The sequence below is a fragment of the Lepus europaeus genome, chromosome 7 (assembly GCF_033115175.1).
Source record: "Lepus europaeus isolate LE1 chromosome 7, mLepTim1.pri, whole genome shotgun sequence".
In the NCBI taxonomy this organism is placed as follows: domain Eukaryota; kingdom Metazoa; phylum Chordata; class Mammalia; order Lagomorpha; family Leporidae; genus Lepus; species Lepus europaeus.
This window is the reverse complement of record NC_084833.1, coordinates 102118933-102183173: the sequence shown is the minus strand read 5'-3', so window position 1 is coordinate 102183173 and position 64241 is coordinate 102118933. Positions and strand designations below refer to the sequence as shown.

Genomic DNA, 64241 nt, shown 5'->3' with positions numbered 1-64241 from the left:
GTGATATTCCACTCTCACTGCCCAGATTGATAGAGATTAGAATCTATATAGAGATCTATACAACAGAGATTAAAATCTATATAATCTCTCTGTCTATAATATATAGAATCTATATAATAGAAATTAGAATCTCTAGTATCTATATAATAGATAATAAAGTGTATATAATCTATATTTACATAATGATAATGTATAATCTATAGAAATCTATATAATATAAATAATATAAATCTATATAACAATTGCTTTGAGTTGTCCTGATCAGAATCCCAGGGGTTTAGGGGAGCCATACCACAACGACCAGATGACAACCAGCTTTCTGACAATGGTTGTAGCCAGAGCGGGGGGCTGGATTAGAGAGGATGCAGTGGCCCAGACCCACATAAAGTGGCAGGAGCTCCACCATGGAGCACTTCAGCGCTCAGGCCACTTCCTGCCTTGTTGAGGGAGCATCCAGATGAAAGGGAAAGGCAGGTCACTAAATACTCAGTACTAAGCTGCCATGTGCCAGGAGGAGGAAGCTGCACGGGCCAGGACCCTGGGCCCACTCGTGCTGAGCAGGACCACGGCGAGGCCAGCAGGGCTCTGGGGTGAGTTGGCTCATCAGTGTGTTTGGAGCAGAGAGTTGTTGGAAGGTTTCTTGGGCACACTATCTCCTTCCTCCCCCGACTTGAGGCTGGAGACAGAGGTTTCAAATGAGCCCTGTGTGGGGACCATTCAGGACACACCAGAGAGGGGACAGGCTTCCTCCCAGAAGTGGTCCTGAGCAAGATTTTGAAAACACTTCTGCTCCTTTATTCCCATGGTCTAAAACCCATTAGGACACACTTTCCCAGGGCCCATGAGCCTCCTGAAATTGATGAAAATTTAGTGTGTATGAAAGGTATGTGTAAATCATAAAAAAACTTTAAAAAAACCTTTAGTTTTTCAGTGGAATTCTTTACCCCTAAATATTAAAATAATAATAATGATCTGGGGGCTGGTGCTGTGGCCTAGCAGGTAAAGCTGCCTCCTGCAGTGTGCCATCCCACATGGGTGCCAGTTCAAGTCCTGGCTGCTCCACTTGCAGTCCAGCTCTCTGCTATGGCCTGGGAAAGCAGTGGAGGATGGCCCAGGTCCTTGGGTCCCTGCACCCACCTGGGAGACTCAGAAGAATCTCCTGGCTCCTGGCTTCAGATAGGTGCAGCTCCGGCCGTTGCGGCCATTTGGGGAGTGAACCAGCGGATGGAAGACCTCTCTCTCTCTCTCTTTCTCTCTCTCTCTCTCTCTCTCTCTCTCTCTCTCTGCCTCTCTATAACTCTGCCTTTCAGATAAATAAATAAATAAAATCTTAAAAAAAATAATAATCTGAGGCAGATTGGTTTAGAGAGCAGACGTCCCAGCTCTATAAGGTGGTAAACAAAGCTCTTCACAACTTGTCTCAGCCACTCGGTGTGTGGTGAGAACTGGCCTATGCTACTCCATCCTGTGCATGCCCCGTGCACTCTCAGTCTTCAGAGCATTTGCACGTACGATCGATTTAATCTGTTCTCAGGACAAGTTTTGATTCTGTTGATTTTCTCTATAATTTTTCTCTGATCTATTTCATGTATTTATGCTCAGATCTTTATTTTTCCTTTTCACTTGCTTTCAGTTTAATTTGCTCTTTTCTAGCTCCTTATAGTGGGAAGTTGGGTTATTGCTTTGAGATTTTTTTTTTTGCTTTCTGATGTAAACGGCTATCATAAAGTTCCGTCTAAGCATTTTTTTTCACTGCGCTTCATCCATTTTGTTATGTTGTGCTTCTGTTTTCATCCATCTTAGGGTATTTCCTAATTTTGCTTGTGATTTCTTCTTCAGCCCTGTGGTTATTTAGGAATGTGTGAATTCTCTGAATTTCCCTGTCACTGATTTCTAATTTCATTCCATGATGACTGGCGAGCATCTTTTGCATGATTTTAATCCTTCTAAAGTTCCTTACACTTGCTTCATGTCCCATCCCATAGTCATTCATGAAGAATGGTTCATGCACATGCGAGAAGGTATATTCTGGTATTGTTGCATGGAGTCTTCTATTATAGGTCTAGTTGGCTTATAGTGCTAGTCAAATCTCTTATTTCCTTGTTGACTTTGTCTAGTTTTTCTACCCATTATTGTGGGGTACTGAACTCTCCATCTATTATTATTGACTTGTCTATTTTTTCTTTCCTTTTGCTTCCTGTTTCTTAATGTGGATTCAAGTTGCTTCACAGTGTGCTTAATTAACTTCAGCCTGAAAGACTCTCTTAGTACTTTTGTGTGTGTATGGGTGGGGGGAGTGTTGCTAACCATGAATTTTCTCAGTCTTTGTGTATCTGGGATTGTCTTATTTTCTCCTTTCTTTTTATTTTTATTTATTTTAAAAAAATATTTATTTATTTATTTTAAAGAGTTACACACAGAGAGAAGGAGAGGCAGAGAGAGAGAGAGAGGTCTTCCATCCGCTGGTTCACTCCCCAGTTGGCTACAATGACCAGAGCTGCGCCGATCTGAAGCCAGGAGCCAGGAGCTTCTTCCGGGTCTCTTGTGTGGGGGCAGAGGCCCAAGAACTTGGGCCATCTTCTACTGCTTTCCCAGGTCATAGCAGAGAGCTGGATTGGAAGTGAAGCAGCTGAAACTGGAACCGGCACCCATATGGGATGCTGGCACTGCAGGCAGCGGCTTTACCTGCTATGCCACAGCACCAGCCCCTCTCCTTTCTTTTAAAGGACGGTTTTCCAGCATATAGAATTCTTGGCTGGTGATCTCCTTACAGGACTTTGAATATGCTGGTTTGGTTTCTATATTTCTGATGAAAAGTCAGCTTTTAAAAAAGTGATTGATTAGTTTTAGAGGAAGTAAGGGAAGGAGGGGGAGAGAGAGAGAGAGAGAGTGAGAGAGAGAGAGCCATCTGTCAGTTCATTCCCCAAATTCTTACAACAGCTGGGATGCTGAAGCTGGGAGTTGTGAACTTAATCCAGGTCTCCCATGTGGGTGGCACAATGCAACTACTTGAGCCATTGAGCCATCACCACTGCCTCCTAGGATCCGAGTTATCAGGAAGCTGAAAACAGGAGCTGGACCCGGGGATTGAATCCAGGCACTCTAATATGGGATCTAGGCACCCTAATTAGTATTTTAACTACTAGTCCAAATCCTTGCCCAGACAAATCAACTGTTGATCTTATTGAGGATCCCCTGTATGTGGCGAGTTGCTTTTCTCATGCTGTCTTTTTTTTAAAAAAATATTTATTGATTTATTTGAAAAGCAGAGTTATAAAGATGCAGAGGCAAAGGCAGAGTGAGAGATCTTCCAACCACTGTTTCACTCCCCAATGGCCGTAACAGTCAGAGCTGGGCTGTTCCAACGCCAGGATCCAGGAGCTTCTTCTGGGTCTCCCACATGGGTGCAGGGGCATAAGAACTTGGGCCATCTTCCACTGCTTTCCCAGGCCATAAGCAGGGTGCCGGATCAGAAGAGGAGCAGCTGGGACATGAACCAGTGCCCATATGGGATGTCAGCGCTGCAAGGGAGAGGCTTCGCCTACTATGCCACGATGCCAGCTCCTTTTTCAATTCTTTGAATATATTTAGCATAGTTGGTTTGAAGTCTTTATTGGGAAGTCCACTTTTTGGTCTTCTTCATACAGAGTTTATGTTGATTGCTTTATGCCCTGTATATGTGTTGTGCTTTCTTGTTTTTTTGTGTGCCTCATAATTTCTTGTTGGAAATGGATCTATAATAATTGAATACATTAGGAAAACTCTGGAAATAAGATTCTTCCCGTTCCTCAGGGTTTGTTGTTACCGTGGCTTGTCTGTTTAATGACTTTTGGAATTAATTCTATAGTCTCTAGTCAGTTAATGACTGAACAGATTGTCTTGATGCATGGAATTAATAAGTCTCTCACTTTTGCAGGGGAGCTCTGTGTGTGTGTTGGGGCTTGGCTTCAGCAATCGAACAGGAAATTTGTGACCTTGGTCTTCCTGCTTGTGCAGAGCCTCAAGGTGAGCCAGGAGTGAGAGCGTAGGACCTTTTTTTTTTTTTTTGACAGAGTGGATAGTGAGAGAGAGACAGAGAGAAAGGTCTTCCTTTTTGCCGTTGGTTCACCCTCCAATGGCTGCTGCGGCCAGCGCATCTTGCTGATCTGAAGCCAGGAGCCAGGTGCTTCTCCTGGTCTCCCATGCGGGTGCAGGGCCCAAGCACTTGGGCCATCCTCCACTGCCTTCCCGGGCCATAGCAGAGAGCTGGCCTGGAAGGGGGGCAACCAGGATAGAATCCGGTGCCCCGACCGGGACTAGAACACGGTGTGCCGGCGCCGCAAGGCGGAGGATTAGCCTGTTAAGCCACGGCGCCAGCCAGGACCTTTCTTAGCTCTCTCCTGCACACATGTACAGCCCTGGCATGTACACAGATCTATGCATGTATGTGGCTTTCTAGATTCCCAGGAATTTGTCTTGCATGCCATTCCCAGATTTTCCTTGTTAATATTTTGGTTGCTCCAAATATTTTGGTTACCCATTGCCTCAGGCAGCCACAAAGTCCAACAATTATCTCCAATTGTTTTTGACAAATGTCCTTAGGGAAAAGCTATTCACATTGGGCAAGCTCTGAGTCAGGTCAGATAAAGACAACTTTGCTACTGGAATCTTCCAGGGAACCACTAGACAGTCCAAATAATGACAACTCTCTGGGCCTGGGGCTTTCAGGGGCTCCAAGCCTATTTTACCCCTTCTTGTGGCTGCCACATTGCCGATTTCCACTGTGATCGTGAAATACTGTTTGTCCAAGGGCACTGAGAACAAGAGGGGATGGGAAGTGACAATGCCACAAAACACACTTTTATTACTGAGATGACGTCATCTTCCTTGTATGAAGACTTCCTCAGCTCCCTGTACGAGTGTGGTTCATTTCCGGAGTTCTGACAAAGTTCTGACCATCCCCCCACCCCACGCCCCGTTTTCTGGTGGCTTTCATGGAGGAAAGGATTGCCAGAGGTCTTTGCCATTTTCCCTGACAGCCCCTGCAGTATATTTGAAGTGCCCTCCTCTGTGATTGCCCGCCCATTTCTCAAGGCCAGGCTCCAGCATCTCCTCTGATGGGAGGCTCTCTGTCCTCGGGGCAAAAGAGCCAGCCGGTCCTCCACTGAGTTCAGCTTCTGCAATCCACTTGGGACGAATGACAATACTTTATATCTGTTCCTATTTTTCCTTCTAGCCTATGAGCTCCCGGTTGGTGACTGAGGAATCCCCCATGCCCAGCCTGGGGGCGAACATGCAGTAGGCGTCTGTTTGCAGGCTGAAGAGTGTGCCATAGGAGACCTCAGAGCCGACCCAGGGAAGTGGGCTCCAGCTGCCATTTCTCTCCTCCTGCTTCTGTGATGCATAGCTGCCCTGTGTGTCTTCATTGCTTTGCAGGTGGAGAGCTCTGAGTGATGACCACAACCCCAGGGGACCCAGTGAGTGGATGCTGAAAGTAGGAAGCAAAAAGTAAAAACCAAGCCTGTGTGGCTGGGGCTCAGCAGTAATGAGAACAACAGTAGCAGTTACTGTGCTGGACACCAGGCTAAGCACTTTATAGTCAGTATCTCATGTAATTCTAACCAACTCCAAAGGGCAGGTACCATTACCCTCATTTAATAGGTAAGGGAAGTGGGTGAACTGGGCTTGGATGAAGGACTGACTCTAAAGCCCATATTTTTTTTTTCCCAATATTTATTTATTTATTTGAGAGGCACAGTTACAGAGAGAGGGAGAGACAGAGAGAGAGGTCTTCCATCTGCTGGTTCACTCCCCAAATAGCCACAAAGGCTGGAGCTGGGCCAATAGAAAGCCAGGAGCCAGGAGCTTTTTTGTGTCTCCCACATGGGTGCAGGGGCCCAAGCACTTGGGCCATCTTCTGCTGCTTTCCCAGATCATTAGCAGGGAGCTGGATTGGAAGTGGAGTAAGTAGGACTCGAATTGGTGTCCATATGGGATGCTAGCACCACAGGCAGAAGCTTAACCTACTGCACCACAGCGCCGGCCCCAAGCCCATTTTCTGAACTGTGCCATCTGAGGGATCTGAGAGGCGATTTGGAGGAAGGAAAGCCACTCCAGCCTTTCCCTTCCCTGGGACTTGCTCTGTCCTTATCCAAAGAGATGTGGCTCCCAGGTGTGTTCATCCCAGCCTGGGCTCAGCTGGGACACCTTGTCCTGTGTAGCAAAAAGCACTGCAGGTCGCAGTGGCCCCCAGGGCTTACAAGGTGGAGAGGCCTCATTTCCCAGACATTGGGGAGACAGGTGCAGTCCGGAGGTGAGCGAGAAAAATGACCCCTTCATCGCCCAAGAGACCCAATATGGTGACAACCCCAGACTGCTGGGCGAGCCAACCCCATAGAGGCAAGATGTAATCCCGAGGGCTCAGAGACATTTTAGCAAATGTTAGTGGCAGGCTCCACAGTACAGCCCCGTCCGTGGGAAGGAGGAGTCATGCTAGCACGCATGGCATGGGCACACTCTTCGGCACAAGGGACCTGGTTGCTAAGCAACAGTAACTGGCCTCCCTCTTCCCCATAACCTTTTTTCTGAGTTTCTGAGCTTCTAGTTGGCAGATGGGAGGGGCTGGGGCTGCCCAACCTAGTAGCACTTGGCTCCCTTTCCCTGAGACAAGGGGCCTATTCATGGGGCCTGAGCAGAGTTCATTGTCTCTCTGGCATGTGCGTGTGTGTGGAGCAGGGTGTAGGGAGGGGCCATGCGTGAACCAGGGAGACCTTCTCCTCTAACCAGACAGGCTGGGCTGTTTAATCAATGCTGACCCAGGGACATGAGCAGAACGCTGTCTGGCAGACCCTGAAGCCTTCCATCCGGGCCATCCACCTACACAGTAAGGCTGTATCTCTGTGGCATCCCTGCTCCCTCTCTCCCTCTGTCTCTCCCTCTCTCCTAGGCTGGTGGAGAGAGCCTCCCCCAGGCAGCTGTGGTGCAGGAGTTGGATCCTGGAGGGGACCCTGTGTGGCCAACCTCCTGTCTCCCCCTCCCCCACTCCGGGACTTCCTGTGTCCCCATAGCCTAGTCTAGCATTTTGCAACTAGGCGGCACTTAGCACATCACTATCACACGGCACTCCCACTCAAAGAGGACCAGGTTTCCAGGCTGCCACTTGGGCTTGGGCAGGTGGGTTTTGAGGTGGGCTGGTACCTAAAATGGGGCCAGTTTGTTCAGAGGCTTAATACCCAGCTACCTTTGAAACCAAGACGGGGGAGAGGCTGAGCGTGCCCTGGCAGTCTCTGTAGAGCAGGTCCTGCCTCGCTGCTCAGAGCAACATCCACTCAAGAGCAAGCCATACCCTCAGAGAAGAGGCCGGGTCTCACAGGCTGTTACCCGCTCTGCTTTTCTGTGGGTACTTGATGCTTTCCCCAGTCTGCAGTCCTTTAGCCTCGCTGCCCTGCCCTGTGGAGGCTCAGCTGTAGGCACACACGGGAGTGTATGTGACAGCACGCACACCACGACCTGTTTTCCCATTGGAGCACAGGCCTGCTGCTGGCAGGGGGTCCGGTCCTGCAGGTCCTGGCTGTAACAGGTGTAGGGCATGGGAAGGTGGGGCTGGTAGGTTGCGCCATAGGAAGGTACTGGGCCAGAGCTGCATCTGGGAGCTGAACTGGCCCGAGCGCTCAGGGGCCCAGAGGGATGATTTCAGGGGAATTTAGAGGTGACTGGCCCAGGAGAGTCTGATGAAGGCTTTCTTGCCCTCAACCAGAGGTCCGGCAAAGCCGGTTCAGTGGAGCGCCTGGCAGGCCTGGGGAGAGTTTTGGCGTGAAGGGAACACTCCATGCGATACCCGAGAAGCACATCCAAGCCAGCATTGCTTTGGAGTCAGTGCTGTGGGCTTTTATGATCACAGTGTTGACCGAGAAACGTGGCCAGTTCAATTAAGGAGACGTGTCTGCTTGCCTGGAGGAACTCCCTGAGAAAGAACCCACGGTCTGACGCCTTTCTGATGGATATTATTGTACTTACCATCTGCAGTGTTGAGGATGGCCGTTATTCTTTCCTGCCCTCCGTGTGCTTTAACTCAGCTCCCCTTCTGTGCCAGGCTCTGTGCGAGGGATACAGAGAGCAGTGAGCAGGGAGGGAGAGAGGATGAAAGGAGCCCAGCACAGCAGCAGGCGCTGTTTGTGTCGAAGGAAGGTCCCTGGGCCAGGGGCGGCCAGGCTGACTCCGGAGGTGGGGGGTCGGTAGGAGACAGCTCTACAGGGAGGGGACAGTAGGAGCCACGTCCGTGGGGCGAGGGTGCCTGAAGGCACTGTGGGCTCGCATGGCAGTGTGCCCTGGAGCTCTGGGGTGGAGGAAGCTGTGAGTGTCAGGCTCTCAGGGGGTGCCGGGAGCCTTGCTGCAGCAACCCCCCCCCCCCCGCCGCCTCCATCCTGCAGCTGCAGAGGCAGGGTGGGGCTCCCGCACCCATGTTTAGAAAGGTCGCACAGGCTCTGTGGGGTGCAGTACCAGAGGGAAACCATGCTGGAGGAGAGACATTGCTCATGGGGTGGTAGGAGTTGTCACCCTTACCTTGGACAGACAGCCCAAGTTGTCCAAGTTCACTTTGTAGGTTGTAGACCTAGCTTTGAACTGTGTGAGATTTTGCCAGATCTTACTTCCCATTCTTCACAGCTACCAGTTCAAGCCCTGTTCATCTGTGAGGGCCTCTCCCAGGAGCTGCCTCGTCTAGGAAGCCTTCCCTGATCTCAGTGAGAAGTAAGTGCTTATCCTTTTGCATGCTGGTGGTAGCTTTGTTGACCCTTGCCTCTGTGGCTTAACATATTCCACCTTGTTTCCATGACGTCTTCAGGACTGCACTGCAAAGCCTTTGGGGTGGTGTAGGTGGCCCATATTGCTTTATTCCCAACTCCCCACTCTGTCCTCCTAATGACACTTTAGTGACACAGAATGAGTGGGTGGGAGGGCGCATGGGGTAGGGGGAATGAAGACGGGGTTGGAGAGGGGAAGCTGAAGCCTGAGGGGCCATGTGGAGGGGCTCCAGCAGATGCTGGGGATGCTCATGGAGGCAAGATAAAGGTGGGCAACCAAGTGGGCCAGATCCAGGTTCCAGTGTCTGCTGTGTCCCTGAGAGCAGGGGGTGCGGGGGCCCCAGGAGAGCAGGGAGGGCCTGGAGGGGCCTCTGTGGAGAGTCCTCAGGATGAGTGAGGCTTGCAGGTGACAGCGCAGGGGGAGCGTGGGCACATGGGCTGGGACTTGTCTTGGCAGTTCTCGGCGTGGGCGCCCTGGCTGTCTGACCACTATTTCCCCAGAGTCTGATGCTGGAAGAGCCATCCCAGATGGAAGCTCAGTGCACAGAGCAGAGCCCGGGACCTGGGACCTTTGGAGCAAAGCCGGGAGACCAGCAGCAGCCCAGCAGGCCAGAGAGACAGGGTGGGGGCAGTGAAGGGAATTTTCCCTGCCTCCCCCAGATACTCCTGGGGCCAGCCCCAAATAATGGGTGCTCAGAAACCTCTCCCTCTCAATCCCGTCAACCTGTTTCTTCTCCCTCTTCCCTTTCTGGGGAGTGAGTGGGCTCCGTGGGTTGCAGTAATCGGAGCCTGACCACCTGACCCGTTCCAGGCCCACAGGGCTGGGGCAGAGTTCTGTGGGAATCCAGTGGGTGCCCCAGGGTGGAGCAAGGCTGTCTGGCAGGAGTAGGGGACAGAGACGTCTCGTACCTTCCAGTCTCGCAGGCGGGGTGCTTGTGTTCCGGGCGTCGCGGCTGGACCGTGCTGGGAGCTGTGGGACTGCTGGTTGGGGCCGGTGTTGGCTCATGGCTCCTAGGTCAGTGCAGGGGGCCCTTCTGTGTTCTGGGGGTGAATTGGGCGGTGAACAAAGAACAGGATCTGGGGGGAGGTGGGAGAGGAGAGCAGGTGCTGAGCAGGTGTGGAATGCAGGGGGGCCAGCATCTTTCTTATCTATTGTGTGTAGATGACAGGAGGAAAAGGGCTGACATTGCAATGGCAGGGATTTTGGCTCTACAAAATGAACATCTTAGTCCTGCAGTAGGAAGTGTAAGTTTCCAGGGAGGCCCTAGTCAAGCTTTTTCTAGAAATCTTTTCCAGTAATGGAGAGAGAGAGAGAGAGAGAGAGAAAGAAAATAGGATTGAAAGTGTGTGTATGGGTGTATGTGTGTGTGAGAGAGAGCGAGCGAGCTGTGAATTGTGCCTCTCTCCCCAGTTGGTTGGTCGGGGCCTGCTCAAAGCCAGGGTAGGCGACCAGGAGTCCCCCTCCTTGGGGACTCCTCCCCTCCCCCAGTCTCTCACCTGTGAGCCCCTCTGCTCCTCTCTGCAGTGTTGCACCTGCAGCCGGCCGCCTCTCAGCCCATCTCCGAGCCCTTGCAGGAGGAGGGGACGACTGCAAAATGCTCAGAGACCAGCAGCCAGGAGGCTCCGCTCCCGGTGCTTCCCAAAACAGGTGGCCACACCCCTAAGACCATGAGACTTCACACCAGCCCAGGGCCCCTTCACAGCTCTGGGGTCCCCCTCAGGTCCCTGTCCCCGTCCATCTCTCCCTGCTCCAATGTGGTGATGGGGACCAGGGCCAGCCTCGCAGTACTGAGCTCCAACTTCGGGCTCCCAGCACTCCCTGGGGACTTTCTGGATCTCTAGGTGGGGCACAGCCAGGAGCCCAGTGCGGCAGGAGAGCTGGAAGGCATGCTGGAGAAGAGGGGCCAGGTGTGGGGGGTGATGGTGTGGAGACCACCAGGGGGCCACATTGGCCATGTCAGCCCCTATCCCCCCGCCTCTGCTGTCCCTGCCCCTCCAGGTAAGACTTGGGGATCAGGAGGTGCAATGCTGCTCAGAGGCTGAGGATCAGAGTGAGTTATGGAAGTCAGAACAGGGCTGGAGTCTGTCTTTTGCTAGCCCTGTGACCGTGACCTCGGGCATGTGTCTTCTTGGAGCCTCCGTCTCCTTCTCTATAAAATGTAAATAAAAATATTTACTGCAAGAAGTTCTAAGGATAAAAAAAGCAAATATATAAAAAGGGCTTAGTGTGGAGCCTGTGAATTTGTTTGCTTGCGCTGCCTTAGCAAAAAAGCCAGACTGGGTGGCTGAAGCCACCGGCACTTATTTTCTCAGCGTCTTGCAAGGTGGCAGCCCGACGTGGCTCCTAGTGAAGGCCTCTTCCTGACCTGCAGGGGCCGTCTACTCTCTGCGTCCCTTGGCCCGGTGTCTCTTCCTCTTCTTACGAGGACACCAGCCAGACCGATAGGACCTCAGTTAATCCTTTATTTATTTGAAAGGCAGAGTTACAGAGAGGCAGAGGCAGAGAGCATGAGATCTTCCATCTGCTGGTTCACTCCCTAGTTGGCCACAGTGGCTGAAGCTGGGCTGATCCAAAGCCAGGAGCCAGGAGCTTCTTCTAGGTTCCCACGTGAGTGCAGGGGCCCAAGGACTTGGGCCATTTTCCGCTGCTTTCCCAGGCACGTTAGCAGGGAGCTGGATTGGAAATGGAGCAGCGGGGACTCAAACTGGTGAACTGGTGCCCATATGAGATGCCTGCTCTGCCAGCAGCAGCTTTACAGGCTATGCTACAGTACCGACCCTTTGATTACCCTCTTGAAGGTTCTATCTTCAGATACAGTCACCTTGGGGGCTGGGTTTCCACATGGCTTTGTAGGGGACACCATTCAGTCCATAACAGCCTGGAAAAAGCAGATACTCAATAAATGGTCACAAGATTTGAAATCAGAAGACCTAGAGTTGGGTCCTAGAGCTGTTGCTTGCCACTTCCATGATCTGTGCCTTGGTCTTCGCTCTGTAGATGGCTGATGGCAGATGTCAGGATGGTGAGACTTGCTGTCCAGGGCTGCCACAGTGACCAGTGACAGAGTGCTGTTCAGAGCATGTGGTTAAAGCACAAAACTGAGATGTTCCAGAACTAGTGGTTTTATTGTTCTTAGGATTGACCCGACACCCTGGGCAATTATTGGTGATGTTAGGTGACCCAGATGCTTCCACTGAGGCCCCTTGAGGTCCCACAGAGACCCAGGTACAGCTCCCTCTGTCCCACTGCAGATGGGATGTGGTTGCCATGCTGTGGTTTCAGTATCTTTCAGAATAAGCAGCGAGGACTTCTTGCTGGAAGTGTGGCTGAGGGACCGGCCAGACTGGCTCCTGGTCTGCCATGAGGGCTGGATCCCTGCCCTGGGGGTACAGATCTGCTGGAGCCTTGGGCATCTCAGGTAACAGGAGCCGACCTGGGGCTTGGGGTGGGTGGAGGGCTGGTAGGTGGGCTAGGGAGGGAAGTTGGAGACCTCTGCCTGTCACCATCAAGGTACTCAGGAAATAGCAAGAGGTGGCTCTGGCCATCTGGCCTCTGGGCACAATGGTTGCCCCTGCCTGTTTCTTTCCTTTGAGCATTTTAAAAAATATTTTATTTATTGGGCCGGTGCTGTGGCGTAGTGGGTAAAGCTGCCACCTGCAGTGCCGGCATCCCATATGGGTGCCGGCTCGAGACCCGGCTGCTCCACTTCCGATGCAGCTCTCTGTTGTGGCCTGAGAAAGCAGTAGAAGATGGCCCAAGTCCTTGGGCCCCTGTACTCGCTTGGAGACCCGGAAGAAGCTCCTGGCTTCTGGCTGTGGATCGGCGCAGCTCCGGCCATTGTGGCCATCTGGGGAGTGAACCATTGGATGGAAGACCTCTCTCTCTCTCTCTCTCTCTCTGCCTCTCCTTCTCTCTCTGTGTAACTGTGACTTTCAAGTAAAATAAATAAATCTTTAAAAAAACCAGATTTTATTTATTTTAGTTGAAAGGCAGAGTTACAGAGAAAGGGGGGGGTGGAAGAGACAGAGACAGAAACAGAGAGAGAGAGAGAGAGAGAGAGAAATCTTCCATCCACTGGTTCACTTCCCAAATGCCTGCCACAGCCAGAACTGGCCTGATTCGAAGCCAGGAGCCAGGAGTTTCTTCCAGGTTTCCCATGTGGGTTCAGGGGCCCAAGGACTTGGGCCATCGTCTACTGCTTTCCCAGGCCATTAGCAAGGAGCTGGATCTGAAGTGGGGCAGCCAGGACTTGAACCGATGCCCATATGGGATGCCGGTACTGCAGGTGGCAGCTTAACCCACTATGCCACAGTGCCGGCCCCATATGGCTGCTTTTCTATTTTTTTTTTTTTTTTTTTTGACAGGCAGAGTGGACAGTGAGAGAGAGACAGAGAGAAAGGTCTTTCTTGTCCGTTGGTTCACCCCTCAATGGCTGCTGTGGCCGGCGAGCTATGGCCTGCACACCGCGCTGATCCGAAGCCAGGAGCCAGGTGCTTCTCCTGGTCTCCCATGGGGGTGCAGGGCCCAAGGACTTGGGCCATCCTCCACTGCCTTCCCAGGCCATAGCAGAGAGATGGACTGGAAGAGGAGCAATTGGGACAGAACCCGGTGCCCCGACCTGGACTAGAACCCGGTGTGCCGGTACTGCAGGTGGCAGCTAAACCCACTATGCCACAGTGCCGGCCCCACGTGGCTGCTTTTTAGCAAACACAAAACCTGAAGAGATCATGGGCAGGGTCGTGCTCGGTCACTGGGATGGTCGAATGTCGCATGCGCATTACAATAACTGCCACTTCTCACGGCACAGTTTAAAGTTGATTTCCTCCTGTTATGTTCCCTTCTTCTGTTAAGACTCACTCACCACAAGGGAGTGAACCTGTCTGACATCAAGTTCAATGGCTCCCGGGAGTTTGCTCAGCTCTCTCCCAGACTGGAAGGTCTCCTGGAGGAGGTGTGGCTTCCCAGGTAGGGTTTCTGAGTTTAGGTGAATGGGGTCCGTTACTTCCTGGTGGCAAAAATCTTCCCCTCCTGGGAGGCTGGTGACCAGGACATGGCCCATGTGGGAGAGGAGAACAAAGGGGAACATGTCCCAGTCAGGAATTCCAAGCTCCATTTGCATAAGCCCTGCCCATCACTGTTACACACCTTACACAAGGGGACACCCAAGAGTTTATGGAGAAATGGAATGAAAAGATAAGTTTATTTTGGCACAAAAAATTGAAATCCATGCATAGATGTCTCATAATACACATGTTCCATGAAATTTTGAAGACCCATATTATTTGCCTCTGCCAGAAATACAGGGTTGGTTGTTACTGTCACAGGATTTGCAGGTGGAAAAATGGAGGCTCAGTGAGGTTACACGAAGGGTCTCATCTGAGGTCATTTGGCCAAGGAGTGGCCAAACCTGGTCTTGAAACCACGCTGTTATCTCCAACTATGTGCTCTCTCAACCCTGCCACACTCTCTTTGGCTGATTCTGATATTTCAAGAGAGAGGCAGTTGAGTTATTCTGGTTAGAGCTGCTTGGGATCCAACGAAGAGGGTTCTGGAATAGAGGCAGCCCTTCCCCCAAATCCTGGGATGGATATGGAGCCCCTGAGGGCACGAGCTGAGAGGTCTTTGTGCCTGCACAGGCTTCCTCAAGCTCCCAGAGGCCTCCTGGGCGGGAGCGTGCGCATTGCCACCGCTGCTCAGAAGTCTTCTCAGGCTAGCTCCCCTTTCCCAACCTGAGCCATTCCCTCTGCCCCTCCCGTGCAGCTCCTGTCTTGCGGTTCTGTCCTCGGACACATGGCTGGAACATCAGGGGCTCTGACTAGGTCCCTGTCTTGATACCCAAATGGGCAAGCTGATGTGGACGTGGAACTGACACCTCCAAATCAGGGGTTGGGAAGCAAGGAGGATCAGGCTCTGGCTGCTGGGGGCAAGAGATGAATAAAGACAGGGGGTTTTGGTCAACAAGGAACTGAGACTTAAGCTAAGGGTTGGGGTGGGGTGGGTGGAGAGCAGAGCTATGAATATTCAAGGCTCAGATGAAGGGGCTGGTGCAGGAGAGAGGGAAACCCAGAAGGAACCTGAGGGAAGAGCCCTGTTCCCTCATTCACTCACTGATTCATCCACTGAACACACACTCACTCAGGGCCACTTGGTGGGTCAGTGGCTTTTTCATCTATAAATACCCTATTTGTAAGTTTGGACCCGCCCAAATCAGCCCTCGAAGAACATGGAGTCCTTCTGCTGCCTCTGGGAGTCGGGGGGCCTGGGTGTTTGGGGGGGCAGGAAGGAAATAGTGGGTTCCTAAGGCGTTGGCTCCATGACAACAGTATGAAATGTCCTCCATCCCTCCCCATCGCCATGCCTGTGCGTGGGTATGTACAGCCTCGGGGTGGGGACCTGTCCAGCTTCTTGTGGGTGCCTCTGTTTTGCAGGGACAACTGCACCTCTGGCCGAGTTGTGTCCCTCAAATGCTCTGGTGAGTCAGGTTTTGGACCGAGGAAGCTGGTGGTGGGAAGAAAGCATCTCCCTTTACCCCTGCCCTGAGTGTGGATGAGCCCCAGGGAGAGCTCAGCTGGGTTTGGGCTGGGGGTCTTGCCCATCTGCCTGCTGGGCCTCTCCTTGCAGTGCTGGTTCTGCCCAAACAGAGCCCGCCTGAGGTTTGGGCCTGTTCCCCAGCAGCCAGCGGTCTGGGCTGACGATCTCCTTACTCCACCACCTGCCAATTCTCTGCCATGACCTCTGACACTTCTTTCTTCTGGAGAACCCCAAAGGTGAAATTATTTGTGGTCATTGAGTAACCTGTTGGCAGCTTTGGGAGACCAAGGGCAGGTGGTGAATTCGGGGTCCAGTGGGAAAGTCGTGGGCTTCCTTCACCTGCCTTCCTGTTAATCTCTCCATCTACTCACCTGTCCTCCCACGTGCCCGTCCACACGCCTTCACTTCAGATCCTACTTGGGTAGCATTGGGGCTCCATAGGTAATGCAGAGGTAGTCCCCGCCATCAGCAAGCCCACAGCCCATGGGGCTTGCAGGTGTAAAATCAACATGTCTGCCTTCTCATCCCTCAGGAATAATGAATAAGGGTGGCCACACTGACTCTCTTGGGCTTGGCTCTGGGCTACACTCCCTGAGCTAGGACCACACTCTCATCCACCTCCATTTTTCTTCCTGTCTCACCCTTTTCTGTTGGCAGAATGTGGGACAAGGCCCCTGGCTTCCCGGATAGTCGGTGGACAGGCTGCAGCTCCTGGGCGTTGGCCGTGGCAAGCCAGCGTGACCCTGGGCTCCAGGCACACGTGCGGGGGCTCTGTGCTGGCACCACACTGGGTGGTCACTGCGGCCCATTGCATGCGCAGGCAAGTCCTGGCTGAGGGGTGGGCCTTGGCCGTCTTTTCTGTTCAGCTGTTGGGATGTCCTGTGTGAAAGTCCACATCCAGCTGTCTGCTCCGGGGTGGGCTAGGCTGGTGTTGGACAGCTGGTCCCCATTCAGTGTCAAGAGTAGATCTGCACAAGTAGCAGGAATGATGCAAAGATCTGTTCTGTTTTTTTTTAGCTTTTGCAATGCTTCCACATCCACAGTACTCCAAGCTTCTTAGCATTTATCACCAGTGTAATTAAAAACATTCCCCTGTAGTTATTTGTTTAATGTCTTTTTTGTCCTTTGGACTGGAAGCTTCGTGGGGACAGGGACTTTCAGCCTCCTTTATCACCACATCCCTTTGTAGATTTTCCAGGCTGGGACCCCAGGGCCTAGACCCATCCCTGGAATGTAGCAGGGGCTTAATACATCTTAGAAGGAGGAATGCAGAAGTGACTGAGCTCTTTGATCCTTTTCTCTTAGTGGCAGACGGGGCAGAGAGTGTAACCTCATTTTACAACGAGGAGGCTGAGGCCAGGGAGGGCTGTGCCTCCCGCATGTCACACGTGGTGAATGGACATGGGACTGAAGGAAGTGTTTCCTACCCAGCTTGGAGTCCTGAGATCACACAGGGCCTGCTGATGTTTGCTGTAAAACTTGGAGGATTATTGCTGAAGGAAAGGAGGGGTGACCCACTGTATCTCACTGCTCTGTCCATCAGTCTTTGAGCATCTATTCAGCATCTACTACATGCCAAGTGTCTTGCCAGCTGCTGATATGATACTAAGAGGCAAGGTCCTTGGGTCTTGGGAGCTGGCAGCTTGGTGACAGGGGCCCTCACCACTGGCTTTTCTGGCCAGTGTCCCCCACCTGCAACCTACCTTATGTCAGCCTCTTCTGCCCTTTCTTTCCCTGGCTCAGCATGGCCCCTGTGTGCAGTTTCAGGTTGTCCCGGCTATCCAGCTGGCGTGTCCACACAGGGCTGGTGAGCCACAGCGCGGCCAGGCCACAGCAGGGGGCCATGGTGGAGAGGATCATCCTTCACCCCTTCTACAGTGCCCAGAATCACGACTATGACGTTGCCCTCCTGCGGCTCCGGACACCACTCAACTTCTCAGGTGAGACGCTGGCCCTGAGCTGAGCAGGCTAGGGGCTGTGGTGGGAGAACAGCAGTGGGCAGGAAGAGAGATGAGCTGCTTTCTCAGGTTTCGTCCTGATGCTGTAAGCCTTAAAACATTCAGTTCAGCTGGGAACCAGAGTGCATTTTGGCATCACGTACACCTGATGTTGCACCAGCTCTTTGTCCATCTTTGGGAGGAAAAGCTTCAGGATCCTTTCAGGCTGAGTCAGGTAGGATTTGCCTGTGTGGTCCCAAGCAGAACGTCACGGTGGCTGCATCTGTCAGTTAGAGGAGCCACACCCCCAGGGCCAGGCTAGTCCTGGGTCCCAGCCATGTTGTGACATGTTACAGATAATGGGATTTCTTCTATTTTCCCAAGTATTCTCCCTTTTAATCCATGTAACAATGCTGACAGGTAAGTGAAGCAGGTGTATGCAGATCAGGATGCTGAAGTTTAGGTGGGGAAATGACTGTCTTCAAGGCCACATGGCAAAAAGTTTCTTAGTCTCATGTCCTGACACCTGGGCCGGCGCTCTACCTGTCTGCCATACCACCTGCCACAGAAGGGTGAGGCCAGGCTGCAGCCAGCGCAGCCACTGCCCTTGCTGGCCTTGTGTCTACCTGACTCAGCCTGAAAGGATCCTGAAGCTTTTCCTCCCAAAGATGGACAAAGAGCTGGTGCAACATCAGGTGTACGTGATGCCAAAATGCACTCTGGTCCCCAGCTGAACTGAATGTTTTAAGGCTTACAGCATCAGGACGAAACCTGAGAAATCAGCTCATCTCTCTTCCTGCCCACATGCACATGTACATGTACTCACATAGTCACGTGCACACACTCTGACACTCAGCCCCACCATACACACACTTACACATACACACACCATATCCCACACATACTTGTACACACATTCATACGCACACACTCACACCACATACCCATATGTACTTGTATACACACACATACATACACACACCACATACACACATATTTGTACACACACACTCATACACACATGCTCACACCACACCCCCCATACACATATACACACTCTCATACACACACGCTCACACCACATACCCATACGTACTTGTATAAGCACACACACACACACACTTCACCCATCATCACCTGTATCCTTGGGTCGCCTGAACAACAGTCATGGCTATAGGCATTTCACAGATTTTATCACATGTGTGAACTCTTTTGTTCAACATTTAATATTTCTTTTTTTAAAAAGATATATTTATTTATTTGAAAGTCAGAGTTACAGAAAGAGAGAGAAAGAAAGAGAGAGAGAGAGAATCTTCCATCTGCCTGTTCACTCCCCAAATGGCCACAATAGCTGAAGCTGGGCCAGGCCAAAGCCAGGAGCCAGGAGCTTCTTCCAGGTCTCCCATGTGGGTCCAGGGACCCAAGAACTTGAGCCATCTTCTGCTGCTTTCCCAGGTGCATTAGGAGGGACCTGGATTGGAAGTGGAGGAGCCAGGACTTGAACTGGCACCCATATTGGAAACCAGCACTGCAGGCGGCGGCCTCACCTGCTACGCCATAGCACTGGCCCCCATTTAATATTTCTAAGTTGACTTAAATAAGTATGTTTAATACAGAAAACTACCTAAGTCAGGGGTGGGGAGCATCCAGCTCACGGTCGGTCCATATAAGGCCTGCAAAATCATTTTGTCTGTTTCTGCCACAGTAACCACAGGTGGGACTCGAAATTCACTGAATCTATAGCAGGCTAATTTTTATTTATTTATTTATTTATTTGAAAGAGTTACACAATTACACAGAGAGAAGGAGAAGCAGAGAGAGAGAGAGAGAGAGAGAGAGAGAGAGAGAGAGGTCTTCCATCCGCTGATTCACTCCCCAAATGGCCACAACGGCCAGAGCTGGGCTGATCTGAAGCCAGGAACCAGGAGCTTCTTCTGGGTCTCCCACGCCAGTGCAGGGGCCCAAGGACTTGGGCCATCTTCTACTGCCATCCCAGGCCATAGCAGAGAGCTGGATGGGAAGTGGAGCAACCGGGACTAGAACTGGCGCCCATACGGGATGCCGGCACTGCAGGCCAGGGCATTAACCCGCTGCGCCACAGCACCAGCCCAGTAGGCTAATTTTTAAGCTGATCATTCTGTATGGCCCACGAATGATGTTGTCCATATCCACATGGCTTTGGCAGACAAAAAGTTTCCCCTCTTTTCTGTGGAGAACCCATGTTACTTATAATAATAAATGTAACTGCAAAAATCCCTAGCATGAAAATGGGTCAGCCTTCACGTTCTAGGTAGTGAAGTCCTCGGTAGGAGCTTCTCCCCCCGAGAGAAGCCCACCCGTGGGCCGTGTCACACACTTTTGAAAGCACTGCGCGAGCAGGAACCAGACGCCCTGGTGGAAAAGCCAAAGTGGGCCAGAGCAGTTTCCGTCCTCTCCCGAGTCCCCCGGCAGTGGGTGGCGGCATGTGCACTGCCCACCCCTAGAGGGCGCGTGCACACTGCAGTGTGCGCATGTCCGCTGTGAGTGGTGACCCCAAGGTGGGACAGCACACTACCTGCCCAGCCGTCCAGGCCGGGCACCGACACTGAGAAGGGAGACGGGGAGGAGCTGCCCGCCCTGGGTCCCGAGTGGGGACCGGGACCGTGTGCCTCTCCACAGACACCGTGGGCGCCGTGTGCCTACCCGCGGAAGAGCAGCGCTTCCCCAGCGGCTCGCAGTGTTGGGTGTCTGGCTGGGGCCACACCGACCCCAGCCATGGTGAGTCAGCTCGCGGGGCCCTGGGGGCATAGGGGCGCTGTGGTGGGGTGGGGTGGTGGGTTGGGGTGGCATCCTCTCCCAAGGTGAAGCACCTCCTCCTCTTCAGGCCATGCCAGCGCCTGGTATCACCCTCAGGCAGGCCTGGGGCTCCAGGTCTGCTGCCCAAGTCTTTCTGGAGAGAACAACTGGAAGTTTTCCTTACATCCAGGCCTTTTCTAACCCAGGAGGCCGTGACCTCTGCATTTGGTGGCTGTGAGTCCTCCTCTTGGTCGCCCCACTGCCAGCCACCAAGGGTGATAGGCCCCGCCCCCTCCCTGGGGCTCCATATCCCCTGGGAACCCCTGACCACCTCTGCTTATGCTGCTCTGCCTCCCTGGACCATGCTAGGGCCCTGTAGCTTCTCTCGGTGTCTCCCGCAGCCCACAACTCGGACACGCTCCAGGACGCGGTGGTGCCCCTGCTCAGCTCCCAGCTCTGCAACAGCTCTTGCATGTACAGCGGGGCCCTCACCCCCCGCATGCTGTGTGCCGGCTACCTGCATGGGAGGGCCGACGCCTGCCAGGTGTGGCCTGTGCTCCGGGGAGCGGGGGGGGGGGGGGGATCAGGGACCTGCTGTGGCTTGGTGCCCTGGCCTGAGCGTGTTGGTGGCATGAGACATCCCGTCTAGGAGGAGGGACACTGAGGCAAGCCGGGAGCTTGTGCTAAGAGTTTATGGAGTGGGGTGAAGCTAGCAGGTGTCCCAGCAGGGAGAAGAGGGGCCTGGGAAGGAGAGCCCATTCCCCATGGAGGTCCAGAGCTCTCCCACCAGCAAGCACTAACTGGCTGTCTCTCTCTGTCTCATGCCTGCACCCCTCAGGGGGATAGCGGGGGCCCCTTGGTGTGTCCAGATGGGCATATGTGGCGCCTGGTGGGGTTGGTCAGCTGGGGTCGTGGCTGTGCAGAACCCAATCACCCAGGGGTCTACGCCAACATGGCTGAGTTCCTGGACTGGATCCACGACACTGTGCAAAGTGAGTTGGGGGCAGGGAGGTTTCTAAAGGACCCCACCTTGGACCCTTGAACTTTACCCTTTAGGTCTGGGCCCTGCTTGGTGTTGGGGAGGGAACAAGGGACAATGGTGGCCTTAGCTGGAGAAGAGGAGGCCTGGGCTCATAGTCTAGATCTGCCATCTCCTGGGTGGTCTTTGGCAAGTTCCTAACCTTGGTCAGCCTCAGTTTCCTGGTAATAGTGGCTGTGGCTACCTGTGTGCCAGTGTGACCATTAAATGAGACAAGACCTGCCCGACGCCTGGCATGGTGCTAGGCTGAGAGTGGCAGGGCCGGTGTTATTTACATACTAGTTAGGGTCTTTCATCCCTGCTCTCTAAGGCAGTTCCTAAGCAGCTACATTCCTGCACTCAGTGGAGAGCTGACACCCAGCAGTTTGGGTTCTGCATTTGGTTACGTCCTTTGGGATGCTGGGCATGCCACCGTTCTTCCTCCCACCGGCTGTGGGAGGACCAGGTGAGATGGCATGAATTTGTATCAGGTGCTTTACCAGTGTGCAGTGTGATAATGGAAAGTGTCCCTGACACTGGGCACTGGCACAGGTGGAAGACAATGGCTTTAGGATCCACGTAGGGTATGCATCCACTTCCTCATTCCAATCGTAGAAAGAAACTCAGAAAACTCACAGGTGTTTTCGGCCCCATTTGCTAGAAGTGGCAGTCAAGGTTCTGGATGGCTAAGTGGTGACACCGGAGCTGCAGCACGAATCTAGCTCCCTTCTTTGGTGCAGGACTGTCTGCCCTAAGTCTTGCTGTGTCCTCCACTGTCATGGCCACGTGGTCTCATGTTTCCTGGGGTCTCCGGCAGGTCCACTAGATGGAGGAGCAGCAGCAGCCTTGATGCCGACGGTGTGAGATCTACACAGCGAGAGAGACCAGCTGCTGACACCTACGAGCCATTAGGCCTTGATTTTGAGAGTCTGTTTCTCAACAACAGGAGAGAGACTGGGGCTGGGTTAGAAACGCTAGGGGAGGTGAGCGATGACGAGGAAGAGAGGGTCCGTTGCTGGAGACGAAGAGGCTGCTGGGAGCAGCTGGGAGCCTACCCTTCCACCCTGTCCCCTCCCCAGCCACCTTGTGCATCGTTAGGGACATACGGGGTACCCCTGCTCCTGCCTTCTCCCTATGGCCTGAGGCAGGGACAGGCTAAGAGGATCACCTGGCTCCAAGGCTCCTGGGCAGATAAGGTCAAGGCCGGGCCAGCCCAGGTTAGGCCCAAGGAGTTGGGATTCTCCCCATTGCCCTGTTGGTCTCAGCCACTTCTTTTTTTTTTTTTTTTTTTTGACAGGCAGAGTGGACAGTGAGAGAGAGAGAGACAGAGAGAAAGGTCTTCCTTTTGCCGTTGGTTCACCCTCCAATGGCCACCGCGGTAGCGTGCTGCGGCCGGCGCACCGCGCTGTTCCGATGGCAGGAGCCAGGTGCTTCTCCTGGTCTCCCATGGGGTGCAGGACCCAAGCACCTGGGCCATCCTCCACTGCACTCCCTGGCCACAGCAGAGAGCTGGCCTGGAAGAGGGGCAACCGGGATAGAATCCGGTGCCCCGACCGGGACTAGAACCCGGTGTGCCGGCGCCGCAAGGCGGAGGATTAGCCTAGTGAGCCGCGGCGCCGGCTCAGCCACTTCTTGTTCTCCCTGGCTATGTGGAACTTGCCTGGGGTGGGCAGGGTGCTGTACAACAAGGAAGTTGGCAGTGGAATAGGGTGTTGGTTTAAAATAGGAGCTCTGCACACAGGTCCAAGGAGTTCTGGCATTCAAGTGAGTGAAGTGCTAAGTGGTCTTGGTTCCGGTCCCTGCAGTTTCTTGCACGGACCCATCATGGGATGGAAACAGAACTTTCCTCCCACACATGTTGCTTGAAGCTTTGGCACTGACTTCTGTTCATCTACTCTAGAATTTTGTCATCTGCTTGTTAATTTCATCCTCTGTCTTTTAAGTTTATCATTTTGAAAAAAAAAAAAATCATTCTCACATTCTTTCACTCTTCAAATGCCTGAAATGGCAGGGGCTGGGCCAGGCCAAAGTCTAGGGCTGAATCCAGGCCTCCCAAGTGGTGGCAGGGGCCCAACTACTGTGGCATCACTGCTGCCTCCTAGGGTATGCATTAGTAGGATGCTGGGCCTGGGAGTTGCGCCAGAACCCAGACACTTTGATGTGGGATGTGGGTATCCCGGCGGGTGTCTTAACTGCTGTGCCAAACACCCACTCCTATTTTTTTTTTAATTTATTTTTTAAAGGCAGGAGCCAGGTGCTTCCCCTGGTCTCCCATGTGGGTGCAGGGCCCAAGCACTTGGGCCATCCTCCACTGCCCCCCCGGGCCACAGCAGAGAGCTGGCCTGGAAGAAGGGCAACCGGGATAGAATCCGGCGCCCCAACCAGCACTAGAACCCGGTGTGCCGGCACCGCCAGGCGGAGGATTAGCCTGTTGAGCCACGGCGCCGGCCACCCACTCCTATTTAATTCAAATTTGTTGCATCTGCCTCCGATGAAAAGCCCCAGCTGAGCAGGTGCTGCTCAGCTTCGAGTCTGCAAACCACTCAGGCCCTGCTCTCAGAGGGAAGGCTAAACTCCCGCAGGGCCCGTCTTTCCCTCTTAGCTCTTGTTTTGGACTGGAGCCTTTGGCTCGGGGACATCTCTTTCTGGGTTTATGCCCAATTACCGTTTTCCTGGTTAAGTCTTTCCCCACTTTCTCTTCTGTAGCAATTAAAATGCAATTGGCATCCTGTTTCTAAAAACTGCCATGAATTTTTTATGGTGCTTACCCAAGGAAATGCAATTAGCGTTGAGCAATCACAGAACCTTGTGGGTTTATCAGCATATTTTTTTCGAGGTGTTGTACAGATGATCACTCGTTCCTGGAGGGTCTCCTGTGCTTACACGAAGTGCATTAAAAATTCAGGGTGTGCTTTTACTGTCGGTTTATTACCTGCGGAGGAGCGTCCTGGGAGTCTGCTGTCCAACTGCAGAAGTGATGTGGGAGAGGTTCTGCTGGGGTGCAGAACAGCCCCCACCCCCACCCCCACCCCCCGCCACGGCCCTGAAACCGAGACCTTCAGCCATCACCACCTTTTACTAACTGGTAACATTTGGCCAGTGCTTTGCAGTGGTTAAAACCAGCTCACCTGTGGGATCCTGCATCTTGGTAGTGGTGATATGACTATCACTGCCCCCAATTTACAGAGAAGAACATTCGTTCAGAGAGGCTAAGTAACTCTCCTAACATCACTCGGCTAGTGAGCACCAGGCCCAGGATGTGAACTGGGCGTCTTTTCACTCCAAATCCATGTCTTTATCTTGCACGTGGGTGAATGACAAGGCCTCATGTCGCACAGAAGGGTAGCATTGGAATACATTCACCAGCTCGCCTGTCAGGTCTATAGGTGAGGTCATGGACACCCAAGCAGGGCGGTGGCCCCTGTCAGAGCCTGGGCTCACCCACAATGGGGCAGAACTGGAAATGCTATAAACACTGCCAGTGGCCACCGTAGCTGGCAAGAGAGGAGGTTTCCTAGTCTCTCCACTGCTCTTCTCTCTTCGCTCCTCTGCCCTGTCCTGGCCATACACTTGGCACCCTCCTGCTGCTCTGGGGTGCTACAAAGGAGAAATCTCCTTCACCTGCAGCCCATCTCCCAGCGTCCTTCAGCAGCCAGGGGCTGGGCCCTGTCTGCCTCCACATCCCATGCACTAAAGTGAGCTCTGTGGGCTGCCCTGCTCTGAGGACCCTGCTTCCAGCTACACTGACTGCCGCCCATGGTTGTTAAAGTCTCGTCGAATGCCATCTTAAAGCTCTCCACTTCTGGGCGGTAGGGAGGCTGAGGCTGGTCTTCTGCCAAAGGAGAGGCAGAGTGGGCAAGCGCCAGCCTCAGGGTCCCCAGGGAGAGTACTTGGGGGTACAGGAAGCACTTTTTCACCTGGAGTTGGTACTGGAGCGGACCACACTGGGGAAGCCAACAGAACGGGGAAGGCAGTGGTGGGCTCATCTCCCGAGCTTTCTTCCTTCCAAGGAGCCTTGGGCCTTGGCATCTGGCTGTGGGACACCACATTCCTGCTGCTGAGCCCATCTGCATCTGTAACCATGGGGCAGTGGGCTGGCCCTGGTGATGGCCTCCGGGGCCTGAGGCCTCACGCCTGCCAAATTAGGTGTCTGGGCAAGGGGGCCTGCAGGGCATCTGCCTGTCTGGCCTTCTCTCAAGCCTCCTGGGCCTCTTGAGATGCTGGCTTCACACCTTCCAGCTGGGACACCCCTGCAGGCTGCTCGGGCTCTGGGAAGAGTAGACCCCAGGACAAAGATTTCAAAGATACCCTGCCCCATGATCTTCTGCCCAGCATTGGTGCCCTGGGCTCCTGATGTCTGGGACCCATTGCCTGGGGAACCCTTCAATCCAGGCCGAAAGAGGATGGTGCTTGACCCTAAGCCTCTTGTCTCTCTTTTGCATAGAGAGTTCTGCAAAATCCAGGTCCCCTCAGTCTCCTAGGACCCTTCCATCCTCCTTCGGGCCGACTGAGCCGGACGGAAGCCCTCTCTGGTGCCCAGAGTTGGAGGGGGAAGGTCCCGGGACTTGTCAACCCGTGAGCTGTTTGGGAAAGGCTGTGACTCCAGCAGGTGCTGCCTTGGCCGCGAGACTCTTACAGATTCCTTCCTCCTGCAGGGCCGCCGGCTCACCTGGCTGCTCCCTCATCCCCATGGCGGCTCCTGAGCCCGCAGCCAGGGCACCCCTGCCCACCTCACCTAAAGTTTGCAGCAAAGTATCTGGCATCCTTGGCCCAGGTGCACGCTGGCCATCTGGGGGGTGTTAGGAGGGTGAAGCAGGGAGAAAGTCACCCCAGGAAGCCATGGAAATGGATTTGGTGGTTTCCTCATTGACTTCTGCAGAAACTGATAGGGGGTTCAGCATGTGACAGGTGCTGAGTGAGAATGGTGGCGCCCACTCAGGACAGGGTGAAGGGCCAGCCGTCCCCCTGGGAGCTGGATGGGCCTCTTCCCTGGTCCCCACCTTTCAGCAGTCTCAGAGAGAAGCCAAGAAGAGACTGCCAGACTGCTGGAGCCCCCAGGGATTTTGTGGGGTTTGTTTTTCCTTAGCTGTCTGCAGAGGTGAGGGCATGAATAAAAGAAGGAGTGAAGATTTACTGTTCCCACACCTTGGCAGTGAGCCCCGTATTTGTACAGTGGATCTGGAAGAGGAGAGGCTTGTGTAGGTGGGAGGGATGCTGGTGCTCGGAGAGGAGGGGAGACCCTGGCAAGGCAGGGACCCTGGCATGCAGCTGGAGGTGAGGCTGGCAGGGGTAATCTTGGGCCACTTCTCCAGCCCCAAGGGCCAGGGTGTCCCCAGACCCCAGGCTTTGTTCACACGTGAGGACAGTTTTGGGCTGCCAGAATCCTCAGCAGGCATCCAGGCTGTGACAGTCTCTAAACCCAGGAGCAGGTGTTGGGCCAATGGAGTGCACTGCTCCTGGCTGGTCCTTGTTTGCCGCTCCAAGGCCTGGCAGTGGACGCATCCTGAAAGGACTTTTGTCACGGCTAAGCCTGCCTGCGGCCAGAACTCGGAGCTTTGCAGCTGAATGTGCCCTCGGCCACATATGCCACGTGTGTGTCCATGGCCATGCAGCCCATGTTTTGGTGACATTGTATTTCTCCCGAGGCCACCAACAGACAGGCCTCTTGTACACAGGCAATCCTAGTGGCTCAGCACTCATGGGAAGGAGCAAAAGGCAGGAAAGCCCTGGAAGGTGACAGGATCCACGGTACATGCACATGTATGCATGTATGGGTGTGTGTGTGTGTATGCATGTGTGTGTTATGGGGGAAGTTTGAAGGCCTGAAGGAGGTGGGGGGAGAGATGTTCGAGGAGACAGGCGTGGTCTGCTGAGCCCCGCCTCCAGTGGTGATGGCAGCCCAGCTATTCAGGGTTCCAGGGTAGGCCCCTGCCCTGGGTCCTCCCTCATGCAGGCACCACACTTCCTCCTTCCCTAAATGTCCTCCCCCTTCAGGGGTGACCAGGCCAGACCTACCCCTCCGTGCACAGCCTCAACACTACCCGGCAGGCATGATCATAAATTGCTGGGAAGAATGGATCATAACGGCCATATACCAGGCAGACAGATGTTTAATAGCATTCCACTCCCCATGGGTCCTCTGACCTTTACGCCATCCTCTCTTAAGATGCTGAACACTTGTGGGGCCCGGGGCAGGAGTGTGGGTAGAGGCCCACATACTGGGTGTCCAAACAGCTAAAAGGAATAGATCAAGCTAAGACATTGTTAAATTAGAAATGTTACATCTTCTTATCCTAACATGTCCGTATAAAGATATGGAAGGCCAGAGTCAAACTTTAGATCCTCAGGTTCCTGGATCTCCTTCCTGGAGTCAGGTGGATGGGATGTGCCAGCCCCTGACACAACCCCTCCATGCAGCCATGTGCAGGACAGCCTGATTCTGGGTGGGCCCACCAGCAGGGGCTGTCCTCAAGGTCAGAGGCCTGCGCAGTATCTGCCTGTGGGCTCAGGCCATTGGAATTCTGGAGTCTGGCAGGGGAACACGAGCTCTGGGTGGACACGTGGCTTCAGTGAGGGTTGGGCAAAGAAGGGCCTGGACGGCAGGGCCAGGTGCGGGGTGAGGCAAGAGAGGTCTGTAAGGTGTGAGATTTAAATAGGAGCTGCTCTTGGGGTCACTCGAGGACAGGTGGGCTCCTGCCTCGCCCTGGCCCTGACCCCGCAGGACAGGGCCCAGCCCTGAGCGGAGCAGGAGAGCATCTCTTGTCCAGTCTGCAGGGGGGCTTATGCTTAGTCCCGCCTGCCAAGCGAAACAGACAGGTGACAGATGCCAGTGTCTCTTCGAGCCCTGATTCCCTAAAACACACATTTCAGGGAACTCTTTTTTCACAGCAGCCCGAGCCCTGCAGCGTCCCCTGGGCTCCTTCTTGTGGAAAAATACCCAGAGTGACTCATTAGGATCCTGCGTGCGTGCCTCCCAGAAATGAGCTGTGATAAACACTGGCAACAGCTTTCCCGTACAGACAGACTGCCATCCAGGACCTGCTCACAAGGCCAGCGAAATCCAATTAGGAAACACGCCGTGTAGGGTCCGGGACAGACCGGGAGAGGAGCTGGGATAGGCATCCTTGTGCATTTTGGAGAAACGTGGATTCAACTAAGTTGCCTTACAGGATGCTCATGAAACAGGGGAGCAAATAAACATGAGTGCGTTCAGGTCGGATGTGTGGCTCCTCCCTCGGGGGTTGCTGGCTCGATGTGGGGGCACTGGGGAGGGGCTGGGTGAGAGGGAAGAACTCGCAAAGCTAGGTTCTAATATGGACCCCACTGCTTGTTCACCAGCCCAGGGAAGCTGCTAGATTTCACTGAGTTTCTCCTCTATAGAATGGGACTGATACTAGCTAAGCTTCCTACTTAACTCCAGAGTAGGTGGGAAGCTTGTCTTAGCCTAGTCTGTGCTGCTGTAACAGCATAGCCACGATTGGGTCATTTATAAAGAAAAGAAAGTTACTTGGCTCAAGGTTTGGAGGCTGGGAAGTCCAAGATGAGTGCCTTCTTGCTAAGTGATCCCATGGCAAGGTGCAAAGGTGAGAGAGTGCAAGCCAGGAGGAAGTCAAACTTCCAGCCTCGAGTCCCTCCATAATCACATGAATCCATTCATAGGAGTGGAACCTCCGGGCTGGCATTGTGGCAAAGCAGGTAAAGCCCCGGCTTGTGTCACTGGCTTTCCCTAAGGGTGCCTGGTAGTGTCCTGTCTGCTCCATTTCTGATCCAGCTCCCAGCTCATGGCCTGGGAAAAGAATCAGAACATGGACCAAGTGTTTGGACCGCTGCACCCACATGGGAGACCCAGAAGAAGCTCCTGGCTCTGGCCTGGCCCAGCCCTGGCTGTTGTAGCCGTCTGGGGAGTGAACCAATGGATGGAAAGGCTCTCTGTCTCTCTCTCTCTCTCTTTCCATTCCTCTGTCTCTGTAATTCTGACTTTCAAATACATAAAGGAATCTTAAAAAAAAAGAATGACACATCTGCTCCTAAGCACCTCCCACCATGGTCGCACTGGGGATTAAGTTTCCAACACAAGTTCAAGCCATGGAGAAGACCGTGTGAAATGAAGTAGTAAGAAGGCTTTGGAGGTTCTGCAGAACCAGGCAAGTGTAAAAGGCTCCTGTTTTTAACCTTTATTGGCAAATCTGCCAGTTGTCTTGTTGATCTTGCCAACCCCTATTTATGAATGTCTGTCTCCCTGGTGCCAGACCCCACCCAAGCCTTGAGCCCCGGCAGGGACTCAAATAGCACTGCTTTCAAAGACTCAGAGACCCGGGAAAGTGGCTGTGTTTATGATTTGTTGAAAGAGCTCAATTTGCACTATTTGAAAGAACCATTTACAAAGAGTTGCTAGTTGACATGAAAAAATTGATGTGGTAAACGTGCAAATTTCCCACTTACTATTTGCATGTAACATTTTAAGACACCCAAGAGAGGTAAGTGGTGTTCCCATTGTCACCACAGAAGCATGTTTCCATACCAACATATGGCACGGATGGAATAAAAGTGTTGCCTCTGATTCATGCTTGGCTAGCTTGAGCCTTATCAAATTCTTTTTTTATGTTTAAAGATTTATTTGAAAGTTAGAGTTACAGGGAGAGAGGGAGAGACAGAGAGAGACATCTTCTATTTCCTGGTTCACCCCCCAAATGGCTTCAATGGCCAGGGCTGGGCCAGGCTGAAGCCAGGAGCCTGGAGCTGTTTGGGTATCCCATGTGGGTAGCAGGGGTTCAGATGCTTGGGCCATCTTCCTTCAAATCATGTTCTTAATAGAAAAGACTGTAGGCCTCTTGCCCCTGGTCCCCGCCTATCCCACCAGCCTATGTGTGCCCTTGTGTGCGCGCACACACACACAATGGTGGGTAAACCGCACCTTTAGATGAGGCCCTTGCTGTGTTCCTGGGCTCGGACCCTGGCCCTTCACTTTATATGTCTGGGTCTCAGTTACTCATCTGTAAGACAGAATGATTTCTCCTCGTGTTATTGTTATGAAAGTGAAGTAGAAGGAATCATTATCGTGGAAGAGCAAGGAACGGAGTAGTCACACAGCAGTGGGACACAGCTTCAGCTAGAAGGGTTGCTTCCACGCTCTGGGAGGTGGGCAGGCCTGGCATGGGGGCGGGCTGGCACCCCCTCCCTGCTGCCTTCCCTCCTCTCCACTTGCCTTCTTCCCTCCTGTTCTTCAGCCTCTCCTCCTCCTTCTATTCCTTTTTTTTTTTTTTAAAGATTTATTTATTTATTTGAAAGGTGGAATTACAGAGAAGCAGAGGCAGAGAGAGAGAGGTGTTCCATCCTCTTGTTCACTCCCCAGATGGCCACAATGGCAGAGTTGGGTTGATCTGAAGCCAGGAGCCAGGAGCTTTCTTTCAGATTTCCCATGTGGGTACAGGGGCCCAAGGACTTGGGCCGTCTTCTACTGCTGTCCCAGGCCATAGCAGAGAGCTGGATCCGAAGTGGAGCACCCAGGACTTGAACCGGTGCCCATAAAGGATCCTGGCACTGCAGGCAGCAGCTTTATACACTATGCCACAGCACAACCCCCCTCCTTTTGTTCTTGACTCACTCGCTCTGCCAGTCAGAGCTCACACTTGGCCAGGGAACCTGGACAGGCACACCAATAATTTCAGCCCTGGGCTAGGCAGGAAGTATTGCAGGAACATGCACGAGCCAGGGGGCTGCTTAAAGAGACTTTACTTGACTGATGAGTGCCAGGCCCAAGCTCTGGTGTGGGATATGGTTGGGAGGGGAGAGAAAACGAGGGCATTTGTGGTCAAAGGAACAACATGGAAGTACCTGGCATTGCCTGGGAAGCAGCAAGTGGCTCTGTGTGGCCGAAACAGAATGACAACAGGGAAGCAAGAGGCTGGTGGACAGCGTGTAGGTGCGAGATGGCCACGCTCTTGTCTGCCAAACCAGGAGCCCTCACTTTGTCTTATGGAAAATGGGAGGGGCTGCTGGGGATTTCCACTCAGGAGAGTGTCCCAGTCACAGGTGCATAGTGCAGAGACCACCCTGCGTGAAGGAGGGTTTTGAGGGACACTTGCACACCATTCTTTTTTTTTTTTTTTTTTTTTTTTGACAGGTAGAGTGGACAGTGAGAGAGAGAGACAGAGAGAAAGGTCTTCCTTTGCCGTTGGTTCACTCCCCAGTGGCTGCTGCAGCCGGCGCACCACGCTGATCCGAAGCCAGGAGCCAGGTGCTTCCTCCTGGTCTCCCATGCAGGTGCAGGGCCCAAGCACTTGGGCCATCCTCCACTGCCTTCCCCGGGCCATAGCAGAGAGCTGGACTGGAAGAGGAGCAACCAGGACAGAATCCGGCACCCTGACCGGGTCTAGAACCCAGTGTGCCAGTGCCGCAGGTGGAGGATTAGCCTATTGAGCCGCGGCGCCAGCCATTGCACACCATTCTAACAGTTACAGCAGGGTTCTGAACTTCTTTCAAAAAGAGAATCTTTATTTGGAGCCCTTAAATATAGATGAGGTAAGAGCAATATTTTATTAGTATGCATTTATTTCTGATTCTAAATTGGTGATGCCTACTTTGTGTTAATGCGAACAATGATGCTTTGATGAGTGTCAGAAGTTGAAATCGGGGACCACGCGACAACCGGCAGCATTCTAGCAGCCTCAGCACCCAGCTTATTTCTAGGTTTGGCTTTGGTTGCATAGCCCCAGGACACCAGATTTTTAGTTAGGTAGTTGCAAATGGCAATGGGTTTTTCACAGCTTGACTTTTAGTTTCAGGACACTTTTTAATTATAAAGGGAAAACTTCATTCAAGGATCTGCGTAGAAGTGAGTTAATTCGGCATCCTAAGTTAATGGACTGGTGGTCTCTGTGTGCCAGAGTGGTAGAGATCACATTTTCAGTATGGTTTAGGCAGTTAGACTAGATTTTAAATTGAAACTTAAGTATTCTAGAAACGCCAAGCCACTCTTGGACACTGAAGGTAAATAAGAATATCCCTGCCTCGGGGGGTGGGGGGGGGGGTGGCGTAGTGGCTGAAGCCACCACCTGCAGCGCTGGCATCCCATATGGGCACCAGTTCATGTCCTGGCTGCTCCACTTCTGATCCAGCTCTCTGCTATGGCCTGGGAAAGCAGTAGAAGATGGCCCAAGTGCTTGAGCCCCTGCACCTATGTGGGGGACCTGAAGGAAGCTCCTGGCTTCTGGCTTCGGATCAGTGCAGCTCCAGCCGTTGGTGGCCAATTGGGGAGTGAGCCAGTGGATGGAAGACCTCTCTCTCTCTCTCTCTCTCTGCCTTTCCTTCTTTCTCTGTGTAACTTTTTCAAATAAAATAAATAAATCTTAAAAAAAAAAAATCCCTGCCCCGAGGGGGAAGGGTGTTATGTGGCTTACTTGTGTCACTCATTCATGGGGGACAGCGTTTGGCCTTGACCGTGGCTGAAGTTGGATAACGAGGATTGCATCAATGCAGGCTTTCATTGTGGGCACTTAAAGGAGCTTCTCTCAAAATTGGTGGGAGGGGGTGTGGCTATGTTGGGTTCATCTTTCTTACAGATAGCATGTAGCGTTTGTCTGATCTATGGTTGTGGACCCTGGAGAACTCGTGCAAAATGTTTGCGATGTCAGGATATTAAAGGACCCTGCATCCATCTGCAGACTCTTGCCTTTGTACTGCCGTGGAGCTCCCACAAAGTACAAAAGGCCACCACTATGGGTTGCATGTATCCCCAAAAGTTCATGTGTTAGGAATTTAATCCCAAATTCATCTGTGGCTGGTATTGGGAGGTGGGGCCTTTGGGAGGTGATTAGAATTAAATGAGGTCATGAGGGGCCCATAATGGCATCAGGGGCTTTGTAAGAAGAGGAAGAGAGACCTACACTAGCACGCTTGCTCTCTCCAAATGTGAGGCCCTCTGCCATGTTGCGATGCAGTCAGAAGGCTAGCAGATGCTGGTGCCAGGTTCTCAGACTACCCAGACTCCAAAACGTGTTGCCAACTAAACATTCATTTTTAAAATAAATTACCTGGTCTCAGGTGTATGGATGAAGTGGAGATTGGCAATTGCTCCATTTACTGAGCACTTATATGTGCTGTGCACCCTGGATATACCAACACTTTTAATTTTCATGCCAGTCTAATGAGATGATTGCTGCAATTATTTCCTTTTTACAGATGAGGAAATTATGGCACAAAGAAGTGAAGCATCTTACCCAAATCACACAGCTGCAATGTGGCAGCACGGGGATCTGAAGCCAGCAGCTAAGAGCCTGAATTCCTAATCACTGCACCCAATTGTGCTGCTTCAAGGTAGGTATTCACATCAGATTCCTGAAGTCAAAAATCTTTGAATTGGGAATGAACAATATCTTGAATTTTTCCAGTCATGCTCCCATTGTTGTTGCAGAATGTGGGTTATGGTGGTGTTTGGGAGGGGATTTCAGAATTTGTGCAATATACAAAGCAAGTGGGGAGAATACACTTGATAGATGAAAGTGTTATAAATATTCCCTTTGTGGGTGGGCATTTAGCCAGGCGTTAAGAAAGACCCCAGTAAAGAAGCCTGCATCCACCATCAGAGTCTCTGTACTCGATGCTCCACTCGGGCTCCTGACTCCAGTTTCTTATTAACGCAGACACTGGGAGGCAGCGATGAAGCTCAGGGGCCTGGGTTCCTGCCTTCCATGTAGGAGACTTGCATTGAGTTTCTGGCTCCTGGCACCAGCCCTGTTGCAGGAATGGCTGTTGCAGGCACTGGGGGAGTGAATCAGCAGAAGAAAGATCTCTGCCTCTCAAATAAAAATAAGTAAATGAAGTGCCCTTTGGAGCGGGGCTTGGGCTGTCCATGATCTGAATGATATTATTGAGTGTCATGAAATCAGTCAACTCTCCAAGGGTCTGTGAGCCAGGCAGTCTCTTCTTTTAATTGCAGGACCCAAAGCACCAAGAGGACAGGACAGACCTGGGGTGCCGAGGGTGATGGGATGCTGAGGCTCTGGGAGAGGAGCGGTCCTGGCTTCTGAATCCTCCTTGCACCCACCCCAAATCTGGCATTTGCCCTTGCAGTAAGGAGAGGTGGTCCATGAAGTTTCCACTGAAGGCAGGAGGTTGGAAGGTATAAGAGGAACTGGAGTGAGTGGATTGGCAAAGCAGCTACAGTGATAGGCAACAGGAGGGTGAAGGCAGCTGCTGCAAACCAGCTCATTAGCTGAGGGTCCTCAGAGCCTGGCTGGAGGTCCTCATGTGGAACAGGAAGCAAGACCGATCCAGCAAACGCAGCCGTGTCTGTCGGGGACACGGGGATTGGCTGGAGCCACACGCTCTTGCCTGCAGTCCTGGTCGGAGTGGAGGCTGATGTGTTTGTTGGGTGAGAGTGAAGTTGGAAAGGGGTTTATTTCAAGATCAACACAAGGGATCTCCTGTTGGGAGCAGTTTTATGGAGTTGTTACCAGGGTGTTGAAACCATAGAGTGAAAATAGCATCCAGAAAGGATTTAATGAGTTCTTGGAGAGTAGAGGCAGAAGAACTTATTAAGGGAAGCCAGGGGAGCCCAGGGGTGCTCCCCAAGCTCCTGGGTTCCCACAGTAAAGTTCAGCAGCCTCTCCTGAGCCCCTGGTGCCCCCGCACCTCTACGTGTTCCTGAGTCGTGATTTTCAGGCGACTTCCCACCCACAGGGCTTCTGCTCAGGCGCGAGCGCGCTGGGCCGTCCCGATCCTCGCTCCTGAGGTTTCATCTGAGCCTCGTGCCCAGAAATGTCATTCCCTTTATTCACAATGCACGTACTTTGAGCCATCAGCCCCTGGGGTTCCTGCCCAGTGCAGGGCTGCCCATGACCACGGAATTGGCTCTGACCTGACCATGGCTTTGAGAAATGTGCATGCAGCCTCTGTCCTTGGAGCTAAATCATAGCCCAGCACACGAGAGCGGGGAGGGAACCAGCTCTTTCTGGACAGCTCCTTGGTGTCAGGCACCAAGCCAGGGGTGTGCTACGCAGGTTCACTCAGGGTCTTTGCAAAAACCATGCGAGGGGTAATCTGAGGCTCAGAGACCTTCAGTAATGCGCTGGAAGTCACACAGCTCGGAGAGGTAGTGACAGAAGTCAAATCCTGGCTTGCAAATCTGTGCTGTTCCACTACTGCTATCTCCTAACAGAAGACAAGGGCCTCCCCTTGTTCCACGCAGCCCAGGAACAGTGTCCTCCCTCAGGACAGGCACCAACTACTTCCCTCCTGCGGGAGTTAGAGGCTCTCAGTTCTTGCCCTGGCCTTGGGCAAGTTATTTGACCTTTCTGGGCCAACATAGTTAAAATGGGAATGGTTTCCTCCCCTCCCCCTCGCAGGGTCGCCAATGGAAGGGGAAAGCCAGCGTGCAGAAGCGTCCTGTCACTGTAAGTGTTACTCAGTGGTAGAATCGCCACTGCTCAGCAAGTTCACGCCTCCTCACCCCCATCACTGAGGCTCACTGCGGGAAGTTGATACCCCAACATTTTGGAGTTGAACTGATGAAGATCTCACTATTCAGCCATGAGGAAAGCCATTTATGAGTCCTTCCAGTCTGGGAAAGATTAGAGCAAAACCTACCCAAGAGGCAAAGCTTTCCTTTGTGCAAGCACATGTAAAGAAATAATTTAAAGAAAAAAAAAGCCATTTTTGTTTATCTGAAAGGCAGAGAGACAGAGAGACAGACACATAGAGATCTTCCATCTGTTGGTTTACTTCCCAACTGTTCACGATAGCCAGGGCTGGGCCAGCCTAGAATTCTCTCCAGATCTCCCACTTGCCAGGCAGGGACCCAAGTACTTGGGCCATCACCCACTACCTCCCAGTATATGGTAACATCAGACAAAATAGACTTTAAGAGAGAAATTATTACTAGATAAGAAGGACACTTTATCATGACAGGTTTCAACAGATCAGGAAGACCTTAGCAGTCACAAATATAGCAACCCCTAACGAGCTTTTAAACATCTGAAACAAAAATGAGCATTGAAGGTCAAAATGGGCAGTTCAGAAAGAATAGTTGGAGGCTTCCCAAAGAAACCTTTTATTTAATGAGTACAAATTTTCTAAGTAAAACTTTAGGAATATAGTGATTCTTCCCACTATGCCCTCCCTCCCATCCCCACTCCCACCCCATCTCCTCCTCCCTCTCCCATTCCCAGTCCTATTCTCTAGTAAGATCCATTTTCAATTAACTTTATACACAGAAGACCAACTCTATACTAAGTAAAGATACACACACACACACAACAACAACTGAGAACAAATTTTACGGTTGATTCTCATAATACAACTCATTGAGGACAGAAGTCTTGCATGGGAAGTAAATGCACAGTGACTCTTGTTGTTAATATTTTTTTTTTGACAGGCAGAGTGGACAGTGAGAGAGAGAGACAGAGACAGAGAGAAAGGTCTTCCTTTTACTGCTGGTTCACCCTCCAATGGCCGCTGCGGCCGGAGTGCTGAGGCCGGCGCACCGCGCTGATCTGAAGCCAGGAGCCAGGTGCTTCTCCTGGTCTCCCATGGGGTGCAGGGCCCAAGGACTTGGGCCATCCTCCTCTGCACTCCCAGGCCACAGCAGAGAGCTGGACTGGAAGAGGGGCAACCAGGACAGAATCTGGTGTCCCGACTGGGACTAGAACCCGGTGTGCCGGCGCCGCAAGGTGGAGGATTAGCCTATTGAGCCGTGGCACTGGCCTCCTGTTGTTAATTTAACAACACTCTTTTGTATGACGTCAGTGATCACCTGAGGCTCTTGACATGAGCTGCCTAGGTTATGGAAGCCTTTTGAATCCACAGTCTCTGTCAGTATTTAGACAAGGCCATAAGTGAAGTGGAAGGTCTCTCTTCCCTTCAGAGAATAGTACATCCTTCTTTGATGGCCCCTTCTTTCCACTGAGGTCTCACTCACAGAGATCTTTCATGTAGGACATTTTTTCCCCCACAGTGTTCAAGACTCTTTTTTGATAATATATATAATAGCTTGACAGAAAATCAATAAGGAAATAGTGACAGCACTCTGAATCAACTAGTCCTAACAAACATTAATAAAACACATCAAGCAGATCATACTTGCTTCACAAATTTGTATGGAACATTCTTTGGAACAGTTGCTATATTAGTCATTAAAACAAGCTTTTATGTAGAAGACAGATGATGACAAGTTTTGGTGACTATGGAGAGAAGCTGGAACATTCATGGATTGCTGGTAGGAATGTGAAACAGTGCAGCCAGGCACCTTGGAAAGCAGCTTAGTTAATCCTCAAAGGGTTACACAGGATCATTCTATGACCAAGAAATTCCATTCATGGGGGGGGGGCATGTAAGAGATTTAAAGATACATGTCCAGGCAATCATCTGTATATATATATATATATATATATATATATATATATACCACCATTATTTGGAATGTTCAAAAGATGGGAACAACTCAGATGTCCAACAGCTAAAAAAAATAAATGTAAATGAAATATGATATATGACCATACAATGTAATATTATTGGGAAGTAAAAAAGTGAAGTACTAACACATGCTATAACATGGATAAATCTTGAAAACATTATGCTAAGTGAAATTAAAGGCTACAAATTATATGATATCATTTATATCAAATGCCCAGACTAGGCAGAAATTAGATTGGTGGTTGTCAGGGGCTACAGAGAGGGGATGGGGAATGAATTCTAATGAGTACAAGGTTTCTTTGGGGTCATAAAAATGTTCTATAATTAGAAAATTATTATGGTTACACATCTCAATGAATACATTAGAAACTAATGAACTGTTTACCTTAAAAAGATGAGTTTAATGGCATAAGAATTGTATCTCAATAAAGTTGTTATAAAATGCATGGTAAAATTCATGGGCCCCTGTGAGGTGTAGTAATGTTCCGTGAAGACTTAGACTCACGGGCAGAGAAGAGGTGCTCCCGCACTTGTAGTCTAATCCGGGCGAGTGCAGATTTTTTGTCGTGTCTTGGCACTGACTCTCCGTCAGGTCCAGGAACCATTTCTTTGTGTTCTTAATTGTCATGTTTACAGTTCCTGGCTGATTTTGTTCCTCTCACTGAGAAAAAGGCAGCAGTGTTGTTAATGTCATGCAGAGCCATGGCTCTTAGGAATGTGTGTGTGTGTATGTGTGTGTGTGTTTAGGATCATATTTATTTCTTTGAGAGATAGAATTACGGACAGACAGAGGGAGAGACTGAGAGAAAGGTCTTCCATCCGCTGCTTCACTCCCTAAATAGCCGCAATGGCTGCAGCTGGGCCGATCGAAAGCCAGGAGCCAGGAGCTTCTTCCAGGTCTCCCACATGAGTGCAGGCGCCTAAGCACTTGGGCCACCTTCCCCTGCTTTCCGTGACCATAAGCAGAGAGCTGGATTGGAAGAGGAGCAGCTGGGACACGAATCAGTCATATAGGTGCTGGCACGGCAGGTGGAGGCTTAATCTACTACACCAGTGCTGGCCCTCGAATGTGGTTTATTGAAATGATATAATCTTGCTGCTGAAGTTCCCCTATCATATAGTTACATCAGAGAGATATTTCTTTGAGAGTTAGAATTACAGACAGAGGGAGAGACAGAGAGAAAGGTCTTCCATCCTCTGTACTCCAGAGCCTGTGTCATCTGTCATATCATCCATAAGTATTGGCTTTAAAAAAAAATCATTTATTTATGTGAGAGAGATAGATATACAGATAGATAGACAATAGAAAGATGGATGGGGGCCGGCGCTGTGGCACAGCGGGTTCATGCCCTGAAGTGCCGGCATCCCATGCGGGCGCTGATTGGAGACCCGGCTGCTTCACTTCCGATCCAGCTCTCTGCTATGCCTGAGAAAGCAGTGGACGATGGCCCAAGTCCTTGGGCCCCTGCGCCTGTGTGGGAGGCCTGGAGGAAGCTGCTGGCTCCTGGCTTTGGGTCAGCGCAGCTCCGCTGTCACGGCCATCTGGGGAGTGAACCATCAGATGGAACACCTCTCTCTCTCTCTCTCTCTCTCTCTCTCTCTCTCTCTCTCTCTACCTCTCCTCTTTCTGTGTAACTCTGACTTTCAAATAAATAAATCAATCTTAAAAAAATGATGGATGGACAGACAGGCAGAACTCAAATCTGCTGGTTCACTTCCCAAATGCTTGCAACAGCTAGGGCTGGGCCAGACCAAAGCCAGAATCACAGAATTCAATGCAGTTCTCCTACATGATGGCTGGGACTCAAACATTTGAGACATGACCTGCTACCTCTCAGGGTGCACATTAGCAGGAAACTGGGAATTGGTCCTCTGACATTGTCCCAGTCAGTGTCATGACCACCAGACCAAACACCTGCCCCAACGATTGGTTTCTAACAACTCTCTCAAAGGTTGTTACTGTTTCTTTGTTAATGGTGACACTAAATGCAAGTATTCACTGGAGTATACAAAAATGTGAATGATCCTCTGTATTATGATCTCATGAAATTGATCTTTTGGAATTTTATAGCATAAGCATTAAACTACACATTTTAAAACCATGTCTCTTTTTTAAAAGATTTATTTTATTTATTTGAAAGGCAGAGTTACAGAGAGAGGGAGAGACAGACAGAGAGAGAGAGAGAGAGGTCTTCCATCCACTGGTTCACTCCTCAGATGGCCTCAACGGCCGGAGCTGTGCTGATCTGAAACCAGGAGCCAGGAGCTTCTTCCGGGTCTCCCACGTGGGTGCAGGGGCCCAAGGACTTGGGCCATCTTGTACTGCTTTCCCAGGCCATAGCAGAGAGCTGGATTGGAAGTGGAGCAGCTGAGACTTGAACCGGCACCCATATGGGGTGCCGACATTGTAGGCGGGGGCTTTACATGCTATGTCACAATGCCAACCCCTAAACCACATCTTCTTTAACCTTCTCTAGACATGTGAGAATATAATTTCTTCCAATATTGAATGCATTCCAGTCTTGCACACCTTGATACCCGCTGGAAGGATAGGTGAGGGACACACAGGTAGAGGGAAAAGGGTAGCCTCTTGTCTGGGGTGATTTAAGACTAAGCTGGAGGAATATGATGTAATCTCATTAATTAGAATTAGAGAGGGCATCATCAGGGGAGACTGGCAACATCTCTGATGCCTTTGGAGCAGCTGGTCCCGCCGTCTCAGGGACTGCCTGATGCATGGCACAGAGCCTGCAGGGGGAATGAAATGCCAGGGCTGGGAGTGCTTGTGCATCCACATCAGCCTTTGGGTGCTTTGACTAATGATGGCACCGTGATTGGAACACAGACAAAAGCTGATGTGTGGATCCACACACACAGCTTGTATCCAAAGATAAGTGATGGACTGTCAGTAGCCTAGAGTTCTAAACTCATCTTGTGATTGGCATGAGTGAGCGTCACCCACAGAAGTGTGACTGACAGCCCAGCATCATGCAATCCCAGGAAAGAAGTACTGTACTGGCCTGCAGAAGCAATCGACTTGTGAATCTGGAATCAGGACCCAACCACAAGGGTCTGGGACAACCACATCGGGACAAGCCTTTGAGCTCACTGGGGCATCTGATCAGCCTCACAGGTGGGGCCTGAGAGCACCCCAAAGGGAAGAAACTGGAAACAGGTTCTATGCAAATCCTAGTCCAGGCTTAGGATGCCCAATCTGCAGGATACTGCTAACAGGTCCCACACTTCAGAGAGAAAGTGCAGGTCCCCTGAGGTCTGAGGCCCGGCACAGGGGCCCTCCTTACTCTGAGCTGAGAGCAATACTGTCCCCGGGGTTGCCTTTCACCACTGACTGCTTTTTCTGTTTCTGTGTTTTCTTCATTCAGAAATTCCAGAGAGGGAACCTGATGATCCTAGTTAACCACCGTTTGCTCTCCAAGAACTCCAGCGTGGTCTGTGGACCCTTCCAAGGGATCTGTATGGTTAAAACTATTGTATGATAATACTAAGAAGTTACTTATGCTTCTTATTGTATTGACTACTGAAGTGCTGGTACAAAAGCAACAGTAATAAAGCTTACACCTTGGCACAATTCAGGGCAGGATCCACAATCATTCCAGTCGTAGGCCTATTTGTCATCTCCGTGCACTTGCAGTGGAAAAAAAAAAAAGGGTCCTTGACGAAGCAGTAAGGATTACTGGGTTTTTCAACTCTTAAACCTCGAGCACACGTCTTTCCAAAGCCTGTGTGGAGTACATGTGTAGCACTTCTGCTGCACACTGAACAATGTGTGTCCCAGGAAAGGCACTGTGGTGGCTCAGTGGCAAGCTGAACTAGTCACTTTTTTTCCTAAGCATCGCTTGTGAGACTTGTTGGCAGAAAAACCATGGGTGGTTATATTTGGCTTTCAGCAGACATTTTCTTGAAAATGAGCAGAGTGAACCTGTCACAGGAAGGAAAACAGCAGATCGTGTTGACAATGATGACATTTGAAGTGTCAAGTGAACATCAGCATCCACATGGGCTGGATAGACTTCCAGTACTTACGGTTTTTCTGATGAGATTGGTGGAGATATTAATGAATGTGGCTTTTTGGATATTGGCTAATAAAATATGTCATTTGGAAAAATCTACATAATTCAGTAAACTGATATTTTCCAAATGACTGAGACATGATGTTCCACAATCAGGCATAGGTAATAGATCCAGTTAAAGTCCTGGATAGCTCAGTGGGCTTTTCTCTAGCAGAGAAGGGAAAGTTGCCACGATAGTTTCAGATACTCCGCTCTGAGGGTAGGCGTTTGGCACAGCAGTTAAGGTGCTGTTTGGGACACCTGCATTCCATCCTGGAGTGAGTCCTTGCTCTCTGCTTCTGATCCAATTTCCTGCTAATGTGCATCGGAGCAGGCAGCAGGTAATGGCCCAGGTAGTTGGGTCCCGGCCACCCATGGGGGCAACTTGATTGAGGCACAGGTTCCTGGCTTCAGCCTGGCCCAGCCTTGGCTATTGTGGGCATTTGAAAAGTAAACCACCAGATGGAATGTCTCTATGTCTCTGTCTCTCTATCTTCTAAGTAAAATGGAAATAAATAAATACATTTTTTTAAAATAAGGGCAGATATTGGGACACAGCAGGTTAAAGCATTGCTTGGGACAACCTCATCTCATATAAAAGTGCCTGGGATTGGGTCTTGCCTCTGCTTCTGGTCCAACTTCCTGCTAACGCACATCCTGAGAGGCAGCATGTGATGGCTCAAGCACTTGAGTCCTTGACACCTACATGGAAGACCTGGATGGACTTCCTGGCTGCTGACTTTGGCCTGGATCAGTTCCAGGTGTTGCAGGCTTTTGAGAGTGAACCAGTGAATGGAAATCTATCCCTTGTCTTCTACGTCACACTGTCTTCAAGTAAATAAAAATAAACACATAAATTATTTTACGAAAAAGAATCTACCTCTTGTCAAGTCTTGATGTAGTGTCAAAGAGGAATAGGTGGGGCAGGCGCTAAGGCGTAGCAGGTAAAGTCACCGCCTGCAATACCGGCATTCCATATGGGCACCAGTTTGAGTCCCAGCTGTTCCACTTCCGATCCAACTCTCTGCTATGGCCTGGGAAAGCAGTGGAAAAGGGCCTAAGTCCTTGGGTCCCTGTATCCTTGTGGGAGACCTGGAAGAAGCTCCTGACTCCTGCCTTCAGTTGGGCACAGTTCTGGCCATTTTGGCCATCTGGGAAGTGACCCAGCAGATGGAAGACCTCTTTCTCATTCTCTCTCTGCCTTTGCCTCTCTGTAACTCTGCCTTTCAAATAAATAAATAAATCTTAAAAAAAAAAAAGAGGAATAGCCACAATCATCTGAAAAGACTTAAAATTCTCCGTTTGCAACCCCGTTTCTGAGTGAAGCTGGCTTTTCTTCACCAACGTCAACACATCACAACAGACTGAATGCAGAGCAGATACAAGATGCGGCCACCTTGCATGACGTCAGACACTCCAGAGATTTGCAAACTGGTGGCCTTCTTTTGTTTTGAAAAATTTGTTTTTCACAGAAAGATGTTGTTTATGTATGTTAGGCTGTAATGAACTTAGCCTTTTTATTTTCAAATGAACTGATGCATAATGTTTATAGAGGTAAAGAAGAGGGTGACCAGACATAAATCACATGGGTCAAAGTTCTCCGTGGTCTTCGGTCATCGTTACGCACGTAAAGCTGACAGTGGCCTGGATTGGGGTTGCAGCAATAGGGGAGAACAATGGATGGACAGGAAGACATTCTGGAGAGAAAATGTTCTCGGCCCAGCGGAAGAATGAATGGGGGAGGGGCGGGGGCAAGGAAGGTGCCAAGAGCATATTCTGGGTTTCTAGCTTGAGCGCCTGGCCTGGGATGGGAGGACTGGGGGACTGCAGAACCCAGGGCAAGGTCAAGAGTTCCAGGCTGGGCTTGCAAGGCATGAGGTGCTTCTATGACGGAAGGTGGCCCCAGTGAAGGGGCTGTACTCAGACTGTGGGAGCTGAGAAGATGAAGATGAGCTACAGTTTTCCAGGTGTGGTGTGGGCCTGCTGAGCCCACCCTGCTGGTCTGGACCTGCGGCAGAACCATGTGGACTGCTTCCTCTCGTGGGCTGGGTTTCTTTGGATGCTTATTTCTGTTCCCCAGCAAGTCCAGAGCTGCCCTTGGTGGGAGATGGGGGTGGGGAAGGCTTGGGAGAGGCTGGCAGTTGGCCAGGGCTTGGTACTTCCTGCCACAGTTGGAGACTCTGGGTATCTGGAAAGTGACATCTGAGACCCAGAGGGGAAACAACACACTTCCTAGCACCATCACGATGCCAAAGCCATCTGACCAAGCCCAGCTCAGCCTCCCAGGCCATGCTCAGAAGAGAGGGCGATACCTGCAGTGACCTGTAGCCCATGAGATGCTGTGTTTTTCAGAAATTCCACCTGCATCTGGAATAAGGCTTCACAAATGCTCCAAGCACAGATACAAAGGAAGACACAAAGCTGGAACTTTCTCAGAGTAGCTGAGACCCAGACAGGAAGGGAGGGAGAGCTGGCAAAACATCTAAGTAAAGCCAGTTTCCTTCCAAGACTCTGGGCTCATTCCAATGCCGTAGTCAGAAACATGGGGGCGCAGAGGGTGGTCCTGGGCTGTGGGGGTGATGAAAGGTCCACTTTGATAGAGGTGCTCATTCAAATTCTTTCTGTGGGCTTCTGCCGCTGGAAGGGGCCGTGTGCACGGCGGTCACAACCTCTATGCCCGTAGCAGCCCTCAAAGAGGAAGCAATGAGGTTGCAGGGTTGCAGGGAGGGAGGCTGGACGGATTTTAGCTGAACCAGACAGGCTGCCGGGGTACTTTGATGTGTTAATGGAAAGCTTTTGTGTGAAGATGGGTCTTGTTTTTCTCTATATAGCCAGGCAGATGCTGGCTGGAGTGGGCAGCCAGTACTTGGTAAATACTTGTGGTATTGTACTGCAAACTGATTTGTGAGAATAAGGTAGAATGTTCCAGATTGCGGGGAGGAACGCCTACAGGGAGCCAGCAGCAGTGAGGCTGGAGACCCTGGGGGTCTTGTGAGTAAGGCAAAGCGATTAGAGGAAAGAAAAGGTGGGGAGAGGAGGGAAGGAACGCTGGACAGAATGAGGGGACAAGGGATGGCCATGGAGGGCAGGAGCGGGATGGAAGATCCCTGGGGTGGGGGACAGATGGGGGTCCTGGCAGGCCCTCTGCAGGTAAGAAGCAGAAAGGGCGGTCCTCAGGCCTACACTCCTGTCTGCCCAGACCTTGCAATGGAGGCCTGGGAACCCCAGCAGAGACTGCATTCTGGCCTAGTCATTTTGTCAGCAGATCATTCAGCAAACTACACTGCAACAGGCCTGTCTCAGCAAGTGTCCTGTCCCCCAGTACCTCGGCTGTCATGTCACCCCCCCCAACTTACTGGCTTCCCAGTACCTGTAACTTGAACTCCAGCCTTCATTCAGTCACCCACCCACCCATCCATCTATTCATTCATCCAAAAACCATTTACTTATTGAGTGTATACTAAATGCCAAGCACATGCTAGGTCCAGGGTTGAAGGCGGGCAGTCATTGTCATCGTGTGGTCCTTGGGCCAGCCCCATCATCATTCTGTGTAATGGTTATCTGCGGTTGTATAACAAATCAACCTAAAATACGAGGGCCTACAATGGCAATCACCACTCATTAGCTCTCATTTAGGGTCTATGATGAAGGAGGAGGCAAAATATTGATGGTGTCTGCTGTCTCCTGAATGTGGATCTACTTCCCAGCTGGCTCACTTGCAGGGATGAAGAGCTGGTGGTGGTTGGTGGTGGGGGCTTCGGTTTTTCCCTATGCAAGCCCTCCACAGCTCACAGGGGGAGAGGCCAGCGACATTTCCCTAGCCTGACATTAAAGGCTGGCCCTGTCTTGAGTTCCTCTGACCCTTCTTGTCCTGTGGTCTGGTCTCTTTCCTGTCACCAAGCCCCCATATTGCAGTTATTCCTAAAAACAGCTCTGTGGAACGAGCTGCCGAGTGGGCCGTGACGGTATCGGGCAGGGTCCTGACACATAATAGGTGCTCAATAAGTGCTTCTGTGCCTCTGTTTCCCTGGCTCTGATTTCACAGCTGGAAGACCTAGCTCCCAGTCCCCTCTCCTAACCAAGTACTAACGTCTCTTCAGGGCCCAGTGCAGGGCCATGAGGCATCTCAGATGGCCTCACCTCCCCGCTCCTCTCTCCCCTGAATTTCTGGGCACTTGGAGTCTGACTGGGATCACCTGGCCCTTGGTTCCGCGAATGCATTCTGCCTCTGTCTTCTCTCTGAGCACTCGCTTTGGCCTTCTTCGCAGCTCTTCTCACCACAGGAAACTCCTCGTTTGCCATCTTGTGTTCTTGTCCGCCCCATCCTCTCTGCCAGGGCTGCAGCTGCTCCACCAAGAGGTTTTAGTCCCCACCCGGTTCCTTGAGAGAACAGCTTGTAGTGTCAAAAATCTGTAAGAAAAGAGCTCCTGGGTCGGCACCGTGGCTCACTAGGCTAATCCTCTGCCTGCGGCGCCTGCACCCCGGGTTCTAGTCCCGGTCGGGGCGCCGGATTCTGTCCCAGTTGCTCCTCTTCCAGTCCAGCTCTCTGCTGTGGCCCGGGAGTGCAGTGGAAGATGGCCCAGGTCCTTGGGCCCTGCACCCGCATGGGAGACCAGGAGGAAGCACCTGGCTCCTGGCTTCGGATAGGCGCAGTGTGCCGGCCGTGGCGGCCATTTCGGGGGAGGGGGTGTGAACCAACGGAAAAAGGAGGACCTTTCTCTCTGTCTCTCTCTCACTAACTCTGCCTGTCAAAAAAAGAAAAGAAAAAAAAAAAAAAAAAAAAAGGAAAGAGCTGCTGGGGGCTGGTGCTGTGGCGTAGTAGGCTAAGCCTCCACAGATGGTGCTGGTTCGAGTTTCCTCTGCTCCTCTTCCAATCCAGCTCTCTGCTAATGGCCTGGGGAAGCAGTGGAAGTGGGTCCAAGTGCTTGGGCCCTTGTACCTGCATGGGAGACCTGGAAGAAGCTCCTGGCTCCTGGCTTCGGACTGGCCCAGCTCTGGCCATTGTGGCCATTTGGGGAGTGAACTAGCGGATGAAGACCTTTCACTTCGCCTCTCCCTCCCTCTGTAACTCTACCTCTCAAATAAATAAATAAAATCTTAAAAAAAAAAAAAAAAGAAATGAGCTCCTGGGGTGGCGTTGTGCCATAGCACGTTAGGCTGCTGCATCCCACGGCGGAGCACTGGGTTCGAGTTCCAGATGCTCCGCTGCCATTGCAGCTTCCTGCTGTTGTGCTTGGGAAGACAGAGGAGGATGACTCAAGTGCTTGGGTCCCTGTCACCCACGTGGGAGACCAGGATGGAGTTCCAGGGCCTGGCTCAGCTCCTGCTAAGGCAGCCATTTGGGGAATGAGCCAATAGATCAAAGATCTTGTTTCTCTCCATCTCTCTCTGTCTCTGTAACTCTGCCTTTCAAATAAATAAACTAAATCTTTAAAAAAACAATCAATATCTCACTTAAAAAAAAAAAAAGAAAAAAATAAATGAGCTGCTGCTACGGGCATGGTCCCAAGGTAGGTGTTGGGCAATGGGCAGAAAAGTTTTCTTTCCATGCTGTTACCACCTGCAGGGCACTCTCAGCTCAGGGTGGGCGCCTCACATGGCCAAGAGTGTGAGGCCTCAGGGCCTGGGAATCCTTGGCTTTTCCAGCTGTCCATGGGTAATCTGGGGAAATTCCTTTTCATGGATTCAAACCGAATTCCATTTTGTCATCTGTGGAAGGGCGCTCCAACCCAGCCATCACTAAAGGGTCATAAATATCTACACAAAGAACGGACATGACAGGCATGGCGCCCCTTCCTGCCGCCCCGCGCAGGCGCAGGCGGGTCTTCCCTGGCGGGCGGGACGCGGCAGCGGCGGAGGCGGTGCAGGGCGCCATGTTTGCACGAGGCCTGAAGAGGAAACGTACAGGCCCAGAGGAAGACGTGGAAGGCGCCTTGGCCGGCTTTAGGGCAGTCGTTCCTGGACATGTCCCAGGTCAAGCTCCCTCTCTGAACTCGCTGGTGGAGCCCAGCCTGTGCCGCTCGGTCCTCGTCGCCAACGGGGTGCGGCAGGTTTAGGAGGGGATGAGCCGCGATGCGACAGGGCATGGGCCAGCGCCCTCGAGCGCGGGGCAAGCCCTGCTGGACCACCCAGTCTACACGGAGATCCTGTGCGCACGGCCAGGGAGCCAGGTGGGGAGGGCCCCGCTCCAGGCCCAGGCTGCGGCTGCTTGCAAGGCCCGGTTTCTAGACTGCAGGTGGTCACCGCAGCACAGGTGCGGGGGTCTCGCAGAGCTGCCTTTGGGAGACGGGCAGCCCCCAGCAGTCGCTGGACCAGATATATGAGACTCTGGAGAGCCAGAGACCTGGCCATGGAGGAGCTGTTTGCAGACGTGGACAACAACTACTGTGACCTGGACCCGGTGCTCACGGGCGTGAGGAGCGGCACCAAGGCAAGCCACTGCGACGGGCTCCAGGGCCTGGCCTCGGGCACCCCACCCCCGGCCCCCCCTGCGAGCCGGACGGCCTGGTAGAGATCCTGGTGGAGAGCAGAGGGGTCCTGCGCTGTGGCGTAGAAGGCTAAGCCTCTGCCTGCGGCGCTAGCACCGGTTCCTGTCCTGGCTGATCCCAGGAATCAGGGACCACACGCCCTCGAGCACTCGTGCTCTGAGGAGGTCTGGCCGCCTCCTGGCTGCTCGTGGTAGGTGGACCGATGGGCTCGCGCGCTGATTGTGAGTGCGTCCTGGGGCAGCTCTCACTGGCAGGCGCTGCACCCTTCACCCCCGCCCCCCCAGCCCTTTTCCCTGCGGAGGGCAGGACGGAGGCTTCTGAGTCCTGGGCCCTCCTCCCTGTTTGTGTCGCAGCCACAGCCACCATGGAGGATGGAGGAGCTGTGAGCTGCATCCAGGAGTATTGAAATTTGGACAGGTGACTTTTTAAAATTAAGTTTTATATGTTTGAGCCAATATTTTGTAAATATATATATATATTTAAACATTTTATTTGTTTACTTGAAAGAGTTACACAGAGGAGAGGCAGAGAGAGAGAGAGAGAGAGAGAGAGAGGTCTTCCATCCGATGGTTCACTTCCCAATTGGCCGCAACGGCCCGAGCTGTGCTGATCCAAAGCCAGGAGCCAGGAGCTTCTTCTAGGTCTCCCACGCGGGTGCAGGGGCCCAAGGACTTGGGCCATCTTCTACTGCCTTCCCAGGCCACAGCAGAGAGCTGGTTCGGAAGTGGAGCAGCCGGGTTTCGAACCGGCGCTCATGTGGGTTGCCGGCGCTTCGGGCCAGGGTGTTAACCTGCTGCGCCACAGTGCCAGCCCCCTTAAAATATATATTTTTACAATCTTTATGCTATTATCTTTTTTTTTTGGACAGGCAGAGTGGACAGTGAGAGAGACAGAGACAGAGAGAAAGGTCTTCCTTTGCCGTTGGTTCACCCTCCAATGGCCGCTGCGGCCGGCGCACCGCGCTGTTCCGAAGCCAGGAGCCAGGTGCTTCTCCTGGTCTCCCATGGGGTGCAGGACCCAAGGACATCCTCCACTGCACTCCCTGGCCACAGCAGAGAGCTGGCCTGGAAGAGGGGCAACCGGGACAGAATCCGGTGCCCTGACCGGGACTAGAACCCGGTGTGCCGGCGCCACAAGGCAGAGGATTAGCCTAGTGAGCTGCGGCGCCAGCCAATGCTATTATCTTTTTAGATCGATCTTTTCCAGCTATTTTCTAAAAAGTGTATTTTTCTATGATCATCCTCTGTTGCTACATTAGAAACTCTGATAACCTAAACACTCGCCAGTGGGATAGTTCATTTGTTTAAGGTTCCATGAGGGACTCTGTCTACAGGGGGCTTCTCCTCACAGCCTGTCACTGTTTGGAAGAGCATGGTTGTTGCTCTGAGTCTGCATGTGGTCCTCTCTGAGATGCTGTGCATTACAGCGGGAGCTCCAGGCAAGTGGAGGGAGGGCTGCGCACAGCACTGGAAGCCAGCCTGCCTGCCTGGCCTTGGGTGTGAACGATGGGGGGGTCTGTGACACCCCTTTACCAGGAGAAGTTCTCGGAGGCCCAGGGCACATGTTTTTCTCCTGTGAGGCTCCAGCCTGCACCCCAGCCCACTGGGGTAAAGTCACACGTCTGTGTGCTGTGGGATTGGAACATGCCTGTGCTTACTCTGGGTGCTGAGGGTGAATTTGGTTCAGAAGAAGGAACTCTGAATCCATGTTATTTGTGCTCCTGCGTCCTGAAGTGAGGCAAGGCCCCAGCAGGTCTCTGCCTGCAGAAGAGACACTCCCTCCCGTGTGTTTCCTGCTTGTCGTGTGCCTTTTCTCACTCCCCATCCCTTAGTCAAAAAGATGTGTTTTCTTTTGTGCATATGACCATTCTTTAATATCAACTACGTAAACTTCACTTCATTCAATTTATTCAACAGAAAAAAAAAGGATATGCTGAACTAAGCCATAAGATTGTTCTGGAAATGAATGTTAATGTTTATGGGTTACTGGTAACTCATTAACTGCTTACTGCTCATTAGGGCTGATATCAGGCCCTGGACAGAAAATGGAGGAAGAGCTCCCTTAATTCTCACTTTGAGACTTATCAGAGAACAAGGTGGAGGTGGACAGAGGCCTTTGGAGAAGCGGTGGAGACTGGGGAGTGGGGGTGGGGGCCAGGGACTAAGCTCAAACGGTGCTTATCAACAGGGTTCCCTCCATCCCTCAACTTCCTTACTCCCCCAGGACCCCAGCCACTTTTGCTGCCCCACACTGCCAACCTGTGTCTTCTGGTGAGGGCTGGTAGGTGGCAGGATGAGAAGGGAGGTGCAATCTCTGTGGATTTTCCTCTGGGTTTGGTTTCACCAGGAAGAGGATTGGGAAGGGCCTTGGCCCAGGGCCGACAACCTACCCCCTGGGCCATTCCTCCAGCCCATTTTTTTCCTTCTGAAAATATGTATGGTAGTTGATCTGTGACTCACATTTTTTCTCAGTTTGTGTTCATTATTAAAAGCAGGTGTCATTTCTCATTGGTGCTAGGACAGTTCCCCTGCACAGCTGGCTTAGTTGCAGACATAAACACGCTTGACAGCACTGCTTCATTTGAACTGGAAAAGCCAAGGAAGAGCAGACTGTGTGTGCGCATGCGTGTGTATGTGTGTGTGTGTGCACAGGCATAAAGGAGAGCTCTCTGGCAGGATTCTGTGTGAGGGCAGCCAGGCTCCGATGAGTGGCCTCCAACAGAAGCTGTATTTGCCTCTCTTTTGCCGTGTGTTGCTGCTGAGTTCCTCTGGGCTGTTTGGGAAGAAGAGCAGCCACTGCTCACCCCTGATGAAGTCACGCTCAGAGCAGACGACAGCCGAATGCCGTGGCAGGATCATTCCAGTGGTAATGGGAGACCATGTTTGGTCTCAGCCCTGTCACTAATGAGTTGGTGGCCTAGGCTGAACCATAGAGCCTCTTTGGACTTTGTGTCCTCATTGTGGGTGAGTGGGAAGGACGTGGGTGACCCTGGAGGTTCCTTCTTGCTCGATGATTGGGGATTGCAGGAGGCGTCTCCTGGCTTGTTTTGTTACCTTTGCGTTGATGGATTTTTCCCAGCTGCTCCTCTGTGCCTCTGCCTTTGCTCCTCACGAGTGGAATTTCTTTGCCTGGGAGTATTCTTCTGGGCAGGATCCACTGTTTGTTGCCCAAAGCTCATGAGATGAGCATTGTAATGCTGATACCTGGCAGCCTATTTGTCATGCATTATGTTCTACATCTTTAAGAAAAATTCAAATGAAATGCTGTAAAGGCTACTTCGTGGGGACTGTCTAGTCTTGGACTTCCTGCCTAGGTCATATTTGGGTCTGTGTCAGTACCCCAGCTTAAATTACCATCTCTTCAGCGCATGTCTCTGTGTGAGGTAATAGTCTCATGTGAGTTGTTGCTGAAATGGCTTATCCTTGGACAGTAAGGAATTTAACTCAATTTACCAAATGGATTGGATGCTTTGTGACTGTGTGGCCAGTACACACAAGGAACTGTCCAGCCAAGCCTTGAACTTTTGGGGGATGCATTTAAACCCTACCAATTGCTAATACAGGTATTAAGGTCCAAGAGTTATTTCATATTCTTATGGTTGTTTGGTTTGATAAGGAGCTACTCTAACAGATAAACCAAGACATTTCTGTGATTTAGTATAAGGAAGCTTCTCCTTGCCCAGACTCTAAACACTGGCATGGGGAGAGTGATAGTAATGGTCCTGCTGAGAGGGTGGAGGCCCTGCCTTCTTCAGAGCGATGACTTTGAAGGTTACCCTGGACATGAACATGCTGCCAGCCAGGGGAGGAGGGGGCTCAGGGCCAACAGCAGGGTGCCTGACTTCTGTCCACAGTTACAGGCTACACATGTCTGCAGGAAAGTCTGAGACACTAACTAAGTGGCCTGGGGGAAAGGAAAATAGGTGTGTAAACAGGGGCCGGTCTCTGCCACCGTAGCTTCTTGGCACCATCTAGCTGCCCTCCACGTCCCCCCTGCCAACTTCCCCCTGCTTGTCCCTCCACCAAACGTGAATTTCCCAAGAATGAAAAAAAATAGGAGAGAAGACAGAAGTCTGGATAGCAATAAGACTTTATCTGTTAGCCAAGGAGAAAAAGATGTAACAAGTGGGAAATGAGAGCAACTAAATGCCGAGTGGCGATACCGACATCAGTGGAAGAAGGAGTTCCAAAGAGGGGAATAAGTCGCTGGGTTCATCTTCGTGTCTCATCAGACGGTGCTGAAGATTAAAGGAATTGGAAAATGTGAAGATGTGCTCAAAATAGTGAAGTGCCACAGCCACGTCAAAATGACCTCTGGCAATCTGCCTGCCACTGTCCCAGCGGAGAGCCCACCTATAACACCCAGCCCCTGGAATCGATGGATCCCACTCTTTCCTTCCTTTTCCACACTCCCCAAGGATAGAACAGCAGGGAAGATAGGGCAACAGCCACCTAAAGCCTGCAAAAATGCTTGTTGAGTCCCGAATCTCAGGCAGGGTTTCCAAAGTCAAGAGTTGTTCCTAAATCCCAAAGAGGCCACATGGTGCTAAATCCCCAAGAAGCAACTCCCTGTGTCCTCCAGGGGAATACCCAGCCCTTGAAGATGCTGGACCACACAGGGCTGCAATCCTACTTGAGAGAGAGAAAGCCGAGAGAATAAATACAAGAAGTCTTTTGTGCAGAAGGGGGGTGGGAAGGTAGGAGGAGTGTTTCAAAAGCTTTTATAAATTTAATTATATGCCATTTTCTAATTGTATTTCATAATTATGCAATTATCTCCAAGTATTTTTCTTTAAGTAATAGAACTAGTAATTACATACTAATTGAAATGTGTAATCTCGTCATTAGGATATGTAAATATATAGTAGTGTGAAGATAAGCTAATTAAAATTCCAAAGATGACTCTGCTATTAAAAACCTGCGACATATTCCTGCCTCTGTCCCAGGATTCTCTGCTCCAATAGGCTTTGAAGTCCCACCTGGGTTGAGGAGATAACCCCAAAGGCCTAGAGAAAGCATAACAAGACAACAATGCAGCAGCAAACAGGCATCAGCAGCAGGGTTGCCTGCCTCTCTCTCTACAATCCTACTCAAAATTCCTCCTTGGGATTTCACACCTTCCTTGTCTTCCCCAACAGCAAGGCACTTTGCATTGTGGAGTATCTAGGTAGGGCTAACTCTCCCCACCCCTCCAGAACACAGAGCTCTGAGAGGAGAAGGTTAGCCATGAATCCAGGGAAAATAGGTATCTCTCCTAACCCCAGAGCAGCTCTGATGCCCACAGCCAACCATAGGTCAGTAGCAGTATGTAAGGTTTCCTCCACGGGCAGAGGCTGCCACTTTTCGGGGAGCACTACATGACAGTGTTCAGATGGCCCCAAGATGGAGGCCGAGAACCTGCTCAGCCACAGCTTCCTTCTCCTGAGTTAGGATAAGGACTCCCTCCTTCACCAGACTTTTCACAGGAAACTCTGAACTCTCATCCTTGGCCAGCCAAGCTCATTTTTATCAAAGAATGCCTAGCCAGTTTATAGCCACACTATCTAGTCAGTTCCTCTCCCCCACCCCCACCCTTGGTACCTTACCAAGCTCCTCTCCATAATCTTTCATTTTTTTCCACATGCTGTTTGTTGGCTACACATCCGTACTTGTCCCTCTTGTATTTGGAGTTGAGTTCTTCCCTCCTAGAACAGTCTTGACAAAAGTCTCCTTCCCATTGTTCACAAGTATTTCATGAATTTTGTCTTTCTTTACAGCTAAAACCTAGGAACATGGGTCATGAGCAGACCAGTCTGACCTGAGCTGATACTCAAGGCCTCACCCATAGAGGAAAGATGTCCTCTTGGCGTAACTCAAGGTGCTCAGGAGGTGTGGATGAGGGGAAACGTTTACCCAGACACAGGCAATGGGGAGGATGTGAAGAGACATTGCAACTCAAGGCTGAAAAGTGAGCAGAAAGTGGACATGGTGGAGGAGTCAAAGGAGAAGACAGTGTGAGGCAGGGGGCGACATGTGTCCTGGCTGAGAGGTCAGAGTGTGGCCTGTTTACCAAGGTGTAGACCTTGAAGCACATGGTCAAACTAGGCTGGAGGGGAGACAGGGGGTGCTTCAAAGAACACTGTCACCTTCATCAAAGCTCAGAATTTCCTGAAGCTGACACTTATGACTGATTTTTTAAAGGTGAAAGTCCAGATGTATGGGAAGATGCAGGTTGACAGACCAATGGATTGGTGATAGATGGGAAGGTCTTGGACATCACAGCTAGGCCTGAAGCAAAACTAAGACCTGAGGATCAACACTGTGGTGCAGCAGGTTAAGCTGCCTCTGGCAATGCTGACACCCCATATTGGAGTGCCAGTTAGAGTCCTGGCTACTCTGACCTGTTACAGCTAATGCACCTGGGAAGGCAGCAGATGATGGCCCAAGTAATTGGGCCCCTGCCACCCATGTAGGAGACGAGAAAAGTTTTCCTAGCTCCTGGCTTTGGCCTGGCCTAGACCTGGTTGCTGTGGCCATTTGGGGAGTGAGATGGAATACTCTCTCTCTCTCTCTCCCTCCCTCTCCCTCTCCCTCTCCTTATCCTTATCCTTATCCTTATCCTTATCCTTATCCCTATCCCTGTCCCTTTTAAATAAATTAATCTTTAAATACAAACTATAACCTGGGCTGGCTGCAGCAAGGCTCCAGCACGAGCTGAGCCTCTGTTGGCCACCTCCCAGGAGTCAGGGCTGGCAAAACAGAGACTAGGACCCAAGGCTGCCATGTGTATTCCCCTCTCTGCAGACAGTTTCCCCGTGTCCAGCCAACACCTGTCATCTGCTGCAGTCACTTCCTGTAGGCACACACACTCCAAAGTCCTCAGATCACACAGCATCCCCCAAGGCCCCAGAGAAAGGACCCCCCCAAGCTGACAGACTCAAAGAGAATTTCTTAACATTAGAGCCACAGATTCATCTCTTGCCCGTGATCATATTTTAAAATGAAAATTTCAAGCAAGCTACTTTGAGATTCCATATGTGACCCTCAGAAACCTCAGAGGGTCTCGAGGCTGCAGTGGAGATGTGACAGGACACAGGTGGGTCACACACTTGCCTCTGCAGCAGAGATGCAGAAGTGTGGCATGAGTGACAGAGAGGAGGTGGGAGGGTGGCTCCCTTCAGAGAACCCACTGGAACCCCTCAGTGACAGCTTTGGTGTGGGAGGCAAAAGAAGGGGAGATCAACGTCAGAAATGGAAGAAAGCAAAGCCCCTGCCCGAGCACTTTTTAAGCATTTTCTCTGTATGCCAGTCAGGGGAGGGGTGAGCACGACACAACCCAGTGGCCCCGGATGCTAGCAGTCTGCGACAAGAGCAGCTCTAACCACTCACCCTCCAGAATATTTATTTCAAGTCTTCTTCCTTTCTTCTGTATTGTTGTTGTTATTATCATCATCATCATCATCATCATGAAAAATGTAGCCGCAGCCCCACAGAGATTCCTATGCAGCTGTTGGCATTCTTCTCCCACCAAGATGGGGTTGTGGTGTGGAGGAAGTGTGAACATGGGGGTGGGGGTCACACAGGCCTTCTGTGACATTCCCAAAGGACAGTAGAGCCCTCTTCATGACACTTTCTTGGAAGACTGGACTCTCAGCTACAGCCACAGAGGCCACAAACGCCAGCCCCTGACCATCCGTTTTGTTCAGAAAAGTAGCAGCTGCTTTAGTTTAGACATTCCTTTCCAAATTTCCAGAATCTGCTTCCTCAGAGGCACAGACAATGGGCCTTACATTAGCGACAATTCAGTAGTGCATTAAGTTCAATTACACTTTGAAGGCCATTATCTCCTCAGAAATCTTTCCCACCAGGCCTGGAAGGTGGGGCTGGACGGCTCCCAGCTGAGTCATTACTGCAGCGCCTCTTGGGAGAAATCAGCAGGTGTAGAGGAGACAAGACGGAGTCACTGGGGGCCTGGAACTGGAAACTGAGATGCTTGGGAGCAGCTTGGGGCCTGAGACCTGCCTCCTGCTGTGGTCTCCCTGCTTGGACCTCTTTCCTCAACACTACTATGTCAGAGGCCAGGAGTGTGGCTGAGGGAGCAAGGGCTCTTACCTGGATGTGAGTTCAAGTCCTGCCTTTGCATCATAAGTGGAGGGACCTACAGAAACATACTTTACCCCTCAGAACTTTGTAGTTTCTTTCATCAAGATAAAAGTAGAAATACAAATTCATAAAAACATTGTAAAGATTTAATTAGAGGAGCCAGCATTGTGTTGCAGTGGGTTAAGCAGCTGCCTTAGATGCCACCATCCCAAATGGGCACTGGTTTGAGTCCCGGCTGCTCCACTTCCCATCTAGCTCCCTGATAATGGCCTAGGAAAGCAATGGAAGATGGCCCAAGTACTTGGGCCCCTGCACCCATGTGGGAGACCTGGAAGAAGCTCCTGGCTTTGGCCTGGCCCAGCCCCTTCCTTGAGAGCATTTGGGAGTGAACCCTCTCTCTTTGTAAATACCTTTTTTTTTTTTTTTTTTTGACAGGCAGAGTGGACAGTGAGAGAGAGAAAGAGAGAAAGGTCTTCCTTTTCCATTGGTTCACTCCCCAATGGCCACTGATCCGAAGCCAGGAGCCAGGTGCTTCTCCTGGTCTCCCATGTGGGTGCAGGGCCCAAGCACTTGGGCCATCCTCTGCTGCACTCCCGGGCCACAGCAGAGAACTGGACAGGAAGAGTAGCAACCGGGACAGAATCTGACACCCCGACCGGGACTAGAACCCGGGGTGCCGGCGCCACAGGCAGAGGATTAGCCTATTGAGCCGCAGCACTGGCCATGTAAATACCTTTCAAATAATAAATATTTTTAAAAAGATTTAATTATATCATGTTGTTAATGTGAATATATCCTAGTTTTGAAATAATTATCTTTCCTGGCTTACACTTGGCATTGAATATACAAAAGACCACCTGCAGGTTCCTTTCTCCTCCTCAGGAATTATCTCTGTGTACCTGGCTGGCTTGTCTTCCTCCCACCTGCCCTCTTAAGGAAATGGTTGGTATTTATGGGCAATTTCTAACATCTCATTGCATTTCTCATTTAATCCTCCCAACAACCCCACAAGATAAATATGATTATTATTTCATTTTCAGATGTGAAAATCTATACTTGGTGAGGTTGCAGTACTTGTCCAAGGTCACACAGCTGGTAATGGGTAGTCAGAAGTCAGGACTCACATTCAATGTATCTGGCTACAGGTCTCATTCACTTGTCTTCTCACTGCACACTTCCCACTGCAGGCCTGAAAATCACACAGCCATTCACAGAAAGCCTTCCATATTCCAGGCACTGTGCTAGATCCACAGGGTTAAAAAAGAAGTCAGATCCAGGACCACATGTTGAATAATGCATGCAATCAACTGATGTGTGTATACAAGGCATAGTGGAGAATTTCTCTCTGGGGAATTTTGAAAAGCTTAAAAAATCAGGGTTGGTGTTGTGACACAGGGGGTTAAGCTGCTGCTTGGGATGCTGGCATCTCATACGGGAGCGTTGGTTCAAGCCCTGGCTGCTCTGCTTCTGATCTAGCTTCCAGCTAATTCACCTGGGAAGACAGAGGATGATGGCCCTAGTACTTGAGTGCACGACACCCATGTGGGTGACCCAGATGGAGTTCAGGGCTTCCAGCTTTGGCCTGGACCAGACCCAGCCATTGCAGCCATTTGGGGAGTGAACCAATGGATGGAAGACCTCTCTTTCTCCTTTCTCTCTGCCTATCAAATAAATATTTTTTAAAAAGAAAGCTTTACAAGTCAGGTTACACAGCTGAATATTAAAAGAAAGTTAGTGCCAGGCTAGTGAACAGAAAAGAAAGGGACAGTACAGGTAGAGGAACCAATGTCAGCTAAGGCTCTAAACAAGGTGTTGTCAGGGACTCCAGGAGTTGGTCTGCCTGGGCGAAGGTTTGTTTGAGGAGCATGGGGGAGCTGAGGGTGGATGCAGGCCGGAACATGAGGCTTTTCCTTGTGGATTAGCCTGTGCATGGCAGGGATCATTGATGGGTTTTAAGTGGAGGGGAAGGCATACTGCCGTGTATGAATGGATGAGATCAGAGAGAAACTGGAAGCAGGGCCACTGTGTGGGAGGATGCTGCAACCAGTCCAAGCAAGAAATGATGGGGACTGAATCTAAAGCGACTGCAGGAGGGGGAGGATAAAAAGGAGAGAGGAGTGCCGTTAAGGATGCAGTGTCTGTCTGATGCTCAGTGAGGCTATGTGGAGGGGAGGGAGCAGAGCAAATGGCATGGCCAGGTGGACAGCAGCAACTACAAGACGGGGAACCTGGGAGGAACGGATTTGGGGTGAGGAGAGAAAAACATTCCTCATTTAGACATGCTGAGATTGAAGGACCTGTGGGACAGCCAGGCAGATATATAGTAAGGAGTTGGAAATAAAACCAGGACTCAGGGAAGAGAGCTGGGCAAAGGCAAACTTTGAGTGGCCCTGGATTGAGATGGTAATCGACGCAACAGGAATGGATGTGATCATCCAAATAGAAAGGGTAGGGTGAGAACAGCCAAGGGCAGAGTCCTGGGGAACATACTGGCATTTCAGGAAGAGGGCATGATTAACAAGCCTGCAAAGGTGACTGAAAAAGAATGGTCAGGAAAAAAGTGGGGAAGCCCATTGGAAGCTGTGATAAGAGACTTCAGACAGAATAATCAATAGTGTGAAAGCATAGTCGATGTTTTGAGATGTTTAGCTACTAACAGAAGATAGGGTGTTACCAAAGTCTTAGCAGGCACAGGGGTTGCATCTGACAAGAGGGGATGCTTCCTTCCAAGAGGCTTCAGTGGGGGTGGGAGAGGGCATGCTAAAAGTGAGTGTGGGAGAAGGATGAGAGTCAGATTAAAGTGTCAGACCGAGATTGGAAACCTATGCTTGTGGTAGCCTCAGCTTCCATGGCTCTGGGATCGTCTACAACATTTGAATACAGGAATGATGAGAGCAGATATTTGGAGAAGCATAGGACAAGTGATGACAGAAGGATTGAATATTAAAAAGCCCTAGAAATCTTCAAAGATGTTGGCAAGGGAAGGACTGGGGCAGTGCGTGGTGACTGGTGATTGTTCTGGTTTCAGAGAGCGCTCAGCTGAGTATGGAAGACAGTAAAGCCATGAAGGGGGTGGTGGCTTGGGATTAAAGAGGGGGCCAGGAATCCGTGTACAGTGAGCGATAACACTAGAGTGGCCGGAGAATGGTGTCCTCGAGTTTCACAGGTCTGAGCTGTTCTAGCTGATGACAAGATCCACAGTTTGAGTGAGGGCATGAATGAAACTGAAGTAACACCTTGACAGTAGGGACTCCGTTTGGGAGCACCTGAGACACCATCTTGAGGAAGCACCCCCCTCCCCTCAACACACCAGGAGACTCTGGTCTAAAACTATGGCCTAAAACACTCAGGCAATAGCAGTCCACTGCATCACACTTGGCAAAGCATTGAAACCCCATGCTAGGAGTTTCTATGATAAGTTACACCTGGGTTAATGATAAGATTGTAATTTGTCTATGTCCTACATATGATTTAGGCCAATACCTGGATTAGTGTCAAGATTATAATTGAAATTGCTAAGGTTGTAACTGGTATTGTTAGGTTATAATTGATATTAGTTTCCCATAGGCTTTAGAACAGCTTGACCCCAGGAACCATGTATTCCCCCCGATCCTAGCAATCATGTATTCCCCTCCCAATTTTGTGGTTTTTGCCTTTATAAACCCTGTTGTTTTGGACCTCAGGGTCAAGAGTTCTTTAGGGCAGGAGCCTGCTCTCCACCGCTGGCAATAAAGGACCATCAAATTTTATCAGTGTATGGTATTCCTCTGTTTGCACTCGCTCAGGTACAACAAAATCACTGAGTTTAGAAGATCAAAGATTTCAGAAGCCATGCACTATGCACATTTTAAATAGGTCTAGAGACAATGGGAAAGACAAGACAGGCATTTCAAAGCAGAGGTAGCCTCTGTATTATGAGGTTATGATGGCCCCAGGGAACCATAGAAAGCTGCATGAAGCAGATGCTAGTTAAATCGGCATTTAAAACTAAATGGGCAATATAAGGTAATACAAGAGTAGAGGAAATAGCACGATGACTCCATTATTCCAAGGCCTTTCTAACCAGTCTTCCTGACTCCTGGTTCCCTCAAGGAGCTGAATATAAAGTCACAAATGGAGATTCTAATCCCAGCTACTGTTTTTTAAATTTTTATTTACATATTCTCATTTTACATGAAATACAGAGAGAGAGAATCTTCCATCCTCTAGTTCCCAAATGGCTACAACACTCAGGTCTAAGCTAGCCTGAAACCAGAAGCCCAGAACTCAATTCAGATTTCGCATGTGGATGGCCAATTACTTGAGCCATTACCTGTTATCTCTGAGTGTGCACATTAGCAGGAGATTGGAATCGGAAGCTGAGCTGGGACTGGAATCCAGGCACATCATTATGGGATGTGGGCAACTCAAGTGGTTTATTTACTATTGCATTGGGGCCAGTGCTGTGGTGTAGATGGTTAAGCTACTGCCTGTAGTGCTGGCATCTCCTATGGGCACCAGTTTGAGTTCTGGTTGCTCCACTTCTGATCCGGCTCCCTGCTAATGAGCCTAGGAAAGCAGTGGAAGATGGCTCAGGTCCTTAGGCACCTATCATCTATGTGGGAGACACAGAAGAAGCTCCTATCTCCTGGCTTTGGCCTGGCCCAGACCCAGACATTGCAGCTAGCTAGGGAGTGAGCCAGCAGATGGAAGAAGCAGATGGAAGATCTCTCTCTCTCCGTGTATTTCTGCCTTTCAAATAAATGAATGAATCTTTTTTAAAAATTAAAAACTGCTACACAAAAAGTCTATCCTAACCCTATTTGTAAGCTATTCTGCTTACAAATTGGTTGATGTTGGACATAACACAATCCTTTTAGCCCTGGCTTTCTCAACTATGAAATATGCACAAGAGTACTATTTCAGTTACACAATTGAATAAGGAAACTATTTGTAAATATTGTGAATCATGGATTCTAGGATCTGCCTGGATATCAGAATTCCCTGGAGTGACCATGTAGGTTTCTGGAGGGACACAGCTATAACCAGCAGAAGGGAGCAAGGAAGATGTTTCCTGACCTCCCACTCCTCCTGTGCTCCAATGCACCACCAGCACCCCCCCAATAATGGAGCCAAACTGGAAGCTGAACAGTGAGGGAGCTGGTGCCACAGCTTGCAGGGTCTTTCTCCAGGTACACACAAACAAGGGGACAGAGAGTAACAACTAATTCTCACCTTCTCAAAAGCTCCCAGCAACACTGGACTGCCTCGTAAGTAAACCTTATCTCCACAGCTGAAGCTGCAGGCCCCTGCCTAACTCACACCGTCTTTCAGACTCCTCCAGTCACTGCTCACACACAAGGCTCAAGTGGGAGTCCGACGGCACCGTTTGTTTTCTACCCCATTCTCCTGACGGTCCACCTGCTGGAGTGCTCTCGAAGCCCTGTCTGTCCTGGGAGACCACACCGAGTCCATTCAAGGTCTTCAGTTCTGCCTCCTCCACAAATGCATCTCTGATGATCTCCACCTGGGAAGAACTTTCCCTCTGCTGCTAAGGGCTGCGTCTGTGGCACCTGTGTGAGTCACAGCACCTGTGTGGTTCACCCCTTGCTGTATCACACCTGCCATCCCTCCCCTCCAAGCTCTCAGGAGAAGAAAACGCATCTCATTTGTCTTGTATTCCTCAGTACTCCACATGGCTCTTTTTCAAGCTGCCTCCTCTTGCGGCTGGTGTTGTGGTGCAGTGAGCTAAGCCGCCAACTGCAATATCGAAGTGCCGGTTCCAGTCCTGGTTGTTCTGCTTCCAATCCAGTTCCCTGCTAACGCCCAAGTACTTGGATCCCTGCCACCAAATGGGAGTCCCAGATGACGTTCTGGGCTCCTGGCTTCAGCCTTGCCCAGATCTGGCTGTTTCAGCCATTTGAGAATGGTAGATAGAACATCTATCTCCCTCTCCGCCCCCCCCCCCCCCACCTCCTTCAACCTTTCATTCTCTCTTGTTCTACCTTTTAAAAGTAAGTAAATATTCTATTTGTTAAAGATGCCATCCCTTCCTTTCCTAGCTCAGATTCCTATGCTTCAAGAGCCAGCTCAAATACCAGCTCCTCTACTGTCCCTAAACAGAGCTCATTCATCTTCCTTTTCTTTTTTTTTTTTTTTTTAATTTTTTTGACAGAGTGGACAGTGAGAGAGACAGAGACAGAGTAAGGTCTTCCTTTACCGTTGGTTCACCCTCCAATGGCCGCTGCGGCCGGCGCAACACACTGATCTGAAGCCAGGAGCCAGGTGTTTTTCCTGGTCTCCCATGTGGGTGCAGGGCCCAAGCACTTGGGCCATCCTCCTCTGCACTCCTGGGCCACAGCAGAGAGCTGGCCTGGAAGAGGGGCAACCGGGACAGAATCCGGTGCCCTGACCGGGACTAGAACCCAGGGTGCTGGCGCCGCTAGGCGGAGGATTAGCCTAGTGAGCCACGGCGCCGGCCTTCATCTTCCCTTTCTTCTACCCCAGGGCTGCACAATGCCCATCTGCCCCTCCCAACCTCAACTTGCCCAGGGTGGCAGTCCAGTTTAAGAACACAATCTTCAGCCTATCGACCTGGGTTCAAACCCTGAGACTCTACAACTCAAAAGCTTTATGACATTGAGAAATTTCTATGCCTGTTTCTTCATAGTACCTACCATAGGAAATGTTTACCTATCAAAGCACTGTGCTGGGCATATATATATTTTTAAAGATTTATTTATTTATTTGAAAGAGTTATACAGAGAGAGAAGGAGAGGCAGAGAGAGAGAGAGAGAGAGAGGTCTTCCATCCGCTGGTTCACTCCCCAATTGGCCACAACGGCCAGAGGTGCACCAATCCGAAGCCAGGAGCCAGGAGATTCTTCCAGGTCTCTCACGCGGATGCAGGGGCCCAAGGACTTGGGCCATCTACTGCTTTCTCAGGCTATAGCAGAGAGCTGGATCAGAAGAGGAGCAGCTGGGGCCTGAACCGGCATCCATATAGGATGCTGGCACTGCAGGCAGCAGCTTTCCCGCTACGCCACAGTGCCAGCCCCTGGGCATATATATTAAATACTGAATAAATGTCAGCTATTAATAGTATCACTTCAACTATTTCCCTAACGGCTCACAATGCCTGGTATATAACATGTACTCAATGTATGTTTGTTGATTGCATGGGTAAATAGCCGCTTAGCATTCAGCAAATATTTAGTTATCTGGTTGTGTGGGTAGGTGGATGGGCGGGTAGATCGATGGCTGGGTGGGCTAAGTGGTAGGTTCTTTGTAAATGCTTGCTGTGAGTCAGTTGGTATTTAGTATGTGTAGTCTGCTCAGTTCATTGCTTAAAGCACATGAGTGAATGCAGAACTGAATGAATAATAGGTATTTAATAAGAAGGTTGATTGGTTGCATGGTTGAATTAACAAACAGATTTTTCCACAAATAGCAGATGTTCCATAAGTGTTGGCTGGTTGCATGAATGAACAAATATCCCTAAAATATCCCTGTAGTCCAAACTGATAGGACACGGCGAGAGCACTGGTCAGAGGGAGAAAGGTCAGAGAGCCTGCCCCCAAGCGGGTGTCTCAGAAAGCGTCCCTTTGTCTATGCCATTGCTGGAATCCTCCAGCACGCCTCTCCCCACTCCACCAAGGCCCAGCCTGCCCAGTCCTCTGTGGCCCCAGAACTGGCCTCCATTCCAGCCCCTGCTGAGGAGGGAGGCCTTCAGCCGCCGGGGCAGTTAGGGGCAAATTCCACGTTTGCTCTGGGGACAGGTTGCCTCCTACCTCCTTGGTCCCAGTCCCTAGCCCAGCTTTTCCCCCGAAGCAGCCTCAGCAACTCTCATCTCCAGTTAATGAATTATTTTGCAACATGTCAGGAGATCCATGAGCTCAGAATCTTATACATGTCGGAGGACTGTGCCATTTCTATTAAATATGCCATTCATTTGGTGGTAATTAAATGTGCAGTAATGGGCTCTAATTTCCATCTTAAATGGCTTCCTAGGAGCAGCAGAAAGGGAGGTGTAGAGTATAATTTTCTGGAAGAGCCTTATTTCTCACCCTCACCCCCCCAAAAAAAGTCTTTTAACACACAGAAGAATAAGGAACTGTGTAAGATCAAGTTGGTACTGATCCTGTGCCACGTGTGAGTCTTTGGCAATTGCCA

At 51.0% G+C, this 64241-nt stretch overlaps 1 protein-coding gene across 1 annotated transcript; it reads left to right on the top strand.

The window, feature by feature from the left end:
* Positions 1-3927: 3927 nt before the first annotated feature.
* TMPRSS5 (transmembrane serine protease 5) lies at positions 3928-22285 on the top strand. The gene is made up of 15 exons (XM_062198366.1): positions 3928-4005; positions 5216-5456; positions 8644-8727; positions 9282-9384; positions 9697-9795; positions 10306-10428; positions 12064-12199; positions 13633-13746; positions 15210-15253; positions 15970-16132; positions 17074-17252; positions 19908-20006; positions 20426-20568; positions 20863-21016; positions 21860-22285. Exons 4-15 carry the CDS (start codon positions 9288-9290, stop codon positions 21904-21906), a joined length of 1398 nt encoding a protein of 465 aa, XP_062054350.1. The 5' UTR covers positions 3928-4005; positions 5216-5456; positions 8644-8727; positions 9282-9287; the 3' UTR covers positions 21907-22285.
* The last annotated feature ends 41956 nt before the right edge of the window (positions 22286-64241 follow it).

Bases quoted from the DNA above. Each gene is read 5' to 3' on its own strand.
- TMPRSS5 (XM_062198366.1), top strand. From the start codon at position 9,288: ATGCTGGAAGAGCCATCCCAGATGGAAGCTCAGTGCACAGAGCAGAGC. The intron at 15,254-15,969 runs GTGAGTCAGGTT...TTCTGTTGGCAG, and splicing joins TGTGTCCCTCAAATGCTCTG to AATGTGGGACAAGGCCCCTG. The intron at 20,007-20,425 runs GTGAGTCAGCTC...TGTCTCCCGCAG, and splicing joins CCACACCGACCCCAGCCATG to CCCACAACTCGGACACGCTC.